The 72,089-nt window shown below is 40.8% G+C and overlaps 7 protein-coding genes and 1 pseudogene across 7 annotated transcripts; 7 read left to right on the plus strand and 1 right to left on the minus strand.

Annotated features, from left to right (window-relative positions):
* Window positions 1-12,845: 12,845 nt before the first annotated feature.
* On the plus strand, window positions 12,846-13,808 carry LOC132593125 (olfactory receptor 5AR1-like). The gene has a single exon (XM_060282139.1). It carries the CDS (start codon window positions 12,846-12,848, stop codon window positions 13,806-13,808), a length of 963 nt encoding a protein of 320 aa, XP_060138122.1.
* Window positions 13,809-26,922: 13,114 nt separating this feature from the next.
* LOC132593126 (olfactory receptor 9K2-like) lies at window positions 26,923-27,861 on the plus strand. The gene has a single exon (XM_060282140.1). It carries the CDS (start codon window positions 26,923-26,925, stop codon window positions 27,859-27,861), a length of 939 nt encoding a protein of 312 aa, XP_060138123.1.
* Window positions 27,862-36,113: 8,252 nt separating this feature from the next.
* LOC132593127 (olfactory receptor 10A7-like) lies at window positions 36,114-37,052 on the plus strand. The gene has a single exon (XM_060282141.1). It carries the CDS (start codon window positions 36,114-36,116, stop codon window positions 37,050-37,052), a length of 939 nt encoding a protein of 312 aa, XP_060138124.1.
* Window positions 37,053-43,026: 5,974 nt separating this feature from the next.
* On the plus strand, window positions 43,027-45,337 carry LOC118077926 (olfactory receptor 5AR1-like; annotated as a pseudogene).
* A 5,944-nt stretch (window positions 45,338-51,281) lies between these two features.
* LOC118077927 (olfactory receptor 10C1-like) lies at window positions 51,282-52,205 on the plus strand. The gene has a single exon (XM_035101648.2). It carries the CDS (start codon window positions 51,282-51,284, stop codon window positions 52,203-52,205), a length of 924 nt encoding a protein of 307 aa, XP_034957539.2.
* Window positions 52,206-55,691: 3,486 nt separating this feature from the next.
* Window positions 55,692-56,651, plus strand: LOC118077928 (olfactory receptor 5AR1-like). The gene has a single exon (XM_035101650.2). The coding sequence runs from the start codon at window positions 55,692-55,694 to the stop codon at window positions 56,649-56,651; it is 960 nt and encodes a 319-aa protein (XP_034957541.2).
* Window positions 56,652-58,737: 2,086 nt separating this feature from the next.
* LOC118077929 (olfactory receptor 10A7-like) lies at window positions 58,738-59,724 on the minus strand. Its single transcript, XM_035101651.2, has one exon. The coding sequence runs from the start codon at window positions 59,722-59,724 to the stop codon at window positions 58,738-58,740; it is 987 nt and encodes a 328-aa protein (XP_034957542.1).
* Window positions 59,725-66,530: 6,806 nt separating this feature from the next.
* On the plus strand, window positions 66,531-67,496 carry LOC118077930 (olfactory receptor 2AP1-like). Its single transcript, XM_035101652.2, has one exon. It carries the CDS (start codon window positions 66,531-66,533, stop codon window positions 67,494-67,496), a length of 966 nt encoding a protein of 321 aa, XP_034957543.2.
* Window positions 67,497-72,089: the final 4,593 nt, after the last annotated feature.

A 72,089-nucleotide genomic window follows, 5' to 3' on the forward strand; every position in this document is an offset into this window, starting at 1 on the left:
ACAAGAAATTATAGAAATTAGTTGAGTGTGGAAGATATGGAAGTAGAAAACTTCATAATATGTTGCTTGAAAGTCAATTTCAAGCATTTGTTTCAGTGTACCTGTTTCCTATGACCATATATATTTAAGAAATTACAATAGAGAATTAATCAGGGAAGTGGGACTTTGCTTGTTCTTCTTGGTGTCTCTTTAGATGTTGAAACCAGTGTAATGGTATCCTCCTGGAATGACTCGGACTAATTGGAATTGGAGGCATAGTGTTACAGTGGTTTCAGTGCTACATCTGAAGACTAGCATTGACAGAGTGTTTTTCCAGAGGTTCTCTACAATGCATCTGAATATCTCGTCTATCAGCCAATTTGATACCAGGCCTCCTTCAAGTTGTAGGTATATAAAGCCTGGGACAAATTGCATATCACCTTACTCCATCTATGAGCACTTAACTGCATCAGTCTGTGCAACTGGGATTGTTAAAGGTGCTTCAAAAGACTCATGCACACTTTTGCTTATGTACTTAAGGCAAGTGTCTTCACTGTACTCTTTTTTTTTTTTTGGCACCTCCCTGAAACATTTTCCTTTAGGCATGTGGAATATTGACATGTATTTTAAATTGGATTTTAGCATACTTCTGCTCTTATTTTTTTTTAAAAAAAGCTTTAAATCATTTTCTGTTTTTACTGATACTGTTTTTCACTCTTGCTGAAACCCCTCTGAGATTTTAATGCAATCCTGCAATATGTACATCTTATGAAATAAATGAATAAAGTAAAATAAATCCTATGGATGTCTAGGGATGAACTGCCAATTTCACTTCTCTCAGATCCTTATCCCCTCCCCACGATATAGTTGTAGATAGAGATAGATGAATCTGCCAGTTTTGGTTTCTCTTATTTTCTCATTTTCCCCCAATCTTAAATTCAGTTCTTCACATCTGCACCATTTTTTTGGGGGGGGGGGATAAATCCTAATGGCAGCATTTTGATGCACATTTCTCCAGAGACACACATTGCTGTATGTGAATATGCATGTTTTTCCCCCCAGCATTTCCCCCTAATATTATGCATTCTGTATGTTATTTTCCTCAATATGCATCTTATCTCAGTGTATGCACTTCTGCACAGATGACTTGGCTGACTTGCATTGCAAAATTCAGAGAGGAGTGAATTAAAAAGGATGGCTGTGTGTTGGTTCATGTATTGTTCCCGGTTTCAGCTATAAGTTGGTCTGGATCAATGACCACATTCAGATCAGTGCACTAGGCATGTCAAAAATTCATTTGTCATCTTAAAGAAATCAGTATGTGGGTAAAAACAAAATATTTTCTCTTTTTTATACGGTCCTTCCCCCTTTAATTAACCCCCTTGTATATAGCCTGAGAAACAAGGATGTCAAGGAATCTTTCAGGAAGGCCACTGGGAAGATTTTAGAAGGCCATTTTGTGAATAAGCGGTTCAAAGCTAAATAGTTATCCAAAGCCTTTTGCCAAGTAACATCAGTTCCAGGCATTATGGATATTTGTGTAGGAATTCCCTACTGAAGTTCCTTCCAAGAATTCATCCTCTTCCCATGTCACAGTTTTCACTACCCATTGGACTGCTTCTTCCTATGGCACCAACAGGCATCACAACTTTTAAAGAGAGAGGGGATAATGCCTGTGAAGGTTACTCTCCTTCTCCATGCTCTCTCACTACTCACTCAGAGATGGCAGGTGAACAGGCAGCAATATCAGGAGGAAAAATTGAGGGCTAGGAGGATCCAGAGCTTGGCAGTAGGGCATTGGACATTTGCAATGAAGTTTGTATGTGGTGTTTGAGAATATGCACATCTACAAGAGTATGTGCATATGTGTTACTTTTGCATGCTGGTATGTGACCTTAGAGGCTGATTTGTGACCTGTGAAACAGAGCTGAAATTGCCTCCCTCACTTTGCCATATGTACTACTCCATGAACACCAATCTGTTCATGAAAGGAGCCTCCAATCGGAGTTGTACTCCAAGGGAATTTTCCTGTCATCAACATAGCTGAAATTTCTTAATGCAGCAAAATGAAATCTTGAAAGAGATCGAAATGTAGGTTGGTCTGCTGTTTCTTACACACCCAACTGTTCAAATGAAGAAGAAAATAATAATAATAATAATAATAATAATAATAATAATAATAATAATATATTTTTTTTAAAAAAGAGGTGAATTTCCTTTCATTTCCCAATATATTTCTGATTAAGCAATAAAAAATACCGAAAAGTGAAAAATATTCAGTCTCTCTTACTCTCACCATTTTCCACTCACAGATATCATTTGTCTATAGGCATGTCTTAGACACCTGTGTGCCCCAAAGAAACAGGATCGTGCAGGAACCTAGCGGGTTTCTAATAAAGTCTGCATCTTGTTCTCTGTTGCATAAACCTTTGTTTCATTTTCCAGTAATAAAAGATAATTTAATAATTTTAAAAGGGTTTTAAAAAGGCGTAAAGGACACCTGAACAGTCCAGTCAAATGTGACTATGAGGTTGTGGCGCTCATCTCACTCTGGGCAGCTTACAGCACATAAAAAGTTGTAAAACATTAGGGAAGTTTTTAATGTTTGATGTGTTATCGTGTTTTTAATATTCTATTGGGAGCCACCCAACCAACCAGATGGACAGGGTATAAGAAATATTATATATATATATATATATATATATATATATATATATATATATATATATAATTCTATTAAAATTTTCCTGGTACAGGGTTCCCTTTAGATGTCTTCTAAAAGCCATATCATTTTTTATTTCCATGACATCTGATGGGAGGGCGTTCCACAGGGCAGAAGCCACTACTCAGAAGGCGCTCTGCCTGGTTCCCTGTAACCTCACTTCTCGCAGTGAGGGAATGGCCAAAAGTCCCTTGCAGCTGGACCTCAGTGTCTGGGCTGAATGATGGGGGTGGACATGCTCCTTCACGTATACTTGGCCAAAGCCATTTAGGACTTTAAAGGTTAGCACCAACACTCTGAATTGTGCTTGAAAATGTACTGGGAGCCAATGTAGGTTTTTCAGGACCAGAATTATATGGTCTCAATGTCCACTCCCAGTCACCAGTCTAGCTGCAACATTCTGGATTAGTTGTAGTTTCCGGGTCACCTTCAGAGTTAGCCCCATGTAGAGCGCATTGCAGTAGTCCAAACGGGAGATAACTAGAGCATGCACCACTCTGGCGAGACAGTCCGCCGGCAGGTAGGTTTTCAGCCTGCGTACCAGATGGGGCTGATAGACAGCTGCCCTGGACACAGAATTGACCTGTGCCTCCATGGACAGCTGTGAATCCAAAATGACTCTCAGGCTGTGCACCTCGTCCTTCAGGGGAACAGTTACCCCATTCAGGACCAGGGAGTCCCCCCCACATGATTGCCCCCTGCCCCCCAAAGGTACTTCAATACATGTCACCCAAGGCCAACTCAAAGAAATAAAGTAACACCAATCCCACTCAAATAGCCTTACTTTTTAAGCGACCAAATCAGCAGCATACTGTATCATGGGTGTACCCAGCATGGGGCAGGAGGGGGCAGCTGCCCCTTCCTAGAGAAGCAAAAAGGGGGGGGCTCCTGCGCAGCGAAAAAAAACAGCCGGCAGCGGAGAGCGGAGTTGCAGTGTTCATCCTCAGTGTGGACCATTCCCTGGGACAGGGAAGGATTGCTGGGTCACCTCTGTTGGTTTTTGCATCGTAAAGGTTCCCTCCAATTCCCTTTCTAGCCAGCAGCTAAATCACTCTAATCCTAGTTTCATTGTTTTGCTTTTGTTATTGTTGCTTGATTATTTTACTCTCATAGCTGCTAGTTTATGCTCGCCTTGCATAAAGAGTAAATAATGCTCTATAATAATCAGTAGTAGTAATAATAGTAGTAGTAGTAGTAGTAGTAATAATAATAATAATAATAATAATAAATATTTAATATAGAAAATAAATAAAATTCTATCAATAATAAATTATATTCTTCAAATCTCCAGTAAATTGTCAAGATTACTAAATGACCTTTGGCCTAATTACTTAACCTAATCTTAGACCTGTTCCACAGTGAAGATAGCCTGCTTTGCATGCAGAAGGTCCCTGGCATCTCTAGGTAGGATTGGGAATCTTCTTTATGAAACTTGTAGGTTCAATCCCCATATGGGACAGCCGCATATTATTGCATTACAGGGGGTTGGACTAGATGACCACTAGGGCCCCCTCAATCTCTGAGGTACTTTTCTGGGCAGAATAGTAGTGCTATTAACACCAAGGTTGCAGGTTCTATCCCCATATGAGAAAGCTGCATATTATTGCGTTACAGGGGGTTGGACTAGATGACCCCCAGTGTCCCATCAAAACTTTGAGGTACTATTGCTGGGTTGACAGGATAATAGTGCTGATAACCCCTATGATGCAGGTTCAATCCCCATTTGGGCAAGCTGCATATTATTGGTTGGCAGGATAGTAGTGTTGATAAAGCCAAATTTTTACAGGCCCAATCCCCATATGGGATAGGTGCATGTTCTTGCATTACAGGGGGTGGGGCTAGATGACCACCAGGAGCAGATGTAGCTTGCTGATCGCTTAACACCATAATCTTCAACATTTTCTGAGGGAAAGAGGGGCACCCTGCCATACTCTCCTGCGGTGAAAGTACTCCTTAATTTTCCTACATCTTTAAAATATGTGGTTATTGAATTCAGTTTTGTTCCCGGTGAAGAGTTTGTGTAGCACAGTAGTCTGCTTTAAGCAGTGTACATGGTGGCAGGACTGTATATGCATTACTATAACCACGCAACTGCCGGTTTGTTTAGTCCAGGTACGTAAAAAGGCTGCACCAAACAAACCTCATCATTTTCTTCAAAACCAAGAAAAATGATATTAGTATAAGACATGTAAGTAGAATAGAAATTTTAAAAATATCAAGCAAATAATTGTAATAACTACCGTATAACTACCGTAATAAAACACTGCTATAATTATGTATAATAAAATTTTGGTTTCATTCGCCTTTTCCGTGCTGAAATGTCACAACCTGGATGACCATGGCTCCCCCCCCCCTAGATTTGTTCCTGGGTACGCCCATGTACTGTATACATGTTTTTCTTATTACTGCACAAGGAAAATAGTTAGGGCTTTATTTCCCTTGACAAAATCTGAATATTCATTAAAGAATATTTCTAAGGAAGGAAGTCCCCCAAGTGCCCCACATCTGAGACTAGGGATGCAAGATTCCCATGTGAGTTTGGCCTAGATTTCAAGCTATTGTTCCCTCTCTGACAATTAGTCCCTATCTCTCAGTATGTTTACCTTTGATTTCTAATAATATATAGAACAATCAGGTAGAGACCGCTTCTTTCTGATAAAGCCTGAGATGAGAAGCATGTGATGGGATGCTAAAATAAATAAAGCAGCTATGGAGAAAGAAACTTCCAATCAAGTCTGTGAGGATGAACATAGAAGAAAACATACTCTACAACTTGCTCCTAAGAACAGCATCTCAGAAATTGCACTCAACACAAACTTCAGCTCCTCATTCCTTCATAATATAGGTATTTGCATTCAGTGCTAATTATCTGCAGGAACTAAAACTTTGCAATTAGTCCTTGGTTGTCAATTCCTCACTTTATTCAGTAGTAAGAAGTATGTGGCCACACTGAATGTTCTCTGTTTTCTTTGGTTGAGAGAGCACTGCTGAAGACTTCTGCGATTGGCTCTTAGGTCCCACTGAAATCCATAGGTTAATTTAGTCATGGGCACTAAATGCAATTCACTTAATCTGGCACCAGTCCATGGTCAAGGGCTGCTTCTGTTTAGTTGTATATTTACAAGCAAAATATCCAACACAGCAACAACAGTTATTCCTACAATAGTAGAAAAACTAAATCCATCAGCCAGCTCAGAATTCAAATCTCCCAGTCTCCTTACTTCTGCCATGATGGGAGCTGCTTATTCCATCTCAGTGCTTATCTGGCATTGCTCAATAAACAAAGCTATATAACCCCCAAATTTACCGAAGTACATTCAAAATACATGATTTCTCTATCAAATTTTCCAGATGAAACCAATATCAAACATCAATACAGCCAAACTCGTAAGATCACCAGATTTAACTTAATGATACTTGTGAATTTTTCTCTCTCACCTGATTCTCTCTTAGGATTTTGGAGTTCCTTGTGCTATGGTCTTATAAGTTGATTATTTCCGTGTGTCCCCACCCTCTTTTACAATAAAAATGTAATATATTTAAATACTGTACATATTACAACGTATGCATTTTTAAATACATGTTAGCTGGAGATAACAATTTTAATGCCTTCAGGTACTTTTATGATGTTATTTTCATAGCTGAAAATGATATTGTACAATTCAGAAAAATATGAAATCCAAAGAATGTCCTGATCCATGAATTAATTCAGGAAGTGTCGATAAGGATGATCCTCCCACATTCCTAATTTCCCATATTTTTCCTCCATTGTTCAATTGTACAAAGCATTGCATCAAAATTAAATCAAGATTGTATCAAATGGCCTGTTATCCTCTAGTTGCTCTATTTTACCACTGAGTACTCCAACTAAATTCAGCATGCTGCCTTCTTGTTCAAAGTGCAGTCATTCAGATACAAGCAAAAAATGATATAATGAGAGGATACTTGTGATGCTGTGTCCCATTTACTGGTCAGGCACCAGTGTTACTTATGATTTTCTCAGTAAAGTTGTGGCCTGTTTTAAAAATCAACAAAGTTATATTGGTCTCCCTTCCTTCCTTCTTCTTCTTCTTCTTTGGCGATCATGCGTAGCCGAGTATTGTAAGATTGTTTCCATAGACACAGTTTTAAAAGTGAGTTTGTAAGTGACTGTGGAGGACAATTCTGGTTCCACACATCCTTCCACAGTGGGTAAAAAAGTTTCCGGGCGGGAGTTGATAAAGCTGAGAGTTTGCCAAGTGGAGCACTCACAGGCCACTGTTTCCGAGTTGTCAATGTTTATACCACATTTTTTTTTAAGATTTGGCCTGAGAGAGCCTTTCAACCTCTTTTGTTGACCACCAGCATTATGCTTACAATTTTTAAGTTAATAGTAGAGTAGTTCCTTTGGAAAATGATAATCAGGCATCCGCACAACATGACCAGTCCAACAAAGTTGAAGAATCATTGGTGATCTTTGTTTCTTCCAGTACACTGGTATTAGTTTGCCTGTCTTCCAAGGTGATGTGTATTCCCCCCCCCCCCAGAGAGACACGGTTTATGGAATCTTTCTCCCTTCCATTTCTTCACTCAGTGTTATTTAACTATTTTATAATGACCATCACTTTCATATTCCTTTCCAATTATCTTTCAGAATGTAGCATTTGATGACAACCACAATGCAGAGAAACCTGAGTGAAATCACAGAGTTCATCCTTCTGGGGTTTGGGGATCTCCCTCATCTGCACATCTTTCTGTTCCTTCTGTTTCTGGGGATCTACATTTTGACAATTGCTTTCAATATCCTCATGGTCTTTCTCATAGTGACTGATCATCACCTGCACACACCCATGTACTTTTTCCTGGGGAATTTGTCTTTTTTGGAAGCAGTCTACAGCTCAACAACGCAGCCCAGGATGCTAACCAGTCTCCTGACAGGGGACAAAACCATCTCTGTTAAAGGATGCCACATACAATTTTTTGTTGTTGCTCTCCTGATTGGTACAGAATGCTATCTGCTGTCTGTGATGTCTTATGATCGTTTCTTAGCCATATGCAGACCCCTATATTATGCAACTCTTATGAATGGTAAACTCTGCATCCAGCTGGCCTGTTGCTCTTGGATCAACAGCATTGTCTTGGTCACCATATGCTTGGTCTTGATGTGGCAACTCCATTATTGTGGTTCCAATGAAATTGATAATATATTCTGTGAAGCTCTTTCAATTGTTAAAATCTCATGTAGTGACACCGGTCTTGTGAAACAAGTCATTCTAATCCTGGCTTTTGTGTTCAGTTTTCCTCCTTTTCTTTTGACACTGATCTCCTACATATTTATTGTTGCTGCCATTTTAAAAATCCCATCCTCCACTGGGAAGCAAAAGGCCTTTTCCACCTGTTCTTCTCACATCATTGTTGTTTCTATCTTCTATGGGTCAATATTCCTTTCATATTTCACACCAAAAAATGAAAAAATGAGAAACCTTAACAATATATTTCCACTACTTTATATGGTCTTGCCCCCTTTAATTAACCCCCTCATATATAGCCTGAGAAATAAAGATGTCAAAGAGGCTCTGAGAAAGGCTACTGGAAAAATTTGGAATGGAAATTTGTGCCTCTTGGTTCCAAATACTGATGGCTCCTTTCTTCTAAGAAATAAAGCTGTATGGGTGTGGAAGATAAATGTCTGATTGTTCAGGCTCTGATTTTTAACCATGTCTATGCAGAAGTCCAACGCTGCGGGGCTTCTGGCAGTTCCCTCATTGCGAGAAGTGAGGTTACAGGGAACCAGACAGAGGGCTTTCTCGGTAGTGGCACCCGCCCTGTGGAACGCCCTCCAGCAGATGTCAAGGCAATAAGCAACTATTTTACCTTTAAAAGACAATTGACGGAGGCCCTGTTTAGCGACGTTTTTAATGTTTGGTTCTGTATTGTTTTTACTATTTGGTTGGAAGCCGCCCAGAGTGGCTGCAGGGTATGAATAATAAATTATGATGATGATGATGATGATGATGATGATGATGATGATGATGAATGGGACTTACTCCCAAATTAACAGAATTTAGATTACTGCATTAGCTATATAAACCCTCACCCATATCATTATCATGTCAGAACAAGAAATTATAGAAATTAGTTGAGTGTGGAATTTATGGCAGTTGAAAAATTTATAATATGTTGCTTGAAAGTTAATTTCAAGCATTTGTTTCAGTGTAACTGTTTCCTATGACCATATATATTTAAGAAATTACAATAGAGAATTAATCAGGGAAGTGGGACTTTGCTTGTTCTTCTTGGTGTCTCTTCAAATGTTGAAACCAGTGTAATGGTATCCTCCAGGAATGACACGGACTAATTGTAATTGGAGGCATTGTGTTACAGTGGTTTAGGTGCTACATCTGAAGACTAGCATTGACAGAGTGTTTTTCCAGAGGTTCTTTACAATGCATCTGAATATCTCACCTATCAGCATATAGCACCTCTGCTTAGAACATGCACTGCTTGCCAATTTGCTACCAGGCCTCCTTCAAGTTGTAAGTGCATAAAGCTTGGGATAAATTGAACTGTCAGATCACCTTACTCCATCTATGAGCACTTAACTGCATCAGTCTGTGCAACTGGGATTGTTAAAGGTGCCTCAAAAGTCTCATGCACACTTTTAAACTCTCTCCTTATTTACTTAAGGTAGGTCCCTTCACTGTACTCTTTTTTTTGGCACCTACCTGAAACATTTTCCTATAGGCAAGTGTATCACGGCATGTGGAATATTGACATGTATTTTAAATTGGATTTTAGCATACTGCTGCTCTTATTATTTTTAAAAAAGGTTTAAATCATTTTCTGTTTTTACTGATACTTTTTTCACTCTTGCTGAAACCACTCTGAGATTTTAATGCAATCCTGCAATATGTACATCTTATGAAATAAATGAATAAAGTAAAATAAATCCTATGGATGTCTAGGGATGAACTGCCCATTTCACTTCTCTCAGATCCTTATCCCCTCCCCACGATATAGTTGTAGATAGAGATAGATGAATCTGCCAGTTTTGGTTTCTCTTATTTTCTCATTTCCCCCCAATCTTAAATTCAGTTCTTCACATCTGCACCATTTTGGGGGGGGGGGGAATAAATCCTAATGGCAGCATTTTGATGCACATTTTTCCAGAGACACACATTGCTGTATGTGAATATACATGGTTTTTTCAAGCATTTTCCCCTAATATTATGCATTCTGTATGTTATTTTCCCCAATATGCATCTTATCTTAGTGTATGCACTTCTGCACAGATGACTTGGCTGTAGAACTGCATTACAAAATTCAGAGAGGAGTGAATTAAGAAGGATGGCTGTGTGTTGGTTCATGTATTGTTCCCGGTTTCAGCTATAAGTTGGTCTGGATCAATGACCACATTCAGTTCAGTGCACTAGAGATGTCAAAAATTCATTTGTCCTTTAGGAAATCAGTATGTGGGTAAAAATTGAAACATAAAAAGGAGGATGCACCGCAATCTCAAAAGGTCTAATGAAACGAAAAGCACATAAGCTCATGGGTAACTGACAATCAAAACAATAAGTCAATACCACATTTATTGCCTTACTTTTCAATTAGGTTTTACGCTGCCTATTGCCCACATGCCCTCCCTGCTCCTTATAATTTAGTAAAAGAAAAAGAGGTAGCCTTTAAAGAAGAATTACTCTGAACGTTTAGGAAAGGAGTGGGAATATTTCTGAATGAGGGGAAACCCCACAGTGCCCTACTTCTGTGATTATGGGCCAGCAGTATCCCCGTGTGGCTTCAGTCTACCTTTGAAACCTACATTCCCTCTCAGATAATTAGTGTATCTCTCAAGATAGTTACCTTTTATGCTTAATAATAAATAACAATCAAACAGAGGCTTCCTCTCTCTTTTTATATATAAAGCCTGAGATGTGAAAAAAGCCATAGCAGACTAAACAGAATTCAGAAATTATGGGAGGGCAAGCTTTGTCCATTGAGATGCTTATGGAAGACAGAATGTAAAACTTGCTCCCAAGACCAACAGCTGCTCACTATTGACCTCACAAGAAACTTCGTTCATGAGAGAGGTAATGACATTCATGGTAAGTTATTTGCAATAACTGAAGCGCCGTGATAAATGTGTGGTTATGAACTGCTTGCTTTGAGTAACAAAGCTGTGACAGCACTGAATGCTTTCATTTTCTTTGCTTGAGAAAGATTTGGAGGCTTTTGGGGTAGGCTCCTCGACTGAAATGCATGGGTCAAACTTTTCATGGCTTCATAAGCCCAGAGATTTCAATGGGAACTACATTCAATTCACTTGATCTCGATCTAACCAATGGCCAGTTGGATCTCTGGCTAGTCAATTCTGTGAATTTTGGCTTCTCTCAATCTTTCATTTTCCCACTTCTAAGTTCAGTTTCCCAAATTTTCACATTGGTTTCTGAAATTTTTTTAAGCCCTCATAAAAGTTCTCTAAGCTTTTAGTTCAAATATCTCAAAATATGCATATATTTGTATGCAAATTTGCCTAAGATACTTCTTTTTTACAAATAAGTTCCCTGTAATGGAACACATTTTTTTGCTTGTTATTTCAAGAATATATGCATTTAAATGTACACTTTCCCCTAGTATACATTTTTTTTTTTGCAATATAACTTGGGTGGAGAACTGTATTTTTGCAATATACACAGAAGTGCAAATTTCAATGGATGGTCGTGCTTTGGTCCATGCATTGTTTCAGAAACTACAAGCCTAGGCTTACCTTTCAATGTCAACTGAATTGATTTTCCCCCATCCCTAATATGACCATTGGTATATTTACATATAGCAGTTCAAAAGCACATCAAAATGCAAGTAGATAAATAGGAACTGCTACAGCGGGAAGGTAAACGGCGTTTCCATGTGCTGCTCTGGTTTGCCAGAAGCGGCTTTGTCATGCTGGCCACATGACCTGGAAGCTATACGCCGGCTCCCTTGGCCAATAATGCGAGATGAGCGCTGCAACCCCAGAGTCGGTCACGACTGGACCTAATGGTCAGGGGTCCCTTTACCTTTACCTTTATATTTACATATATACCATTAGACCACTGAAGGCAACAATAATAATGGCTATTCCTTTGAAACTATATGTTAATATCACATTCATTTGTGTTTAATAACATAATACTGTATGAAAACTTGCAATTAAATACATATACACCACAAAATTCCTTCAGTAGCACCTTAAAGACCAACTAAGTTTATATTTTGGTATGAGCTTTCGTGTGCATGCACACTTCTTCAGATCTGAAGAAGTGTGCATGCACACGAAAGCTCATACCAAAATATAAACTTAGTTGGTCTTTAAGGTGCTACTGAAGGAATTTTTTTATTTTACTTCGACTCAGACCAACACGGCTACCTACCTGTAACTATATACACCACAAGATAAACTTGAAATAGATATTTTAAATGTATGCATTTCTACACATATTTAATACATTTTATATTTTAATGCAGATTGGTATATTCTTTCATTTTCTCTATTACAAAATTCAGTCAATTATGAAATCCAAAGTATACTAATATCCTGAACCCTATTTTAGTCCAGGAACTGTGAATAAGGTTGTTTCTCCTATATTTATAGATTTCATATTTTTCCTCCCTCTCAACCATGATTATATCAGGTTGCCTGCAAGTCTCTATGAGTATTGTACCAGTATACCAATGAGTATTCCTACTAATTGCAACATGCCCCGATTAGATTGGAGTGCAGTAAGGTAAAAGACCCCTGGATGGTTTAGTCCAGTCGAATTTGACTGTGGGGTGTGGTGCTCATCTCTGCTTTCAGACCAAGAAAGCCAGCATAACTTTTCTGGGTCATGTGGCCAGCATGACTAAACCACTTCTGGCACAATGAAACACTGGGGTACCTTTTTATCTATTCATGCTGGTATGATTTTGAACTACTTTTGTTCACTCCACAGGCATTCTAGCATTGCAAGCTTTCAGAAAGGTTATAGCCTGCAAAACATCCCTGAGTCATTCTGCGCTTTCCCCACATCTTCCCTCAGCGGTAACTGCAAAATTCATGACTACAAATACCTTTTACATATCTTATGTTTCAGTTGTATTTCAGGATATGCTAAAACTTGGTTATACACATTTCATGACAACCATAATGCAGAAAAACCAGAGTGAAATTACTGAGTTTATTCTTCTGGGATTTGGGGAACTCCCTAATCTACAGATCGTCCTGTTCCTTGTGTTTCTGGTGATCTACATATTGACAATGACTTTCAATATTCTCACAGTCTTTCTCATAGTGACCGACCATCACTTGCACACCCCCATGTACTTCTTCTTGGGGAATTTGTCTTTTCTGGAGACAGTCTACAGCTCAACCACCCTGCCCAGGATGCTGACCAGTCTCTTGACAGGGGACAAAACCATCTCTTTTAAAGAATGTCATATACAATTATATTTCTTTGATTTCATGATTGGCACAGAATGTTATCTGCTCTCTGTGATGTCTTATGATCGTTTCTTAGCTATATGCAAACCCTTATATTATGCAACTCTTATGAATGGTAAGCTCTGTATCCAGCTGGCCAGTGCCTCTTGGATTAATAGCATGTTGTTTACTTCTATATACTTGATCTTGGTGTTGCAACTACAGTATTGTAATTCCAATGAAATGGATCATTTCTTTTGTGACTCTCTCGCATTGGTCAATATCTCATGCAGTGATACCAGCGTTGTGCAGTATGCCAGTGTAATCCTGACTTTTGTGTTCAGTTTCCCCCCTTTTCTTTTGACCCTAATCTCCTACATATATATTATTGCTGCCATTTTAAAAATTCCATCTGCCACTGGGAGGCAGAAAGCCTTTTCCACTTGTTCTTCTCATGTAATTGTTGTTTCCCTGTTCTATGGGGCATTAATCATTGTATATGTGACACCCAAAACTGAAGCAATGAGAGACCTTAACAAAATATTTTCTCTTTTTTATACGGTCCTTCCTCCTTTAATTAACCCCCTTGTATATAGCTTGAGAAACAAGGATGTCAAGGAATCTTTCAGGAAGGCCACTGGGAAGATTTTAGAAGGCCATTTTGTGAATAAGTGGTTCAAAGCTAAATAGTTATCCAAAGTCTTTTGCCAAGTAACATCGGTTCCAGGCTTTATGGGTATTTGTGTAGGAATTCCCTACTGAAGTTCCTTCCAATAATTCATCCTCTTCCCATGTCACAGTTTTCACTACCCATTGGACTGCTTCTTCCTATGGCACCAACAGGCATCACAACTTTTAAAGAGAGAGGGGATAATGCCTGTGAAGGTTACTCTCCTTCTCCATGCTCTCTCACTACTCACTCAGAGATGGCAGGTGAACAGGCAGCAATATCAGGAGGACAAATTTCAGGGCTAGGAGGATCCAGAGCTTGGCAGTAGGGCATTGCACATTTGCAATGAAGTTTGTATGTGGTGTTTGAGAATATGCACATCTACAAGAGTATGTGCATATGTGTTACTTTTGCATGCTGGTATGTGACCTTAGAGGCTGATTTGTGACCTGTGAAACAGAGCTGAAATTGCCTCCCTCACTTTGCCATATGTACTACTCCATGAACACCAATCTGTTCATGAAAGGAGCCTCCAATCATGAGTTGTACTCCAAGGGAATTTTCCTGTCATCAACATAGCTGAAATTTCTGAATGCACCAAAATGAAATCTTGAAAGAGATCGAAATGTAGGTTGGTCTGGTGTTTCTTACACACCCAACAGTTCAAATGAAGAAAATAATAATAATAATAATAATAATAATAATAATAATAATAATATAATTTTTTTAAAGAGGTGAATTTCCTTTCATTTCCCAATACATTTCTGATTAAGCAATAAAAAATATCGAAAAGTGAAAAATATTCAGTCTCTCTTACTCTCACCATTTTCCACTCACAGATATCATCTGTCTATAGAATGTGCTGATGTCATAGGCATGTCTTAGACTGTGTGCCCCTAAGAAACAGGATCGTGCAGGAACCTAGGGGGTTTCTAATAAAGTTTACATCTTGTTCTCTGTTGCATAAACTTTTGTTTCATATTCCAGTAAAAAAAAGATAATTTAATAAGTTATAAAATTTGTCCAATGACTCCCTCCCACTTTGATATACCATTTTCAATTCCATTTCTCTTATTTACATTATAACATAATTTCCTTCTCATTTGTTTCACAATTGTCATCTGCTGTAAGAAACTATGGTCAGTAGCCCATTTTGGCTCACCAATCAGTATCATTCTGGAGAGGGGGAGACTGAATTATGTGACTTCAATTGGAGGCCTACAATGTGTCTGCAAATGTGCAGCTGTCTAAATTTCAGGATTCCTAATTGCATGAGTAAAAAGGGTTTTAAAAAAGGGTGAAGGACACCTGAACAGTTAAGTCCAGTCAAATGTGACTATGAGGTTGCAGCGCTCATCTTGCTTTCTGGCTGAGGAAGCCAGTGTTTGTCCACAAACATAATAATAAGAATAAGAATTTTATTATTTATACCCCATCCATCTGGCTGGGTTTCCCCAGCCACTCTAGGCAGCTTACAGCACATAAAAAGTTGTAAAACATTAGAAATAAGGGAAGTTTTTAATTTTTGATGTGTTATCGTGTTTTTAATATTCTACTGGGAGCCACCCAACCAACCAGATGGACAGGGTATAAGAAATTTATTATTATTATTATTATTATTATTATTATTATTATTATTATTATTCCATTAAAAATTTTCTGGTACAGGGTTCCCTTTAGATGTCTTCTAAAAGCGATATCATTTTTTATTTCCATGACATCTGATGGGAGCTCGTTCCACAGGGCAGGAGCCACTACCCAGAAGGCCCTCTGCCTGGTTCCCTGTAACCTCACTTCTCACAGTGAGGGAATGACCAAAAGGCCCTTGCAGCTGGACCTCAGTGTCTGGGCTGAATGATGGGGGTGGAGATGCTCCTTCACGTATACTGGGCCAAAGCCATTTAGGGCTTTAAAGGTTAGCACCAACACTCTGAATTGTGCTTAAAAATGTACTGGGAGCCAATGTAGGTTTTTCAGGACCAGAATTATATGGTCTCCATGACCAATCCCAATCACCAGTCTAGCTGCAACATTCTTGATTAGTTGTAGTTTCCGGGTCACCTTCAGAGTTAGCCCTATGTAGAGCGCATTGCAGTAGTCCAAACGGGAGATAACTAGAGCATGCACCACTCTGGCGAGACAGTCCGCCGGCAGGTAGGTTTTCAGCCTGCGCACCAGATGGGGCTGATAGACAGCTGCCCTGGACACAGAATTGACCTGCGCATCCATGGACAGCTGTGAGTCCAAAATGACTCCCAGGCTGTGCACCTCGTCCTTCAGGCGAACAGTTACCCCATTCAGGACCAGGGAGTCCCCCATACATGATTGCCCCCTGCCCCCCCAAAGGTACTTCAATACATGCCACCCAAGGCCAACTCAAAGAAATAAAGTAACACCAATCCCACTCAAATAGCCTTACTTTTTAAGCGACCAAATCAACAGCATACTGTATGCATGTTTTTTCTTATTACTGCACAAGGAAAATAGTTAGGGCTTTATTTCCCTTGACAAAATCTGAATATTCATTAAAGAATATTTCTAAGGAAGGAAGTCCCCCAAGTGCCCCACATCTGAGACTAGGGATGCAAGATTCCCATGTGAGTTTGGCCTAGATTTCAAGCTGTTGTTCCCTCTCTGACAATTAGTCCCTATCTCTCAGTATGTTTACCTTTGATTTCTAATAATATATAGAACAATCAGGTAGAGACCGCTTCGTTCTGATAAAGCCTGGGATGAGAAGCATGTCATGGGATGCTAAAATAAATAAAGCAGCTATGGAGAAAGAAACTTCCAATCAAGTCTGTGAAGATGGGCATAGAAGATACTCTCCAACATGCTCCTAAGAACAGCATCTCAGAAATTGCACTCAACACAAACTTCAGCTCCTTAACCATTCATGATAAAGGTATTTGTATTCAGTGCTAATTATCTGCAGCAGGAACTTTGTTGTTGTTTAGTCATTTAGTCGTGTCTGACTCTTCGTGACCCCATGGACCATAGCACGCCAGGCACTCCTGTCTCGCACTGCCTCCCGCAGTTTGGTCAAACTCATGTTCGTAGCTTCGAGAACACTGTCCAACCATCTTGTCCTCTGTCGTTCCCTTCTCCTAGTGCCCTCAATCTTTCCCAACATCAGGGTCTTTTCCAAGGATTCTTCTCTTCTCATGAGGTGGCCAAAGTATTGGAGCCTCAGCTTCACGATCTGTCCTTCCAGGGAGCACTCAGGGCTGATTTCCTTAAGAATGGATAGGTTTGATCTTCTTGCAGTCCATGGGACTCTCAAGAGTCTCCTCCAGCACCATAATTCAAAAGCATCAATTCTTCGGCGATCAGCCTTCTTTATGGTCCAACTCTCACTTCCATACATCACTACTGGGAAAACCATAGCTTTAACTATACGGACCTTTGTCGGGAAGGTGATGTCTCTGCTTTTTAAGATGCTGTCTAGGTTTGTCATTGCTTTTCTCCCAAGAAGCAGGCGTCTTTTAATTTCGTGACTGCTGTCACCATCTGCAGTGATCAAGGAGCCCAAGAAAGTAAAATCTCTCACTGCCTCCATTTCTTCCCCTTCTATTTGCCAGGAGGTGATGGGACCAGTGGCCATGATCTTGGTTTTTTTGATGTTGAGCTTCAGACCATATTTTGCGCTCTCCTCTTTCACCCTCATTAAAAGGTTCTTTAATTCCTCCTCGCTTTCTGCCATCAAGGTTGTGTCATCTGCATATCTGAGGTTGTTGATATTTCTTCCAGCAATCTTAATTCCGGCTTTGGATTCATCTAGTCCAGCCTTTCGCATGATGAATTCTGCATATAAGTTAAATAAGCAGGGAGACAATATACAACCTTGTCGTACTCCTTTCCCAATTTTGAACCAATCAGTTGTTCCATATCCAGTTCTAACTGTAGCTTCTTGTCCCACATAGAGATTTCTCAGGAGACAGATGAGGTGATCAGGCACTCCCATTTCTTTAAGAACTTGCCATAGTTTGCTGTGGTCGACACAGTCAAAGGCTTTTGCATAGTCAATGAAGCAGAAGTAGACGTTTTTCTGGAACTCTCTAGCTTTCTCCATAATCCAGCGCATGTTTGCTATTTGGTCTCTGGTTCCTCTGCCCCTTCGAAATCCAGCTTGCACTTCTGGGAGTTCTCGGTCCACATACTGCCTAAGCCTGCCTTGTAGAATTTTAAGCATAACCTTGCTAGCGTGTGAAATGAGCGCAATTGTGCGGTAGTTGGAGCATTCTTTGGCACTGCCCTTCTTTGGAATCGGGATGTAGACTGATCTTCTCCAATCCTCTGGCCATTGCTGAGTTTTCCAAACTTGCTGGCATATTGGGTGTAGCACCTTAACAGCATCATCTTTTAAAATTTTAAACAGTTCAGCTGGAATATCATCACTTCCACTGGCCTTGTTATTAGCAATGCTTTCTAAGGCCCATTTGACTTCACTCTCCAAGATGTCTGGCTCAAGGCCAGCAACCACACTACCTGAGGTGTACGAGACCTCCATATCTTTCTGGTATAATTCCTCTGTGTATTCTTGCCACCTCTTCTTGATGTCTTCTGCTTCTGTTAGGTCCTTACCACTTTTGTCCTTGATTATGGTAATCTTTTTACGAAATGTTCCTTTCATATCTCCAATTTTCTTGAACCGATCTCTGGTTTTCCCCATTCTATTGTTTTCCTCTATTTCTTTGCATTGCTCATTTAAGAAGACCCTCTTGTCTCTCCTTGCTGTTTTTTGGAAATCTGCATTCAGTTTCCTGTATCTTTCCCTATCTCCCTTGCATTTTGCTTGCCTCCTCTCCTCCGCTATTTGTAAGGCCTCGTTGGACAGCCATTTTGCTTTCTTGCATTTCCTTTTCCTTGGGATGGTTTTCATTGCTGCCTCCTGTATAATGTTACGAGCCTCCATCCATAGTTCTTCAGGCACTCTGTCCACCAAATCTAAATCCTTAAACCTGTTCCTCACTTCCACTGTGTATTCATAAGGGATTTGATTCAGATTGTATCTTACTGGCCCAGTGGTTTTTCCTACTTTCTTCAGTTTAAGCTGGAATTTTGCTATAAGAAGCTGATGATCTGAGTTACAGTCAGCTCCAGGTCTTGTTTTTGCTGACTGTATAGAGCTTCTCCATCTTTGGCTGCAGAGAATATAATCAATCTGATTTCGATGCTGTCCATTTGGTGATATCCATGTGTAGAGTCGTCTCTTGTGTTGTTGGAATAGAGTGTTTGTGATGACCAGCTTGTTCTCTTGACAGAACTCTATTAGCCTTTGCCCTGCTTCATTTTGAACTCCAAGGCCAAACTTGCCAGTTGTTCCTTTTATCTCTTGATTCCCCACTTTAGCATTCCAGTCCCCTGTAATGAGAAGAACATCCTTCTTTGGTGTCATTTCTAGAAGGTGTTGTAGGTCTTCATAGAATTGGTCAATTTCATTTTCTTCAGCACCGGTAGTTGGTGCATAAACTTGGATTACTGTGATGTTAAAAGGTCTGCCTTGGATTCGTATCGAGATCATTCTGTCATTTTTGAGATTGCATCCCATTACAGCTTTTGCCACTCTTTTGTTGACTATGAGGGCCACTCCATTTCTGCTACAGGATTCTTGCCCACAGTAGTAGATATGATAGTCATCCGAACTGAATTCGCCCATTCCCTTCCATTTTAGTTCACTGATGCCCAGGATGTCGATATTTATTCTTGTCATCTCATTTTTGACCACATCCAGCTTACCTCCACTCATGGTTCTTACATTCCAGGTTCCTATGCAATATTTTTCTTTACAGCATCGGACTTTCCTTTCGCTTCCAGGCATATCCGCAACTGAGCGTCCTTTCGGCTTTGGCCCAGCCGCTTCATCAGCTCTGAATCTACTTGTACTTGTCCTCCGCTCTTCCTCAGTAGCATGTTGGACGCCTTCCGACCTGAGGGGCTCATCTTCCAGCGTCATAACTTTTATATGCCTGTTGTCTTTGTCCATGGAGTTTTCTTGGCAGGGATACTGGAGTGGCTTGCCAGTTCCTTCTCCAGGTGGATCACGTTTAGTCAAAACTCTCCACTATGACCTGTCCATCTTGGGTGGCCCTGCATGGCATAGCTCATAGCTTCTCTGAGTTATTCAAGCCCCTTCGCCACGACAAGGCATTGATCCATGAAGGGGGCAGCAGGAACTAAAGCTTTGTAATAAATGTGTGGTTGTCAATTCCTCACTTTATTCAGAAGTAAGAAGTATCTGGTCGCACTGAATCCTTTCTGTTTCTTTGGTTGAGAAACCACTGAAGACTTCTGCGATTTGCACTTAGGTCCCACTGAAATCCATAGGTTAATTTAGTCATGGGCACTAAATGCAATTCACTTAATCTGGCACCAGTCCATGGTCAAGGGCTGCTTCTGTTTAGTTGTACCGTGTTTCTCATATTATAAGACACGTCTTATATTTATTTTTTCCTCAAAAAAACACACTATGGCTTATTTTCAAGGGATGTCTTATTTTTTTCCTCCTCCTCCTGCCGCGGCCGGCATTGCTGCTGCGCCTATCACTATGTCTTATTTTCGGGGTATGGCTTATATTCCTTGAATGCTTAAAAATCCTTCTATGGCTTATTTTATGGGTATGTCTTAAAATATGAGAAACAGGGTATATATAAAAGCAAAATATCCAAGACAGCAACAACAGTTATTCCTACAATAGTAGAAAAACTAAATCCATCAGCCAGCTCAGAATTCAAATCTCCCAGTCTCCTTATTTCTGCCAAGATAGAAGCTGCTTATTCCATCTAAGTGCTTATCTGGCATTGCTCAATATACAAAGATATATAACCCCCAAATTGACTGAAGTGCATTCAAAATACATGATTTCTCTATCAATTTTTCTAGATGAAACCAATATCAAACATCAAGACAGCCAAACTCATAAGATCACCAGATTTAACTTAATGATACTTGTGAATTTCTCTCTCTCACCTGATTCTCTCTTAGGATTTTGGAGTTCCTTGTGCTATGGTCTTATAAGTTGATTATTTCTGTCTGTAGTCCTTCATAGTCCCCACCCTCTTTTACAATAAAAATGAAATATATTTAAATACTGTACATATTACAATGTATGCATTTTTAAATACATGTTAGCTGGAGATAACAATTTTAATGCCTTCAGGTACTTTTATAACTTTATTTTCATAGCAGAAAATGATATTGTGCAATTCAGAAAAATATGAAATCCAAAGAATGTCCTGATCCATGTATTAATTCAGGAAGTGCCGATAAGGATGGTCCTCCAACATTCCTAATTTCCCATATTTTTCCTCCATTGTTCAATTGTACAAAGCATTGCATCAAAATTAAATCAAGATTGTATCAAACAACCTGCTAGCCTCTAGTTGCTCTATTTTACCACTGAGTACCCCTACTAAATTCAGCATGCTGCCTTCTTGTTCAAAGTGCAGTCATTCAGATAAAAGCAAAAAAATTAACATTATGATATAAGGAGAGGATATGCTGTGTCCCATTTACTGGTCAGGCACCAGTATTACTTGTGTTTTCTCAGTAAAGTTGTGGCCTGTTTTAACAATCAACAAAGTTATATTGGTCTCCCTCCCTCCCTCCCTCCCTCCCTTCCTTCCTTCCTTCTTCTTTGGCGATCATGCATAGCCAAGTACTGTAAGATTATTTCCATAGACACAGTTTTAAAAGTGAGTTTGTAAGTGACTGTGGAGGACAATTCTGGATCCACACGTCCTTCCACAGTGGGTAAAAGGGTTTCTGGGCGGGAGTTGATAAAGCTGAGAGTTTGCCAAGTGTGTCTTCCTCTTAGTGTGTTTCTCCCTTTTGTCCTGATTTCGAGTTTCTTCAAAACAGATGACACCTTTGGTAAAGCCTGTTCTCCAATTGGAGCGCTCACAGGCCACTGTTTCCAAGTTGTCAATGTTTATACTACATTCTTTAAGATTTGCCCTAAGGGAGCCTTTCAACCTCTTTTGTTGACCACCAGCATTATGCTTACAATTTCTAAGTTAATAATAGAGTACAGTAGTTCCTTTGGAAAGAATCAGGCATCCGCACAACATGACCAGTCCAACAAAGTTGAAGAATCATTACTTCAACACTGGTGATCTTTGCTTCTTCCAGTACACTGGCATTAGTTTGCCTGTCTTCCCAGGTGATGTGTAGTTTTCCCCCCGGAGAGACACGGTTGATGGAATCTTTCTCCCTTCCATTTCTTCACTCAGTGGTATTTAACTATTTTATAATGGCCATCACTTTCATATTCCTTTCCAATTATCTTTCAGAATGTAGCATTTGATGACAACCACAATGCAGAGAAACCTGAGTGAAATCACAGAGTTCATCCTTCTGGGGTTTGGGGATCTCCCTCATCTGCACATCTTTCTGTTCCTTGTGTTTCTTGGGATCTACATACTGACAATTGCTTTCAATATCCTCATGGTCTTTCTCATAGTGACTGATCATCACCTGCACACACCCATGTACTTCTTCCTGGGGAATTTGTCTTTTTTGGAAGCAGTCTACAGCTCAACAACCCAACCCAGGATGCTGACCAGTCTCCTGACAGGGGACAAAACCATCTCTGTTAAAGGATGTTTCACACAATTTTTTGTTGTTTCTTTCCTGGTTGGTACAGAATGCTATCTGCTGTCTGTGATGTCTTATGATCGTTTCTTAGCCATATGCAGACCCCTATATTATGCAACTCTTATGAATGGTAAACTCTGTATCCAGCTGGTCAGTTGCTCTTGGATCAACAGCATTGTGGCGATCACCATAATATTGGTCTTCATATGGCAACTACGTTACTGTGGTTCCAATGAAATTGATAGTTTCTTTTGTGAATCTCTTTCCTTGGTTAAAATCTCCTGCAGTGACACCAGTCTTGTGAAATATGTCATTCTAATCCTGGCTTTTGTGTTCAGTTTCCCTCCTTTTCTTTTGACTCTGATCTCCTACATATTTATTGTTGCTGCCATTTTAAAAATCCCACCCACAACTGGGAAGCAGAAGGCCTTTTCCACCTGTTCTTCTCACATCATTGTTGTTTCTATCTTCTATGGGTCAATATTCATTGCGTATTTCACACCAGAAAATGAAACAATGAGAGACCTTAACAAAATATTTCCACTACTTTATATGGTCTTCCCCCCTTTAATTAACCCACTCATATATAGCCTGAGAAATAAAGATGTCAAAGAGGCTCTGAGAAAGGCTGCTGGAAATTTTTGGAATTTTTCCTCTTCCCATGTCACTGTTTTCACTACCCATTGGAATGCTTCTTCCTCTGGGACCAACAGGCACCACAACTTTTAAAGATACAGGGGGTAATGCTTGTGAAGGTTACTGTCCTTTTCTATGCTCTCTCATTACTCACTCAGAGATGGCAGATGAACAGGCAGCAATATCAGGAGGACAAACTGCAGGGCTAGGAGGATCCAGAGCTTGGCAGTAGGGCATGGGTATATGCACATTTGCAATGAGGCTGTAGGTGGAGCCTGAGAATATGCACATTTATGTGCATGTGTGTTACTTGTGCATGCTGATATGTGACCTTAGATGCTGATTTGTGACCTGTGAAGCAGAGCTGAAATCACCATCCTCACTTTTTCATCTGGACCACTCCATGAACACCAATCTGTTCATGAAACGAGCCTCCATTGATGAGTTACACTCGAAGAGAATTTTCCTGTCGTCAACACAACTGATCTTCCATGAAAATAGGAAAGACCTTACATCAACACAATGGCTAGTGTGGTTGGAGTGCCTTTTCATTCATGAATTGATCTGTCTATAAATGTGAAAGATTAAATAGCAGGCATTTGGCATTATTGGGGGGTGGGGTTCATCCAGAACTTTCCTTGATTGTCCCCATGCTAGTTCAGTTTGTTTATCTTTTTTCCATTGGCTATCATTGTAATTCCTAGCAAACAGTCTATTTCCCCCTCCTTGTCAGGATTTAATATGTCCCTCTCACAGGCCAGACACAGCAGGCTGGCGGGTATATTATGCTCCTCCTTGTCAGGATTTAAGATGTCCCTCTCACAGGCCAGACACAGCAGGCTGGCGGGTATATTATGCTTAGATTTATTAGTATTTACACAGTCGCTTCAGTCTGAGCTCACAGCTCAATCATCTTCAGATGAGGATGTTGGACTCACTAAAGGGTGGATTCTTCGCCAATAGTATATCCTCCACCATAGCTGTCAACTTCCGGACTGGAAAATAAGGGTCCCAGCAGCACGGCACCGGAAGTGGCTTCTGCACATGTCCAGACATGCGCAGAAGCGACTTCCAGTGCTGGGCTGCCTGTGTCTGCATGTCTGGGCACCGGGAATCGCTTCTGCGCATGTCCAGACATGCACAGAAGTGATTTTCAGTGCCCAGACATAGGCAGAGCGGAGATTTCCGGCAGCACTTGGCAAGTGAGTGAGCAGCCAGCCACCGAGTGAGGCGTTTTACCAGGCGGCGGCTGGTTGCTCGCTTGTGGGGGGGGGGGCAGGCAGGCGCCGAGCCATCAAGGAGGGAGAGGAGCTGCTTCATTTGAAATCTGGTAAATTTCCAGGATATCGAACAATCCAGGGTTTCGGGGGGAAACGGATTTAAATTCGGGGGTTTCCTGCCAAAAACGGGAGAGTTGACAGCTATGTCCCCTACCGGCTCCCCCTCCTCCTGTTTAACTGACTTCACGCCTGGACTCTACTCCTTCGCCTTGTCCATGGAGACTCCGGGGCAGTCTGCCCCTCCCCCTCTTGAGCCATGTCTAGAAGCTGCAGTTCCTCTGAAGCAGCCTCTGTCTGACCTACGCTGTCTTGGGAATTTACAACTGGCGTTACCAAATGGGAGGGTCTTGCATCACTCTCAGTATGGGAAGGAATCAGGACTCTGCTTCCTCCAGCCTGCGTCCCTTCCTCTCTGGAGTCTTTGCTGTAGCTCTGGGAAGGGATGTCCCTGACACTCCTCAACAATAAGTCAATATCTCCTGAGATGCCACTGTTTTTTTTAGCTTTAAAAAGCAAGCTCTTTTTTATATATGGCATGAGATGTAAAGGAAAGCAGGAACACATCCATTCAAGAAATGTTTCTACGTCTATGAAGATGAGCACGGGAGATATACTGCACGTTTGTTTCTTGGACCAATGGATCCTTCATCTTATCATTTACACATAAGAGAGGTATTTAGAACACTGTCTTGTTCATGCACCCTGTGCAAAATATATCTGCTATGTGTATGGCCTCATCAGTTACCTTTCAAAAACTTTGCGAATGAGCCGTTTCATTCCAGAAAAAAAATAATTTACCGTAAACATCCTGTGTGGCTCAGCAGATTTAAATGTGTTTCTGCTTACATTAAATCTATGTGGCTTAAATCTATGTGGCAACAGTGTCTTCTATAAGCCAATTAAATATAAGAGTTTGTTCATACATGTAAGAATTTGAGTAAGCTGCGCTAGGCAGGACAGAAGATTAAATGGCAATACAGTGAGGCACTTAAAATTCTGATCACTGAAATAGTCCCATCATGGCATCTGCAGACATGCATTGAAGTGAGGAGGTTGGAAAACAGAGCTATATATAGCCATATGGCGATCCTTCCACAAATTGGTTTGGTCCACCTCTAAGACAAATTTTGACCACCAATTCTAAGTTGGCTGCTTTTATTTTGAAAATAGCAAACTATGCTTTGAGAAAGTAGTGTCTTATTTTGTTCTCTTTGCATCCTGTGATCCATTTGCCACTAATAATCTGAATTAAAATGTAAGCAGTTTCTGTGTCTGAAAGCATAGTTCACTTATTTTAAACATTTCAGTCTTTAACTGAACTCAGTTTCTACAACATGAAATGAAGGACTATAGTAAAAAGTGGGGGTTAGATTTACGTAGGTTTGGTATTCGTTGTTAGTATACTGACAGGAAACCCACTGAAATAAATGGATTTAAGTGCGGTAACTTAGATCCATTTATTTTGATGAATCTCCTATAAGTTATGATTTAGTTTAAAAGGTAAATTCCTGCATGACATTTGGTGTCCCTTCCAACCTTACAGTTCTGTGATTCTTTGAGGGTAAAAGGTAAAAGGACCCCTGACCATTAGGTCCAGTCATGACCGACTCTGGGGTTGCACCGCTCATCTCGCTCTATTGGCCGAGGGAGCCGGCGTACAGCTTCCAGGTCATGTGGCCAGCATAACTAAGCCGCTTCTGGTGAACCAGAGCAGCACACGGAAACACTGTTTACCTTCCCGCTGAAGCAGTACCTATTTATCTACTTGCACTTTGAGGTGCTTTCGAACTGCTAGGTTGGCAGGAGCAGGGGCTGAGCAATGGGAGCTCACCCCGTCTCAGAGATTCGAACCGCCGACCTTCTGATCGGCACTCCCTAGGCTCTGTGGTTTAACCCACAGAACCACCCGTGTCCCCATGATTTAGTTGGATATCACCAATAACACTGCCAGTCAGTGGGCTTCATCCATCATATGTTAGATTTTTACTGAGATATTTATATACTTGCTGTTCACAAAATATATGAAATCAGTGTGCAACAATTTAAAACAACCAAACTACACAACTACATAAAGATCTACACCTCATACAACAGACCAATAATAAATAGAGCTAAGTGAATGAGCTAGGGATCATGTTTTGCAACTGGTTGGGTGAACAATAATATCTTAAACTACTGATGGAAACATATCCCCAAGGATGCATGCCAGATCTTCAAGGAAATTCTGCTACATAATGTAGGTGCTAATAGCAAGAAGACCTTTTTCCTGGTTGATGCCAGATGAACCAAGGCAGGCTGTATTGTCACCAGAAGGGGCACTCTCAAAAAACTGGGTCCCAAGCGGTGTAAGACTGAGTAGCAAATTGGCAACCAGTGTCTGTGTTAGATGGAAAATTGTAGTACATAGATAAACAGAAAAAACATTCTCAGTCAAGTGTTCTGATAGAAAAGTTCCAGATTGAATAAGAATTTTGTTGCATGTATATCCCACTCTATGTAATAAAACCACGATTAATGCTTCTGAAATACAACCATATAGAAAATCACTTAGGTCTCTCATCTTCAAACATTTTTTTCAGGACCTGAAAAAACTTCACTAGGTATATTTAACATAGTGAACACAATGCAGAGAAATCTAAGTGAAATTAGAGAGTTTGTCCTTTTGGGATTTGGAGAACTCCATCACCTGAAGATCTTCTTGTTCCTAGTTTTTCTGGTGTTATACATTTTGACCATGGCTGCCAACATTCTCACCATTCTTCTGATAGTGACTGATCAGCACCTGCACACCCCCATGTACTTCTTCCTAGGAAATTTGTCCTGCTTAGAGACTTTCTACAGCTCAACCATCCTACCCAGGGTTTTGGTGAGCCTCCAAAAGGAAGACAAAACTATATCCATGAAAGGATGCCTTGCGCAGATGTACTTCTTTGCTTTCCTGGTTAGCACAGAATGCTATCTCCTCTCTGTAATGTCATATGATAGATATTTAGCTATATGCAAGCCTTTACATTATGAAAATGTAATGAACAGGAAACTCTGTATTCAGTTAGCTGCTGGCTCCTGGTTCAATAGCATTGTGTTTACGTATATATTTTTGGGTATTTTCTTAAAAATACAATTCTGTGGTCCTAATGAAATCGATCATTTCTATTGTGATTCTCTCCCATTATTAAAGCTTTCCTGCAGTCACATCAACCTTGTGAAACAAGTCTCTGTAATATTCTCTTTTGTATTCACTTTCCCTCCTTTTATTTTGACTCTGGCTTCTTATATCTATATTATTGCTACCATCCTCAGAATCCCATCAACCACTGGGAGAAAAAAGGCCTTTTCCACCTGTTCTTCTCACCTGATTGTCGTCTCTATTTTCTATGGGGCATTGATCATTGTATATCTGATACCCCAAACTAAAACCATGAGATATTTCAATAAAATTGTTTCTGTTCTCTACACAGTCCTTCCCCCCATAGCTAACCCTCTTATATATAGTTTGAGAAACAAGGATGTAAAGGAAGCCCTGAAAAGGCTACTACAAAAGTTTAGGAAGGGCAATTTGTGAATTTGGATTTGCGGTCTCCTTTATGTTTATAAATAAAACTGAATGCATGCAAAAATAAAAAATATGAGTGGATTTTTTAATTGCGTGGTTATACAATGTCCTCTGTAGCACTTCTTGTATTGATGTATAGCAAACAGAAATAATAGTACAATGCCACATTATAAATATCTAAATCAAGGGTGGAGTACAGCAAGGATAAAGAACCTGTGGTTTTCTTGGTGTTGTTGGACTCCAACTCCTAATTTCCATGACCATTGACCATGCTGATGGGGCTGCTCAGAGTTGGTGACAATTTCAATCCAGTTTTCTTTCTTTTTCTTTCTTTTTCTATTTCAGTCTAAGCACCCAAAGATGTGTAATGAAGGTGCCAGGTGAGAAGGAAAGATAACTGAGTTGGCTTGATTTCAAATGCCACATTCACAAATTTCAGAAATTATAGGGAGAACCTGAAACCCAGGAATTTTAGGTGATCATTACCTCTTGCAAACACATGATAATATAATATACCCTTCACATGGGCTTGTGTGTGTGTGTGTGTGTGTGTGTGTGTGTGTGTGTGTGTGTGTAGATATATAGATAGAGATATCACATTTAAAGAAATCACAGCAGAAAGATGATTTTTGAAGGCAAAAAGGAGGAGGCAGAGCAGTGGAGAAAAGGTAAGGGGAAAGAAAAATACATGCCACCCAAGGCCAACTCACACAAAGAAAGGAACATCAATTCCACTCAAATAGTCTTATTTTTAACTGACCAATTCAACAGCATATTGTATGCATGCTTTTCTTATAACTCCAAAAGAGGGCTTTATTAAGGCTTTGTTTCCCTTATTAAAATCTGAATATTCATTAAAGAACATTGCTAAGAATGGAAGTCCCCAAAGTGCCCCACATCTGTGACTAGGGATACAAGATCCCCATGTGAGTTTGGTCTAGATTTCAAGCTAATATTCCCTCTCTGACAATTAGTCCCTATCTCTCAATATGTTTACCCTTTGATTTCTAATAATATATAATAACCAGCTAGAGACATCCTCTTTCTGATAAACCCTGAGATGAGAAACTTGTCATGGGATGCTAAAACAAATTAAACAGCTATGGAGAAGGAAACTTCCAATCAAGTCTGTGAAGATGGGCATAGAAGAAAAAAATACTCTCCCACTTGCTCCTAAGAACAGCACCTCAGAAATTGCACTCAACAGAAACTTCAGCTCCTTATCCATTCATAAAGGTATTTGTATTCAGTGCTAATCATCTGCAGGAACTAAAGCTTTGTAATAAAAGTGTGGTTGTCAATTCCTCACTTTATTCAGAAGTAAGAAGTATCTGGTCGCACTGAATCCTTTCTGTTTCTTTGGTTGAGAGATCACTGAAGACTTCTGGGGTTGGCTCTTAGGTCCCACTGAAATCCATAGGTTAATTTAGTCATGGGCACTAAATGCAATTCACTTAATCTGGCACCAGTCCATGGTCAAGGGCTGCTTCTGTTTAGTTGCAAAGAGAAGCCAAGTTGCAGGGAACCAGGCAGAGGGCCTTCCCAGTAGTGACGCCTGCCCTGTGGAACGCCCTCCCATCAGATGTCAAAGAGAAAAACAGCTACCAGATTTTTAGAAGACATCTGAAGGCAGCCCTGTTTAGGGAGGCTTTTTATCTTTAATTGATTATTTTATTCTTCTGTTGGAAGCCGCCCAGAGTGGCTAGGAAACCCAGCCAGATGGGTGGGGTATAAATTATTATTTATTATTATTATTATTATTATTATTATTATTATTATTATTATTATACAAACAAAACATCCAAGACAGTAACAACAGTTTATTCCTAAAATAGGTTCCCAAGTAGAAAAACTAAATCCATCTCCCAGCTCAGAACTCAAGTCTCCCAGTCTCCTTACTTCTACCAAGATAGAAGATGCATATTCCATCTCAGTTCTTTTCTGCCATTGCTTAATATACAGGGTGAGTCTTTTAAACGAGGCCCCATGGAACAGGTATACTTTGAATCCACGTAGCCTCTTTTAAAAGGACTCACCTTGTATAAACTTCTATATCCCCCAAATTGACTTGTGTATTAAAACTATGTGATGTGTCTATTAAGTGTTCCAGATGAAACCAACATCAAACATCAAGGCAGCCAAACTTATAACACCGCCAAATTATATTTAAGTTAATGATACTTGTGAATTTTTTTCTCACCTGATTCTCTCTTAGGACTTTGGAATTCCTAATGGTATGGTCTTATTTTCAAAGTTGAACTCATTAGGAATAACACTTTGCAACATTGTTTTATTTCTGATATGTGTGTGTATTCCTTCATAGTTCCCATCCTCTTTACATTAAAATCAAAATATATTTAAATACATATCACAATGTATGCATTTTTAAATATATGTTATCTGAAAATAATAATTTTAATGCCTTCAGGTACTTTTATCATTTCAATCTCATATGAAATCTAAAGAATAATTACATATGTAATTATGCATGTTGCCTTCTTGTCCAAAGTGCAGTCATTCAGATAAAAGCAAAAAATTAACGTTACAGTGGTACAGTGTACAGTGGTACAGTGGTTAAGAACTTAATTCGTTCTGGAGATCCATTCTTAACCTGAAACTGTTCTTAGCCTGATGTACCACTTTAGCTAATGGGGGTCTCCCGCTGCGCTGGCGGAGCACGATTTCTGTTCTCATCCTGAAGCAAAGTTCTTATCCCGAGGCACTATTTCTGGGTTAGTGGAGTTGGTAACCTGAAGCGTCTGTAACCCGAGCTACCACTGTATATATAATGAGAGGATACTTGTGATGCTGTGTCCCATTTACTGGTCAGGCAGCAGTGTTACTTGTGCTTTCTCAGTAAAGTTGTGGCTTGTTTTAAAAACCAACTAGATTATATCGGTCACCCTTCCTTCTTCTTCTTCTTTGACGATCAGTTGTAGCCGAGTAAGATTGTCTTCCATAAACACGGTTTTAAAAGTGAGCCCGTAAGTGACTGCAGAGGCCAATTCTGGATGCATACGCCCTTCCACAGTGGGGAAATAGGTTTCCTGGTGGGGGTTGATAATGGTGAGAGTTTCCCAAGTGTGCCTTCCTCTTAGAGTGTGTCTCCCTTTCGTCCTGAGTTCAAGCGTCTTCAAAACACATGACACCTTTGGTAAACACTGTTCTCCAGTTGGAGCGCTCGCAGGCATTACGCTTGCCATTTCTAAGCTCAGAGTAGAGTAGTTGATTTGAAGACGATAATCAGGCATCCACACAACATGACCAGACCAACAATGTTGATGTTGAAGAATCATTACTTCCACAATGGTGATCTTTGCTTCTTCCAGTACATTGGCATTAGTTCACCTGTCTTCCCAGGTGATGTGTATTCCCCCCCCCCCCCAGAGAGACCGTTGATGGAATCTTTCTCCCTTCCATTATGTCACTCAGTGGTACTTAACTATTGTATAATGGCTATCACTTTCATATCACTTTCCAATTTTCTTTCAGAATGTAGCATTTGAGGACAACCACAATGCAGAGAAACGTGAGTGAAGTCACAGAGTTCATCCTTCTAGGATTTGGGGATCTCCCTCATCTGCACATCTTTATGTTCCTTCTGTTTCTGGTGATCTACATTTTGACAATTTCTTTCAATAGCCTCATGGTCTTTCTCATAGTGACTGATCATCACCTGCACACACCCATGTACTTCTTCCTGGGGAATTTGTCTTTTTTGGAAGCACTCTACAGCTCAACAACCCAGCCCAGGATGCTGACCAGTCTCCTGACAGGGGACAAAACCATCTCTGTTAAAGGATGTCTCACACAATTTTTTTTTGTTGCTCTCCTGGTTGGTACAGAATGCTATCTGCTGTCTGTGATGTCTTATGATCGTTTCTTAGCCATATGCAGACCCCTATATTATGCAACTCTTATGAATGGTAAACTCTGCATCCAGCTGGTCAGTTGCTCTTGGATCAACAGCATTGTGGCGTTCACCATAATCTTGGTCTTGATAGGGCAACTATGTTACTGTGGTTCCAATGAAATTGATAATTTCTTTTGTGAATCTCTTTCCTTGGTTAAAATCTCATGCAGTGACACCAGTCTTGTGAAATATGTCTGTCTAATCCTGGCTTTTGTGTTCAGTTTCCCTCCTTTTCTTTTGACTCTGATCTCCTACATATTTATTGTTGCTGCCATTTTAAAAATCCCATCCTCCACTGGGAAGCAGAAGGCCTTTTCCACCTGTTCTTCTCACATCATTGTTGTTTCTATCTTCTATGGGTCAATATTCATTGCATATTTCACACCGGAAAATGAAACAATGAGAGACCTGAACAAAATATTTCCACTACTTTATATGGTCTTCCCCCCTTTAATTAACCCCCTCATATATAGCCTGAGAAATAAAGATGTCAAAGAGGCTCTGAGAAAGACTGCTGGGAAAATTTGGAATTTTTCCTCTTCCCATGTCACTGTTTTCACTACCCATTCGAATGCTTCTTCCCCTTTGACCACAAGGCACCGCAACTTTTAAAGATACAGGGGGTAATGCTTGTGAAGGTTACTGTCCTTTTCTATGCTCTCTCATTACTCACTCAGAGATGGCAGGTGAACAGGCAGCAATATCAGGAGGACAAACTGCAGGGCTAGGAGGATCCAGAGCTTGGCAGTAGGGCATGGGTATATGCACATTTGCAATGAGGCTGTAGGTGGAGCCTGAGAATATGCACATTTATGTGCATGTGTGTTACTTGTGCATGCTGATATGTGACCTTAGATGCTGATTTTGAACCTGTGAAGCAGAGCCGAAATCACCATCCTCACTTTTTCATCTGGACCACTCCATGAACACCAATCTGTTCATGAAACGAGCCTCCATTGATGAGTTACACTCCAAGAGAATTTTCCTGTCGTCAACACAACTGATCTTCCATGAAAATAGGAAAGACCTTACATCAACACAATGGCTAGTGTGGTTGGAGTGCCTTTTCATTCATGAATTGATCTGTCTATAAATGTGAAAGATTAAATAGCAGGCATTAGACATTATTGGGGGGTGGGGTTCATCCAGAACTTTCCTTGATTGTCCCCATGCTATTTCAGTTTGTTTATCTTTTTTCCATTGCTATCATTTTAATTCCTAGCAAACAGTCTATTTCCCCCTCCTTGTCACGATTTAATATGTCACTCTCACAGGCCAGACACAGCAGGCTGGCGGGTATATTATGCTTAGATTTATTAGTATTTACACAGTCGCTTCAGTCTGAGCTCACAGATCAATCATCTTCAGATGAGGATGTTGGACTCACTAAAGGGTGGATTCTTCACCAACAGGATATCCTCCACCATAGCTGTCAACTTCTGGACTGGAAAATAAGGGTCCCAGCAGCACGGCACCGGAAGTTGCTTCTGCACATGTCCAGACATGCGCAGAAGCGACTTCCGGTGCTGGGCTGCCTGTGTCTGCATGTCTGGGCACCGGGAATCGCTTCTGCGCATGTCCGGACATGCACAGAAGTGATTTTCAGTGCCCAGACATAGGCAGAGCGGAGATTTCCGGCAGCACTTGGCAAGTGAGTGAGCATCCAGCCACCGAGTGAGGCGTTTTACCGGGCGGCGGCTGGTTGCTCGCTTGTAGGGGGGCAGGCGGGCACCGCGCCATCAAGGAGGGAGAGGAGCTGCTTCATTTGAAATCTGCTAAATTTCCAGGATATCGAACAATCCAGGGTTGCGGGGGGAAACGGATTTAAATTCGGGGGTTTCCTGCCAAAAACGGGAGGGTTGACAGCTATGTCCCCTACCGGCTCCCCCTCCTCCTGTTTAACTGACTTCGCGCCTGGACTCTACTCCTTCGCCTTGTCCATGGAGACTCAGGGGCAGTCTGCCCCTCCCCCTCTTGAGCCATGTCTAGAAGCTGCAGTTCCTCTGAAGCAGCCTCTGTCTGACCTACGCTGTCTTGGGAATTTACAACTGGCATTACCAAATGGGAGGGGCTTGCATCACTCTCAGTATGGGAAGAAATCAGGATTCTGCTTCCTCCAGCCTGCGTCCCTTCCTCTCTGGAGTCTTTGCTGTAGCTCTGGGAAGGGATGTCCCTGACACTCCTCAACAATAAGTCAATATCTCCTGAGATGCCACTGTTTTTTTTTAGCTTTAAAAAGCAAGCTCTTTTTTATATATGGCATGAGATGTAAAGGAAAGCAGGAAAACATCCATTCAAGAAATGTTTCTACGTCTATGAAGATGAGCACGGGAGATATACTGCATGTTTGTTTCTTGGACCAATGGATCCTTCATCTTATCATTTACACATAAGAGAGGTATTTAGAACACTGTCTTGTTCATGCACCCTGTGCAAAATATATCTGCTATGTGTATGGCCTCATCAGTTACCTTTCAAAAACTTTGCGAATGAGCCGTTTCATTCCAGAAAAAAAATAATTTACCGTAAACATCCTGTGTGGCTCAGCAGATTTAAATGTGTTTCTGCTTACATTAAATCTATGTGGCTTAAATCTATGTGGCAACAGTGTCTTCTATAAGCCAATTAAATATAAGAGTTTGTTCATACATGTAAGAATTTGAGTAAGCTGCGCTAGGCAGGACGGAAGATTAAATGGCAATACAGTGAGGCACTTAAAATTCTGATCACTGAAATAGTCCCATCATGGCATCTGCAGACATGCATTGAAGTGAGAAGGTTGGAAAACAGAGCTATATATAGCCATATGGCGATCCTTCCACAAATTGGTTTGGTCCACCTCTAAGACAAATTTTGACCACCAATTCTAAGTGGGCTGCTTTTATTTTGAAAATAGCAAACTATGCTTTGAGAAAGTAGTGTATTATTTTGTTCTCTTTGCATCCTGTGATCCATTTGCCACTAATAATCTGAATTAAAATGTAAGCAGTTTCTGTGTCTGAAAGCATAGTTCACTTATTTTAAACATTTCAGTCTTTAACTGAACTCAGTTTCTACAACATGAAATGAATGACTTTTGTAAAAAGTGGGGGTTAGATTTACGTAGGTTTGGTATTCGTTGTTAGTATACTGACAGGAAACCCACTGAAATAAATGGATTTAAGTGCGGTAACTTAGATCCATTTATTTTGATGAATCTCGTATAAGTTATGATTTAGTTTAAAAGGTAAATTCCTGCATGGCATTTGGTGTCCCTTCCAACCTTACAGTTCTGTGATTCTTTGAGGGTAAAAGGTAAAAGGACCCCTGACCATTAGGTCCAGTCGTGACCGACTCTGGGGGGTGCGGCGCTCATCTCGCTCTATTGGCCGAGGGAGCCGGCGTACAGCTTCCAGGTCATGTGGCCAGCATAACTAAGCCGCTTCTGGTGAACCAGAGCAGCACACGGAAACGCTGTTTACCTTCCCTCTGAAGCAGTACCTATTTATCTACTTGTACTTTGAGGTGCTTTCGAACTGCTAGGTTGGCAGGAGCAGGGGCTGAGCAATGGGAGCTCACCCCGTCTCAGAGATTCGAACCGCCGACCTTCTGATCGGCACTCCCTAGGCTCTGTGGTTTAACCCACAGAACCACCCATGTCCCCATGATTTAGTTGGATATCACCAATAACACTGCCAGTCAGTGGGCTTCATCCATCATATGTTAGATTTTTACTGAGATATTTATATACTTGCTGTTCACAAAATATATGAAATCAGTGTGCAACAATTTAAAACAACCAAACTACATAACTACATAAAGATCTACACCTCATACAACAGACCAATAATAAATAGAACTAAGTGAATGAGCTAGGGATCATGTTTTGCAACTGGTTGGGTGAACAATAATATCTTAAACTACTGATGGAAACATATCCCCGAGGATGCATGCCAGATCTTCAAGGAAATTCTGCTACATAATGTAGGTGCTAATAGCAAGAAGACCTTTTTCCTGGTTGATGCCAGATGAACCAAGGCAGGCTGTATTGTCACCAGAAGGGGCACTCTCAAAAAACTGGGTCCCAAGCGGTGTAAGACTGAGTAGCAAATTGGCAACCAGTGCCTGTGTTAGATGGAAAATTGTAGTACATAGATAAACAGAAAAACATTCTCAGTCAAGCGCTCTGATAGAAAAGTTCCAGATTGAATAAGAATTTCGTTGCATGTATATCCCACTCTATGTAATAAAACCACGATTAATGCTTCTGAAATACAACCATATAGAAAATCACTTAGGTCTCTCATGTTCAAACATTTTTTCAGGACCTGAAAAAACTTCACTAGGTATATTTAACATAGTGAACACAATGCAGAGAAATCTAAGTGAAATTACAGAGTTTGTCCTTTTGGGATTTGGAGAACTCCATCACCTGAAGATCTTCTTGTTCCTAGTTTTTCTGGTGTTATACATTTTGACCATGGCTGCCAACATCCTCACCATTCTTCTGATAGTGACTGATCAGCACCTGCACACCCCCATGTACTTCTTCCTAGGAAATTTGTCCTGCTTAGAGACTTTCTACAGCTCAACCATCCTACCCAGGGTTTTGGTGAGCCTCCAAAAGGGAGACAAAACTATATCCATGAAAGGATGCCTTACGCAGATGTACTTCTTTGCTTTCCTGGTTAGCACAGAATGCTATCTCCTCTCTGTAATGTCATATGATAGATATTTAGCTATATGCAAACCTTTACATTATGAAAATGTAATGAACAGGAAACTCTGTATTCAGTTAGCTGCTGGCTCCTGGTTCAATAGCATTGTTTTTACTTCTATATTTTTGGGTATTTTCTTAAAAATGCAATTCTGTGGTCCTAATGAAATCGATCATTTCTATTGTGATTCTCTCCCATTATTAAAGCTTTCCTGCAGTCACATCAACCTTGTGAAACAAGTCTCTGTAATATTCTCTTTTGTATTCACTTTCCCCCCTTTTATTTTGACTCTGGCTTCTTATATCTATATTATTGCTACCATCCTCAGAATCCCATCAACCACTGGGAGAAAAAAGGCCTTTTCCACCTGTTCTTCTCACCTGATTGTCGTCTCTATTTTCTATGGGGCATTGATCATTGTATATCTGATACCCCAAACTAAAACCATGAGATATTTCAATAAAATTGTTTCTGTTCTCTACACAGTCCTTCCCCCCATAGCTAACCCTCTTATATATAGTTTGAGAAACAAGGATGTAAAGGAAGCCCTGAAAAGGCTACTACAAAAGTTTAGGAAGGGCAATTTGTGAATTGGGATTGGCGGTCTCCTTTATGTTTATAAATAAAACTGAATGCATGCAAAAATAAAAAATATGAGTGGATTTTTTAATTGCGTGGTTATACAATGTCCTCTGTAGCACTTCTTGTATTGATGTATAGCAAACAGAAATAATAGTACAATGCCACATTATAAATATCTAAATCAAGGGTGGAGTACAGCAAGGATAAAAAACCTGTGGTTTTCTTGGTGTTGTTGGACTCCAACTCCTAATATCCATGACCATTGACCATGCTGATGTTGGTGACAATTTCAATCCAGTTTTCTTTCTTTTTCTATTTCAGTCTAAGCACCTAAAGATGTGTAATGAAGGTGCCAGGTGAGCAGGAAAGATAACTGAGTTGGCTTGATTTCAAATACCACATTCACAAATTTCAGAAATTATAGGGAGAACCTGAGACCCAGAAATTTTAGGTGAGCATTGCCACTTGAAAACACATGATAATATAATATACCCTTCACATGGACTTGTGTGTGTGTGTGTGTGTGTGTGTGTGTGTGTAGATATATAGATAGAGATATCACATTTAAAGAAATCACAGCAGAAAGATGATTTTTGAAGGCAAAAAGGAGGAGGCAGAGCAGTGGAGAAAAGGTAAGGGGAAAGAAAAATACATGCCACCCAAGGCCAACTCACACAAATAAAGGAACATCAATTCCACTCAAATAGTCTTATTTTTTAATTGACCAAATCAACAGCATATTGTATGCATGCTTTTCTTATAACTCCAAAAGTAAAAGAGGGCTTTATTAAGGCTTTGTTTCCCTTATTAAAATCTGAATATTCATTAAAGAACATTGCTAAGAATGGAAGTCCCCAAAGTGCCCCACATCTGTGACTAGGGATGGAAGATCCCCATGTGAGTTTGGTCTAGATTTCAAGCTAATATTCCCTCTCTGACAATTAGTCCCTATCTCTCAATATGTTTACCCTTTGATTTCTAATAATATATAATAACCAGCTAGTGACATCCTCTTTCTGATAAACCCTGAGATGAGAAACTTGCCATGGGGTGCTAAAACAAATTAAACAGCTATGGAGAAGGAAACTTCCAATCAAGTCTGTGAAGATGGGCATAGAAGAAAAAATACTCTCCCACTTGCTCCTAAGAACAGCACCTCAGAAATTGCACTCAACACAAACTTCAGCTCCTTATCCATTCATAAAGGTATTTGTATTCAGTGCTAATTATCTGCAGGAACTAAAGCTTTGTAATAAAAGTGTGGTTGTCAATTCCTCACTTTATTCAGAAGTAAGAAGTATCTGGTCGCACTGAATCCTTTCTGTTTCTTTGGTTGAGAGACCACTGAAGACTTATGCGATTGGCTCTTAGGTCCCACTGAAATCCGTAGGTTAATTTAGTCATGGGCACTAAATGCAATTCACTTAATCTGGCACCAGTCCATGGTCAAGGGCTGCTTCTGTTTAGTTGCAAAGAGAAGCCAAGTTGCAGGGAACCAGGCAGAGGGCCTTCCCGGTAGTGACGCCCGCCCTGTGGAATGCCCTCCCATCAGATGTCAAAGAGAAAAACAGCTACCAGATTTTTAGAAGACATCTGAAGGCAGCCCTGTTTAGGGAGGCTTTTTATCTTTAATTGATTATTTTATTCTTCTGTTGGAAGCCGCCCAGAGTGGCTAGGGAAACCCAGCCAGATGGGCGGGGTATAAATAATAATAATATATTATTATTATTATTATTATTATTATTATTATTATTATTATTATACAAACAAATCATCCAAGACAGTAACAACAGTTTATTCCTAAAATAGGTTCCCAAGTAGAAAAACTAAATCCATCTCCCAGCTCAGAACTCAAGTCTCCCAGTCTCCTTACTTCTACCAAGATAGAAGGTGCATATTCCATCTCAGTTCTTATCTGCCATTGCTTAATATACAGGGTGAGTCTTTTAAAGGAGGCCCCATGGAACAGGTATACTTTGAATCCACGTAGCCTCTTTTAAAAGGACTCACCTTGTATACATTTCTATATCCCCCAAATTGACTCGTGTATTAAAACTATGTGATGTGTCTGTTAAGTGTTCCAGATGAAACCAACATCAAACATCAAGGCAGCCAAACTTATAACACCGCCAAATTATATTTAAGTTAATGATACTTGTGAATTTTTTCTCACCTGATTCTCTCTTAGGACTTTGGAATTCCTAATGGTATGGTCTTATTTTCAAAGTTGAACTCATTAGGAATAACACTTTGCAACATTGTTTTATTTCTGATATGTGTGTGTATTCCTTCATAGTTCCCATCCTCTTTTACACTAAAATCAAAATATATTTAAATACATATCACAATGTATGCATTTTTAAATATATGTTATCTAAAAATAACAATTTTAATGCCTTCAGGTACTTTTATTATTTTATTCTCGTATGAAATCTAAAGAATAATTACATGTGTAATTATGCATGTTGCCTTCTTGTCCAAAGTGCAGTCATTCAGATAAAAGCAAAAAATTAACATTACAGTGGTACCTCGAGTTAAGAACTTAATTCGTTCTGGAGATCCATTCTTAACCTGAAACTGTTCTTAACCTGATGTACCACTTTAGCTAATGGGGGTCTCCCACTGCGCCGGCGGAGCACGATTTCTGTTCTCATCCTGAAGCAAAGTTCTTATCCCGAGGTACTCTTTCTGGGTTAGTGGAGTTGGTAACCTGAAGCGTCTGTAACCCGAGCTACCACTGTATATATAATGAGAGGATACTTGTGATGCTGTGTCCCATTTACTGGTCAGGGAGCAGTGTTACTTGTGCTTTCTCAGGAAAGTTGTGGCTTGTTTTAAAAACCAACTAGATTATATCAGTCACTCTTCCTCCTCCTCCTCCTCCTCCTCCTCCTCCTCCTCCTCCTCCTCCTCCTCCTCCTCCTCCTCCTCCTTCTTTGACGATCAGTCGTAGCCGAGTAAGATTGTCTTCCATAAACACGGTTTTAAAAGTGAGTCCGTAAGTGACTGCGGAGGCCAATTCTGGATGCATACGCCCTTCCACAGTGGGGAAATAGGTTTAATGGTGAGAGTTTCCCAAGCGTGCCTTCCTCTTAGAGTGTGTTTCCCTTTCGTCCTGAGTTCAAGCCTCTTCAAAACACATGACACCTTTGGTAAACACTGTTCTCCAGTTGGAGCGCTCGCGGGCATTACGCTTGCCATTTCTAAGCTCAGAGTAGAGTAGTTGCTTTGAAGACGATAATCAGGCATCCACACAACATGACCAGACCAACAATGTTGATGTTGAAGAATGATTACTTCCACACTGGTGATCTTTACTTCTTCCAGTACATTGGCATTAGACTTCTGGGGTTGGCTCTTAGGTCCCACTGCAATCTGCGGGTTAATTTAATCATGGGAACCAAATGCTATTCACTCCTGGCACGTTTCTCCCTTTCGCGCTGAGTACGAACATCTTCAAAAAAAAGATGACACCATTGGTAGAGGCTGTTCTGCAACCAGAGCACTCACAGGTCAGTGTTTCTCAGTTGTCAATGTTTATACTACATTTTTTTTTAGATCTGCCCTGAGAAAGCCTCTCAATCTCTATTGTTGACCACCAGCATTATGCTTAACATTTTTAAGTCCAAAGTAGAGTAGTTGCTTTGGAAGACGTTAATCAGGCATCCACACAATATGACCAGACCAACAATGTTGATGTTGAAGAATCATTACTTCCACACTGGTGATCGTTGCTTCTTCCAGTACATTGGCATTAGTTCGCCTGTCTTCCCAGGTGATGTGTATTTTTTTCCCCAGAGAGACCGTTGATGGAATCTTTCTCCCTTCCATTATGTCGCTCAGTGGTACTTAACTGTTGTATAATGGCTATCACTTTCATATCACTTTCCAATTCTCTTTCAGAATGTAGCATTTGAGGACAACCACAATGCAGAGAAATGTGAGTGAAGTCACAGAGAGCCACTTCCGCGCCTGCGACGGAAGTGGCGTTGTGGGCCGACCGACTGCACCACCGCGTAGGGGCTGCGAGTTCAGCCCCTACGCGATGGTGGCTTCCCGCCTGCGTCATCCCTGACCGGCCAATGAGAACGGTCGGGGCGGAGCCACCTGATTTAAAGCTCCCCGCAGGCGGGAAGCCGACCTCTTTCCTTCCTTGTTCGCCGGAGCGAACGGTTCAGCTGGCCTTGTTGCGTTGTCGTGCTGTTTGTTTCAGCGTTTAGACCCCCTCATCGACCTTCCTACCTTCTTCTCTTCCCCCCTTTTTTCTCTCCCCTCCTAGTTAGGTGTTTTTTCCAGGTCCTTTTTCCAGGTTTTTCCAGGTCTTTTTTCAAGGTCCACGCAGAGGTCCGAGGCGCATTCGGAAGACCGCTCATCAGCTGTTCTCCGCTCACTTCCGGGTGCGGAGACGCGGAGACGCGGAGACGCCATAGGCCTCGCAGGGAACATCGCGGAGCTGTGCGGAGGGCATAGTTCTCTCTCCGCCCACCAGGATTCGACCGATCACCAGCTGTTCGCCCCCCCCAGCTTCCCCGGCGCTCGGCAGATCGCGAGAAGCACCCCGGCCGGCACGGAGTAGCGTGCTTGGGGATACGCGCCAGGCAGCCGCAGCCCCGGGGAGCAACTCGCTATCGAGGAGGCTCTGAGGCTCTTGCAGCCTCGAGGAGCGCCACAGCCACCGCGGAGCCTGCACACCAGCGCCAGGCAGCCAGTGAAGCGGTAGCCTCATCCAGTTTCCCCCTTCGCCGCTGGCAAGCTCGTCGTGGGTGGGTCTGGGTGAAGAGTTGAGGCGGCTGCCTCCTCTCCCCGCCTTCGTGCCTGGGACCTATTTTTCCATCACGGTGAAGCCGGGTGAGTGAACTTGGGCCCCCACCCCCTCATTTAAATCTTGTTGGTTCCTTGCTTTATCCCCTGCGAATCGGTCTGATACTGTCTAAGGGTGGAGGGAATCTCATCTGGGTTGCTGTTATTTTGCTCCGTTCTTACCTCAGTGGCTTAGTAGTTGTCTCCCAGCCTTCCATCTGTGTTTATTTTGCTGGCCACGTGTACCCGGTACGGCAGCCATTTTAGGTGTGGACAAGCCCTGTCCTCTTTTCAGCCGCCATTTTGAGAGTGGCCACGTGTGGTACTGCTGGCAGCCATCTTGGGTGTTCCTTTCTCCAGGTTCCCCAATCGCCATTTTGAGAGTGTCCTTCGTGTGCTGCTGGGGCTAATTTTACTGCTTTAATTTTGTGGCATTTGGTGATCTAGTGTAAACATTTGAGTCTAGCAGAGGGGAAATAATTTGCATATGATAATAAGCTAGTGGATGAGTTATAGAGAGCAATTAAATTGATTGGATTGCTATCTCTGGCGGCCAGCGCTGGTGGCCAGTGGTGTATCCAGTGCTGGTATCATATTGTGGTTCTGGATCATTATTGGTGATTCGCTCAGCTGAGTACGGGTATAATATTGTTGATCAGAGTTACCTTGGGGCTTGATTAGCCGGTTATAAATAGCTCATTGGTCCCCCTGTTTTGGCAAGCCCGACTCACAAATATCGTGATCAATTGATGGTAGTCATTTCATAGGCATATCAAGTGGAGCAGGAGCAGCTATAATTGCTCACCTGAGTCGTCTACATAATAGTAACAGTGGATGACTTTATTAGTGATATTTCTAATATTGGGCAGTTAAGCAAATAAAGCAATACGTCAATAACATTAAATAATAATAATAACAACAAACCAGTGACTTTGCAATAATAATCCTACATATATATATATATATATATTAAAATTTTATATATATATATATATATATATATATATATATATATATATATATAATAAAATAAGTGAAATAAAAAACACTAAAGATAATAAATAAAGAAATAATAAATAGGAAAATTATAAATTTCATAGAAATAAATAAAGTAAACAAATAAATAGCGTAGAGGGTAGGCAATAATTTGAATACATAACTAGGCGTAGCTGCATTCTGACAATGGCACCTAAACGTGCGCGTGGTACGGCCCCTACCAAGAGTCCTGCGTCTCAGGACAAGACTGAGGCCTTGGTACGTGTGGTCTCAACGCTTCAAAAAACCCAGCTGGATGTTTGCAAACAGCTGGCGGCCATTGCTAAGTCTCTAGCTCCCACGGCTGAGGCCGCACAGGATAATCCTTGTGAGTCGCAGGAGGAGCCTCTCGAATCGCAGGACTGCATCCTGGACACTTGTTTTTCAGAGGGTGGGTCGTCGGGCACCTCCGCCTCCTTATTTTCCAGCCCTAGCTCCGAGCTTGGAATCGGGGCGAGCCAGGCCCCACGGACACGGGGGCAGAAGGCGCGCTCTAAGGCCCCCAACTCCCAAAGTCTGGGGGTCGGGGCTCAATCAGCAGCCTTGCCCGGGCCGTCCACACAGTCTATTGCAGGTCTCCAAGGGACCCAGCCCACGCAACCAGCGGTGCACCGGGAAGCTGGGGGTTCCGACACATCAGGGGACGACGACACTTCCAGGCCGGCTAAAAGCGGGGAAGCGGCATCGCGGGACGAAGAAGAGCGTCATCGGAGCGGGAAGGCAAAGAAGAAAACCGACAAGCGTAAGAGGAGTAGGGATGATGACTCCTATGACTCAGGTACGTCTTCCGATTCGGATGGTGAGGTCCCAATGGAAGATTACTGGGGGATTGCGGAAGATCAGATGGGTCTTCCTTTGTGGGTGCATAAGAGGAGAGCCAGTACCCATCGCAAGGGTTTTAAGGGGACGTTAGAATGGAGGGATGGTGCCTTGATACCAGACTCAAAGTATTCTACCAATTCAGACACAGATATTATTCTGGGATCCCACTTATCAACCCACCCCTTAAAAAGAGATAAGGGGACGCTGCTATGGACGGGAGTCGGTTGCCTGGTTAGTCAGCGGGCCGGGTAGGATTTTTCCCATACTGGGCTAGCCATGATGGGTTTTTCGCCTACCCCGTAGCATGTCGTCACAACTTAGGTTAGGCGGTTAGGCGTTGGAAATTTGCATAACAATAGACGGAGGAGGGGCAGGTTACGTCACCAGCTGCCCAGATTTGGAGAAGTAATTCCGTTAAAGGATTCCGGGGGCGTCGCCTGGTCCTGAGCCGGGAGTTGCCTGGGCCGTAGGGCACGCCCCTTCGGTGGCCACAGGAGGAGCTCTAGTAGATCTACATCGCGGGGCTCCTTTCTGGTGGTTAACTTCTCAAGGACTCCAACACACGGGTTGGAGTCGGATATAGTCTGTTAGGTTCCAACGCCTAAGCCAATTCCGCTCAACATGCTTAATTAATAAAGTTGTGGCCTTAACCACCCAATTTAAATCTTAATCACTGTGTCACGAGTCTTGATTATGTGGGAAGGAGGGACATTGCCACACAATTCATCCTTCTCGGATTTGGGGATCTCCCTCATCTGCACATATTTCTGTTCCTTCTGTTTCTGGTGATCTACATTTTGACAATTGCTTTCAATAGCCTCATGGTCTTTCTCATAGTGACTGATCATCACCTACACACACCCATGTACTTCTTCCTGGGGAATTTGTCTTTTTTGGAAGCAGTCTACAGCTCTATCACCCTGCCCAGGATGCTGGCCAGTCTCCTGACAGGGGACAAAATCATCTCTGTTAAAGGATGTCTCACACAATTTTTTTTGTTGGTTTCCTGATTGGTACAGAATGCTATCTGCTCTCTGTGATGTCTTATGATCGTTTCTTAGCCATATGCAGACCCCTATATTATGCAACTCTTATGAATGGTAAACTCTGTATCCAGCTGGCCAGTTGCTCTTGGATCAGCAGCATTGTCTTGCTCTCCATATGCTTGGTCTTTATATGGCAATTACATTACTGTGGTTCCAATGAAATTGATCATTTCTTTTGTGAATCTCTTTCATTGGTTAAAATCTCATGCAGTGACACCAGCCTTGCAAAATATGTCATTGTAATCCTGTGTTTTTTGTTCAGTTTCCCCCCCTTTCTTTTGACCCTGATCTCCTACGTATATATTATTGCTGCCATTTTAAAAATCCCATCCACCACTGGGAAGCAGAAGGCCTTTTCCACCTGTTCTTCTCATGTGATTGTTGTTTCCCTATTCTATGGGACATTAATCATTGTATATGTGACACCAAAAACTGAAGCAATGAGAGACCTTAACAAAATATTTTCTCTTTTCTATACGGTCTTTACGCCTTTAATTAACCCCCTTATATATAGCCTTAGAAACAATGATGTGAAGGAATCTTTCAGGAAGGCCACTGGGAAGATTTTAGAAGGCCGTTTTGTGAATTAGGGGTCCAATGGGAATTATTCAACTAAATCGTTATCCAAGGCCTTTGGCCAACCAGCGTCGCTTCCATGCTATATGGTTAAAAAGTTCCTACTAAGGTTCCTTTCAAGAATTCTTCCTCTTCCTATGTAACTGTTTTCACTACCCATTGGATTGCTTCTTCCTCTGGCACCAATAGGCATCACAACTTTTAAAGAGAGGGGGTAATGTTTGTGAAGGTTACTGTCCTTCTCCATGCTCTCTCACTGCTCACTCAGAGATTGCAGGTGAACAGGCAGCAATATCAGGAGGACAAACTGCAGGGCCAGGAGGATCCAGAGCTTGGCAGTGGAGCATGGGTATATGCACATTTTCAGTGAGGTTGTATGTGGAGCTTGAGAATATGCACAACTGCATGAGTATGTGCATATGTGTTACTTGTGCATGCTGGTATGTGACCTTAGTATTAGTATTATTTATTATTTATACCCCACCCATCTGGCTGGGTTTCCCCCACCACTCTGGGTAGGTTCCAACAAATAGCAAAATACAATAAAATATCACAGATTAAAAACTTCCCTAAACAGGGCTGCCTTTAGGTGTTTTCTAAATTTCAGGTAGTTGTTTGTCCTCTGATGGGAGGGCGTTCCACAGGGCGGGTGCCACTACCAAGAAGGCCCTCTGCCTGGTCCCTGTAGCTTTGCTTCTCGCAGTGAGGGAACTGCCAGAAGGCCCTCGGTGCTGGATCTCAGTGTCCAGGCTGAACAATGGGGGTAGAGACGCTCCTTCAGGTATATAGGACAGAGGCCATTTAGGGCTTTAAAGGTCAGCACCAACACTTTGAATTGTGCTCGGAAATGTACTGGTAACCAATGTAGGTCTCTTAGGACCAGTGTTATGAGGTCTCGGCGGCCACTCCCAGTCACCAGTCTAGCTGCCACATTCTGGAATAATTGCAGTTTCCAGGTCACCTTCAAAGGTAGCCCCACGTAGAGCGCATTGCAGTAGTCCAAGCGGGAGATAACTAGAGCATGCACCACTCTGGTGAGACAGTCTGTGGGCAGGTAGGTTCTCAGCCTGCGTACCAGATGGAGCTGGTAGACAGCCGCCCTGGACACAGAATTAACCTGTGCCTCCATAGACAGCTGTGAGTCCAAAATGACTCCCAGGCTGTGCACCTGGTCCTTCAAGGGCACAGTTATCCCATTCAGGACCAGGGAGTCCCCCACACCCACCCGCCTCCTGTCCCCAAAAAACAGTACTTCTGTATTGTCAGGATTCAACCTCAATCTGTTAGATGCCATCCATCCTCCAACTGCCTCCAGGCACTCACACAGGACATTCACTGCCTTCACTGGTTCTGATTTAAAAGAGAGATAGAGTTGGGTGTCATCCGCATACTGATGAACACCCAGCCCAAACCCCCTGATGATCTCTCCCAGTGGCTTCATATAGATGTTAAAAAGCATGCAGGAGGGAATGGAACCCGAGGCACCCCACAAGTGAGAGCCATGGGGTCTGAACACTCATCCCCCACCACCACTTTCTGAACACGGTCCAGGAGGAAGCAGCGGAACCACTGTATGACAGTCCCCCCAGCTCCCAAACCCTCTAGATGGTCCAGAAGGATGTTATGGTCGATTGTATTAAAGGCCACTGAGAGATCCAGCAGAACTAGGAAACAGCTCTCACCTTTGTCCCTAGCCCGCTGGAGATCATCAACCAGCACAGTCCCAAGGCAGTTTCAGTCCCATGATGAGGCCTGAATCCCGATTGGAAGGGATCCAAATGGTCCACATCCTCCAGGCATGCTTGGAGTTGTTCAGCAACCACTCGCTCAATCACCTTGCCCAAGAATGGGAGATTTGAGACTGGGCGATAGTTGGCCATATTGGCTGGGTCTAAAGATGTTTTTTTAAGAAGCGGTTTAATGTCCGCCTCTTTCAGCGGGTCTGGGAATACTCCCTCATAGAGGGAAGCATTTACCACCCCGCGGAGCCCATCACCCAGCCCTTCCCGGCTCGCTTTTAGTAGCCAGGATGGGCAAGGGTCAAGGAGACAGGTGGTCGGTTTCACTCATCCAAGCAGCCTGTCCACATCCTCAGAGGTAACAGATTGAAATTGATCCTATGAAACATGACTAGACAGGGCTCCAGCACTCTCCCGCCCTGGCCCTGCTCCCATGGTGGAGTCTATCTCCCTCCGAATCTGAGTGACTTTATCTGCAAAAAACTTTGCAAAAGCATTGCAGGACATATTGTGATCCCTACCAGGCCCCGATGATGAAGGTGGTTCGGATAGATTGCAAACCACCTGGAACAGTCTCCTGCTGCTGTTTTCTACAGTTGCGGTAGAAACGGTGAAGACGGTCCTCTTCGCCGTCGCCATTGCCACTTGGTAGGCTCAAAGTTGAGCTCTAGCCCATGTCCGGTCTGATTCAGAATGAGTTTTCCGCCACCGGCGCTCTAGCCGTCTCAGGGACTGTTTCATCACCCTCAGCTCCGGGGAAAACCACAAGGCTGTCCGGGCTCCATGCAATCGGAGAGGGCGCTTCGGAGCCAGACAGTCAATAGCCCTGGTTAACTCCACATTCCTGCGGGCCACCAGGGAATCAGCTGAAAGGCCATCAACATAGGATAAAACATCCCCTACCACTCTCTGGAAGCCAATTGGATCCATTAAGTAGCGGGGATTGGCAGTCTCCTCCATGTTTATAAATAAAACTGAATGCATGTAAAAAAAAAAAATTAAGAGTGATTTTTTTTAAAAATTGTGTGGTTATACAATGTCCTCCATAGCACTTCTTGTATTGATGTATAGCAAACAGAAAAAAATAGTACAATGCCACATTGTAAATATCTCAATCAAGGGTGGTATACAGGAAGGAGAAAACCTGTGGCTTTCTTAGTGTTGGACTCCAACTCCCATAATCCATGATCATTGACCATGTTGATGGGGCTGCTCCAAATTGAAGTCTATCAAACTCTGGAAGCCACAGGTTTCCCATCCCTGCTTTGCAGGTCCAGTATACAAATTCATATTTCTTTCCCTGTACAAAACTTGATTTTTAGTTTCAAACCATTTCTTTCTTTCTTTTTCTATCTTCATTTTTTGTTTTTCCCTTCATAATACCATGTAGTTTGAGCAAAATGGAAGAGAAGTTGAAAATCTTCCAACTTTAACTTTTAAAGTACATGTCTATACTCAAAATATGCTGCTGGGGTCATTATAGAACCTGACAGAATCCCACTGAAACAGAGTGTTTCAGAAAGAAAGTAGTGTGCCAATTCAGCTGGGAATCCCCAGTCAAATAGTGAGAATTGAAGCAGTGTACCCACATTATGTGAATTGGTCCAAAGCACCATCTTCAGGGGTTTCCTTTAGTAATGCAACATCCCTATGTTATTTCAGTCTAAGTTCTTTTCTTTTCTTTTCTTTTTTTGCCTGAACTCTCACTGGAGCTCATAACTAATAATTGGCAATCTCTCTGCAACCATTGCTAATAAGTTATTGCAAGGCCACCTATTTTCCCCAATAATAAATAACAGTCAAGGGGAGACTTCTTCTTGTTGATGAAACGAGAAATGATAAACCATCAGATAAAGAAATTACACAAGGAACTAAGAAAATGTAGGCGAAATATCATGAATCTTTGAAAAGGATGGAAAAGGTACAGCTTTCTTCCAGGACCAACAAATAATAGAAATTGGACCTTCTGTAAACTTACATATCCTCATTCATCTGGGATAGAGGTACTTAACACAGTCTTTTGTTCACACTACCTGTAAAATGAATATTATGTGGTATCATCACATATTAGAAAATATTAGTAAATATTAGTAAATATTAGTAAATATTAGTATATTGTCTATACTCAAAATAAGTGTGCATGCACACGAAAGCTCATACCAAAATAAAAACTTAGTTGGTCTTTAAGCTGCTACTGAAGGAATTTTTTTATTTTACTTCGACCCAGACCAACACGGCTACCTACCTGTAACTAGAAAATATTAGGAATAATTGTGCTCTTCTAATACCAAATACTGGTGTCCCTGTGCCTATCAGTTTCAAAATAAGGTCACAGTAAACAGAAGCTAATGCTTTCATACTTCTACAAGCTACCATATAGGCACACATATATTAGGGTCTAAATTAAAATGGGGAGAAGGTTTAAATAATAACCCAAGGAGGACCTATGCTCAGTTGTCTAAGATGTCTGAAATACTGAGGATGTAATTGGAAAGGGGAATGGGGGAATTGGTCTAGTCGAGCACTAACATAATATCATGGCTTAGCGTTGGGGTGGGTAGGTTCACAGTGAAGTTATACACTATAAATAGTTCACTATACAGTTTTTGTTCTGGAAGGAGGAAGAGGAACATTAATTTCCTCTTCTAGTATTCAAAAACTTCTTCCTTTGTTATACAACAATAAATCTCCAAAGAGAGAGTACTGGAAACTTGTGGTCAGTGTGGTGTAGTGGTTAAGAGCGGTGGATTCGTAATCTGGTGAATCAGGTTCGCGTCCCTGCTCCTCCACATGCAGCTGCTGGGTGACCTGGGGCTAGTCACACTTCTCTGAAGGCTCTCAGCCTCACATAGTGTTTGTTGTGAGGGAAAGGAGATTGTTAGCCGCTTTGAGACTCCTTAAAGGGAGTGAAAGGTGGGATAAAAAGGAAAAGGGACCCCTGACCATTAGGTCCAGTCGTGACCGACTCTGGGGCTGCGGCAGTCATCTTGCGTTATTGGCCGAGGGAGCCGGCATACAGCTTCCAGGTCATGTGGCCAGCATGACAAAGCCGCTTCTGGCGAACCAGAGCAGCACACGGAATCGCTGTTTACCTTCCTGCTGTAGTGGTACCTATTTATCTACTTGCACTTTGAAGTGCTTTTGAACTGCTAGGTTGGAAGGAACTGGGACTGAGCAATGGGAGCTCACCCCGTCGCGGGGATTCGAACCGCCGACCTTCTGATCGGCAAGCCCTAGGCTCTGTGGTTTAACCCACAGCGCCACCCACAGGATATCAAGTCCAAATTCTTCTCCTTCTCCTTCTCCTTCTCCTTCTCCTTCTCCTTCTCCTTCTTCCCCTCCTCCTCCTCCTTCTTCCCCTCCTCCTCCTCCTCCTCCTCCTTCTCCTCCTCCTCCTCTGTAATGTCTGTTTGGTTTATATATGTCAGAGTTGCAGAACCTGTGGACCTCCAGATCATGCTGTACTCTCATCATTCCACGTCAGCGTGGCAAAGCATCAGGGAAGAGGGGAGTAGCAACACCTGAAGAGCTGTTTGTTCTCCACCTCTGATATATACAACCAGAGCCAACTCACTTATCTTTCCTACTCACCTGGCACCTTCATTACATATCTTTTGGTGCTTGGTGAAAATATTCCTCTTCTCCTGGGCCTTTGGCTAATTAAACAATCTATGGCTTTTTAAACCGGGGGCGGGGGGGCAGGCAGTGTTGTTTCGTTTGTTATTATGTTATATATTTTCTTGTTTTATACTGTATGATCCTCAGATGAAGGGTGGCATATAAATTTAATTAATTAATTATTTAGTAATGCACTACCTCTCTCCAAATCTCAAATATCAGAGCCTTCAAAAATGAGCCCCAGGTCACCATCAGTGTTGTCAGAGAAAACCGCACTAATAGACTCCGTCACAATAATCAAGACTGCCAAAGTCCTAGCAATTTATTCAATTAGCTTCAGAATCCCATAATCTAGATTTTGTTCTTGAAATGCTGCCACTAACAGAAGAGAAAGGAATATATATATATATATATATATATATATATATATATATATATATATATATATATGATTTCTTCTGCAACCCTTGAACATCTCTGCAAATATGCTCTGGTGAGGACCATTGACTATCTGGAACCATTTCCTTTAGAAATATGCTGGATCTCTCATACTGATGTCATAAAGACATGTTATCTCTTTTCTGTTTTCTTAGATTTACAAATGAGAGTCAACAAGAGCATGGTGAATAGCTTCCTGCTAGTGGGGTTTTCTGATCTGCCAGGTCTGGAGGGTTTGTTCTTCTCCATTTTCCTAAGCATCTATGCTTTGACCCTGATTGGGAACATCCTCATAATAGCTGTCACATTGGCTAACCAGGCACTCCACAGTCCCATGTATTTCTTTCTCAGAAACTTGTCCTGTCTGGATATTGTCTGCACCTCTGTCATTATTCCCAAGATGCTTGAAAACCTCCTATCAAAGGACAAAACTATTTCATTTGTTGGTTGTGCCTTTCAAATGAGTGGCTTCCTCATCACAGGGGCAGCAGAGTGCTTCCTCTTGGCTGCCATGGCATATGACCGCTATGTTGCCATTTGCCGGCCCCTGCATTACACCCTGATTATGAGCAGTAGTGTGTGCTTTGGACTGGTTGCAGCTTCGTGGCTAGCTGCCATTCCAGTGCAACTTGGGCAGACTTTCCTGGTGTTCACCTCTTATTTCTGTGACTCCAAAGAAATTAACCACTTCTTCTGTGACTTCCCTGCTGTGGTCAAACTTGTATGTGGAGATACATCTACAAATGAGAAGATGGCTCTGGTGGAGGTAGCTTTACTTGGACTAATACCCTTTGCATTGATCTTCATGTCCTACATGTGCATCGCCTCCACCATTTTCAAGATGCCATCTGTGGAAGGGAGGCAAAAGGCCTTCTCAACATGCTCCTCACATCTCATGGTAGTGATGTTGTTTTATGGCTCTGGAATAACTGTGTATTTGAAACCTAAAAGCCATTTTCATGACACAGACAAAAGCCTTTCACTCTTGTACACTGTCCTGCCACCTTTGTTAAATCCTCTTATTTACAGTTTGAGGAACAAGGAAGTCAGAGTTGCTCTCAGAAGTGTATTTTCCACTCATCCCTAACTCATATGAAATATGGAAGTGTATACAAAAGGGGGGGATTAAGCTGTAAATTCTGGTTAGACATCCTGTTCTGTTGGTACATTTATGTGTGGTGTTTGATTATGTTTCTATGATGAGGATGTACAGAAGCAGTCATCCAATTATCATAGATATTTCTGAACACAAAAAATAATTCTGAACACAAATGTCAGAAATGTTTTTTTTAAAAAATAAAAGGTAAAAGACCCCTGGACGGTTAAGTCCAGTCAAAGGCAACTATGGGTTGCAGTGCTCATCTCGCTTTCAGGTCGAGGGAGCCGGCATTTCTCCACAGATAGCTTTCTGGGTCATGTGGCCAGCATGACCAAACCGCTTCTGGCACAACAGAACACTGTGACAGAAACCAGAGTGCATGGAAATGCCAGAATTACCCTAATGATGTAGGATCATCAAAAGTGCCCTGCTAATTTAGACCAACATCCATCTAGTCTAGCATCCCATTTCATACAGTGGAGAACTAGATGCATCTGGGAAACCCATAAGCAGACACGAATACCAACTTTCTCTCACACTCTTACTCCCTAGCAACTGGTACTCAGTGGCGTATTGCTACCATAGTTGGATGTTTCATATAGTCATGACTAGTGACTACATTTAGACCTAATCTTCATGAATTTATGCAAAAGATCTCTGGTATCAACTATTCTTTTCTAGTGGAACTAAATGGTATTATGTGGAATAGTTTAAGATTACAATTTGTTGTTGTTGTTTAGTTGTTTAGTCGTGTCCGACTCTTCGTGACCCCATGGACCATAGCACGCCAGGCACTGCTGTCTTCCACTGCCTCCCGTAGTTTGGTCAAACTCATGTTCGTAGCTTCGAGAACACTGTCCAACCATCTCATCCTCTGCCGTCCCCTTCTCCTTGTGCCCTCCATCTTTCCCAACATCAGGGGCTTTTCCAGGGAGTCTTCTCTTCTCATGAGGTGGCCAAAGTATTGGAGCCTCAGCTTCAGGATCTGTCCTTCCAGTGAGCACTCAGGGCTGATTTCCTTCAGAATGGATAGGTTTGATCTTCTTGCAGTCCATGGGACTCTCAAGAGTCTCCTCCAGCACCATAATTCAAAAGCATTACAATTTAGATCTGGTAAATTTTAGAACGGGTGCTACCAGTAGTTATGCCCTCCAACTTCCTTCAGGCATATCAGTAAGGCCACTGGTTAGGGATGATGGGAGATGGAGTCAAGCAACATACTGATGGCATAGACCACAGGTTACTCACTCCTGAGTTATAGAGTGGTATGTGGGAAAGCATGGTCAACTCCATCATGGACGCTAGCCTCTCTTTCTTGGTGAATCCCATCAAGGTTTGAAATGTTCCATTGCCAAATATTTAAAAGCATACAAAATAATCACGTGAAATAACAAAATGACTCACAAAAATGTATACAGTGGTACCTTGCTTGTCAAACTTAATCCGTTCCAGGATTCCATTCGATTCCTAAAACTGTTCAAAAACCAAGGTATGGCTTCTGATTGGCTTCAGGAGCTTCCTGCACTGAAGCAGAAGCCGTGCCGGACATTCGGCTTCCGAAAAACGTTTGCAAACTGGAAGATTTACTTCCGGGTTTGTGGTGTTTGGGAGCCGATTTGTTCGGGAGCCAAGCCATTCGAGTACCAAGGTACCACTGTAATTAGCAAGCAATTAACATAACATCCAAAAATAAACCACTTGTATTTGGGGAAACGGAGCATGTGTGACATGAGAGATGAACCCAAGGAACAAAAAATATGACTCCCTGGCAACTTGCAGTTCATAACTAATGTTCAATATTCCTGCTTCAACAAATAGCCAAAATCTCTTGAGACGTTCAGCTCAATTTCTTGATGACAAATTTCAACCCAAGGGGGTCTTTTGTGATCTGAAACAAGCCCAGAGGGACAGGAAGACTATTAGAGAGATCATAAGACTTCAAAATATTAAGTGAGTCTATACCTCAATAAATGAGTCAAGGAGGCCTGCTGTGCACAGACCCACTGCAAATGGCAGTTCTCCATTTACTTGTGGCAGAGGTATTGTATCTTGCACACTATACATTTGTGGTTATTTTTTAGAATTTTCAAAACATAAATAATAATATATGTACATTGCATTATCTTTAAAATAAAAAACCTATTTTGATTGAAGATTAGCATTAATGTACATAAAAATGTACACATGTGCCTATATGTATATGGATTTTTTATATATAAAAAAAGTTAAAGCACCTCGGCTTAACTTCTGCTTCATATAATTAATAGATATGTTCTACCACCCAACATGCAATTTATTACAACTTAGTCACCAATCTTAATGTTTCGGAGAAGGAGAGGGAGACATGAGATGGGCACCAGGGCAGTATATTAGATCAGAATAAAAAAGAATAAATTGAATAAAAATAGAATAAAAAAGAAAGAAATCATAAACAGAGCAAGTAGGCAATTGATTTTACTTGTGGAGTCTGGAGGTGAAGCATAAACAACTCAGAAAGTATCTACAACCCTTATCTAAAACTGAAAGTCCTTTCCTCCCATCCTAGAATAACTATACACTTTGCTGTTAAAGCGAAACAGCAAATGAATGTTTTATTTCCAATCATATTTCTTCTTTTAAAAAGTTTCGTGTTGAAAATCTGATGAATTTGTAAGCCAAAACTATATATTTAATTTCTTACAGTCTGCCATTTTTATTTTGAAATGAATATACTATATGGCACATTTGATATCCTTTTTTAAAAAATCACATCCAAATAAACAAAGAAAATAATTTCCCCCCAAACATAATTTCTTATCTAGGCTTATATAACCACAATTAAAATTCCAATAAGAAATGAAGCACCATCATTAATAGTTAACTGAGACCCAAATCTCTGCCAAATCAATACATTTTAGTAAACATTCTCAAATTAAAGGAAATTGGTAATCCTCCACCCCCAATATTCCTCCAACCAATATTGGGTCTTTTTTTCTTATGAGAAAAAGGAATTGTAAAGCACAAGTTATACAATGACATTAAACTGTTTGTGTGTGACAGAGAGTGTTTAAGGTGAATTTATACTGTGCCATTTGTGAATTTATACCTTCATAGAAGCATTAATTGAATTTTATCTTCTCAATGTTTTTCAGGCTATGAGATAATTTCACAACATGCCTATTATGAAAAAGACCACATAGAACAGCAATCACAGAGTGTAACCAAACAGCAATCACAGAAAGATCTCTGACGTCTGCAGTTCTTTCTGTTGCTAACATTTATTTTTAAAAAGGGGAAAGTGCCCAGGGGGAGAAAACCCATTCTGCATTTTCACCCTGACTGTAACCATTCAGCAACTGCAAACTTCACAGATGGGCTTCAGTCTGGGGGATTTGTGCAATGAATGTTCCTGAAGTTCATGCCCCTATAGCAGCACTTCATACCTCATGTTCAAATATTACTTTAGTACTGTGTGTATGTTGGATAGAGAACATAATGCAGAGAAACCAGTCTGAAATCACTGAATTTATCCTTCTGGGATTTGGGGAACTTCATCATCTTAAATTCTTCCTGATCCTTGCATTTTTACTGATCTACATTTTGACCATGGCCTCCAATTTCCTCACCATTCTTCTGATAGTGACTGATCAGCACCTGCACACACCCATGTATTTCTTCCTGGGGAACTTGTCATGCTTGGAGATGATGTACAGTTCAACTATTCTGCCCAAGATGTTATCTGCTCTTGTGACAGAGGACAAAGCTATTTCCATTAAGGGTTGCTACACACAGTTTTATTTTGGCTCCTTTTTGGTTTGTACAGAATGCTATCTCCTCTCTGTGATGTCTTATGATCGTTTCTTAGCAATATGCAAGCCTCTACATTATGCAACACTGATGAATGTTAAGGTCTGTGTCCAGTTAGCAGGGAGCTCTTGGATCAATAGCATTGCAGTCATCTCTATATATTTGGGCTTGATGTTACAACTACGGTACTGCGGACACAATGAAATAGATCATTTCTTTTGTGAAGCTCTGCCATTGGTAAAACTATCCTGTAGTGATACATTTCTTGTGAAACTTGTCACCTTTGCTGTGGCGTTTATAATCACTTTCCCTCCTTTTATTTCAACCTTGGTCTCTTATATCTATATTATTGCTGCCATCCTGAGGATCCCTTCCACCACTGGGAGACAAAAGGCTTTTTCTACCTGCTCTTCCCACCTGATTGTTGTCTCTATATTCTATGGGGCCATATTTATCGTCTATCTGATACCAAAAACTGACACAGTGAGATATTTCAATAAAATATTTTCTCTTTTGTACACAGTCCTGCCCCCTTTACTTAACCCCCTCATATATAGCCTGAGGAATAAAGATGTAAAGGATGCAATGAGAAAGGCTGCTGGGAAGATTTTGAAAGTGAAGTGCATGCATCAGAAATTCAAAATGTAATAGAACTCTTCTCTTATAAATAAAACTGAATGGATGTTCACGGAAATTGCCAGCTATTTAGGCTACAATTCTAACCATATCTACACAGAACTAAGACCTTATGAATTTTGAGTAGGCATAGTTAGGATTCCACTTAATTATGTAAACACTTCCCCATAGAACCATTATATATATCCTAATTCAAAAAATCAGGAGACAAGGCATGTAAATTGAAAACATTTTGCTTAGAGGTATAAGGCTGTTATGTTGTTGTATATCAGGATATACTGTACAAACTGGGATGTCATATAGCAGTTGTGTGCTTAGCATTGCACACCCCCTGGGCTGCCAGAACATACTGGTTCCCTTTGGAATAATAGAAATGTGTGATCACTGGCACATTACTTTTAGCAGCATTAATAGCAAATTCTGTGACCCAGCCAGCCTTATAATGAAAATAAATGCCTACACATTTAAACTTGCTCAATGATGTTTCCACTTATCACTCACTTATGCACTCTCCATGACTTTGCAAGGACCATGTTTGTTGACTTCTCAGAACTTAGCGTGCACTCGCAATACTCCAAAAAGTGTAGCAATAAGTGGTTTAATCCTCTCTGTGAGTGTGGAAGTACCACCACATCATCCAAATATAAAAGTTGCAGAACATGTCTTGTGATGAGTGTTCACTTAAAAATAAGTGTGCCTACTGGGGGCTCATCTTTCCCCCCAACCATGATGATTGACTAACGGAAATCTGTAATAAAACATCACCAGCTATGTTTTCTATGTTTATTTAATATCTTTAATACAGGAATTGATGCAGAGAGGTGGAGGTATGTAATTTAAGACAGAGTCTTCTGTTCCCTGATTATAATTCAGGTATCTGATATCCACAACAGAATTCTGGACTCAGTGGACCTTTGGTCTGATCCAGCCGGGCTCTTCTTATTTTCTTCTCATTCTTATTTAGAAACATTCATCAGTCAGAATATTTTTAATGCAATGGTAATCTAGTAACACAATAATGGCAAAACCTACTTCTCCTCACAACCACATACACACTAAATGGTCAGCACTACCACAGAGGCTAGCTTAGTTACCAAAGCCCTTAGTGAATGAAAAGGTCTTAGCCTGGCACCTAAAAACTGAACATGATGGTATGTATTTTCCTGTGAAGAGCATTCTACAGCCATTCCAAGCTCTTCCTTCTGGAGTGAGAAAAGGGAAGAAGTTGTAAATGGACTGAAGTTACAGCAGCTAGTCCATTGATCTGAAGAGTGTTGTGGTAGGTGGCATTATAAATCTCCATTTGGAACAAAACCACCATCAAAGAAGTGGTAAGGAGAAACACACACACCACACACACACACACACACACACACACACACACACACACACAGTGGTACCTCGGGTTACAAACACCTTGGGTTACAAACACTTCAGGTTACAGACTCCCCTAACCCAGAAGTAGTACCTTGGGTTAAAAACTTTACCTCAGGATGAGAACAGAAATCAGACAACGGGAGGCCCCATTAGCTAAAGTGGTACCTCAGGTTAAGAATGGTTTCAGGTTAAGAATAGACCTCTGGGACAAATTAAGTTCGTAACCAGAGGTACCACTGTATATATATATATATTCCACACAGGGGTTCTGTTCCCACCCCCACCCCATATCAGCAGAGCATGTATATGCATGACCCACTCCATTCCATCCGCCCCCATTCTACCCTCTTCCGAGTACAAACGGACCCACACGTCACCGATCGTACATCAATTGCATCTGATCGCTAGGACTTTGTGCCAGATCCACCCAAAACCTGAATCCTGAACTGAATCAGGTTAATTTTGGGAGATCCAGGCTTGGACCAAGTCAGGTCTGTTCTCAGTCAGGTGGCAGTGGATGAGAATCAGCATCTCCTTCTTTCATGTCCCGCCTGACTGTATGTTTAGTCAGGGGTTTAAAAAACCCTAATTACACATTAGCTTCCCCCCCCCCCCAATGAATTGGATGAGATTTGGGTGCAGCAAGTAGTGCCCAGATCAGGTTACAGGTGCAGGGCAGTACTGATCCAACTCCCTCCCTGGTCTTCCTTTTTTCTCTCCCCTACTTGTCTTTAACGCTAAACAAGTTAGCTAGCACATTTTGAAATATTTTTAAATTTGCTATCCTATTTTTTGCCTTTCTGAATGCCCTTTTCACCTCTTTATTTCTCAGGCTATATATGAGGGGGTTTACTAGAGGAGGAAGAACTGTATACAAAAGAGAGAAGGCCTTGCTCATTGAAGAGGACTTTGGTAAGAGATACACAGCTGTTAAAGAGCCATAGTAAGTTGAAACAACAATGAGGTGAGAGGAGCATGTGGAGAAGGCCTTTTGCCTTCCAGTGGTCGATGAGATTCTTAGGATTGCCTGAATAATGCATATGTAGGATGCTAGAGTCAGTAGAAATGGAGGCATAGTGTATATAAACAGCAATGTTAAATTGACATGCTCTACCAAATTTGTGTCACTGCATGAAAGTTTTTTAAGTGGAACGGAATCGCAGAAGTAGTGATCGATTTCATTGGGGCCACAGTATGTAAGCTGCAGCATAGCAGCCATGATTATGGAAATGCCTATGAAACCATTTGTCCAGGACACAGCTGCTAATTGGACACACTTCCTGGTGTTCATAGCTGTTGCATAATGCAGTGGCTTACATATTGCTAAATACCTGTCATAGGACATCACAGACAGCAAATAACATTCTGCACCCAAACAGTAGCCAAAGAAAAATAACTGCAGGAAGCAACTCTCAAATGAAATGACCTTTCCATCCCTCAAGAAGAGAGTGGTAAGCAATACAGGGATGAGTGTTGAGCTGTAGCAGATCTCTAAACAAGATAGGTTTCCAAGGAAAAAGTACATGGGGGTGTGAAGGTGCTGATCACTGACTACAAGCACAAGAATGAGAAGATTCCCTGCCATGGTGACAATGTAGATAGCAAGGAATCCCAGAAACAGAAGGCCCTGCAGATTCTTTAGCTCTCGGAATCCCAGAAGGATGAACTGAGTGACATGAGTTTGGTTTTCTCTTACAGGCACTTCCATTCATTTCATTTCCTTTCTCTTATGATTCCATTTGGGTGCTACAGTAGAATAAAACAACCAACACTGTTACTATATTACAAATAGCCAAGTTTTCAGAAATTAAGCACATTTACAATGTAATTCATTTGCTGCACATTTCTTGCCAGCCCCGCATTTCCACATCACAACAGTTTCAAAACTATTTTTATTGACAATTCCTGAAAAACTGACCTCACCTTTAGAAGCAGTTTGATAAGCAGGAATCAGCAGGTGAACCTTTTTGAGACATTAAGATAACAATTATCACCTGCTTATGTTTTTTTGCTGACCCAGGTGGCGCTGTGGTTAAACCACAGAGCCTAGGGCTTGCTGATCAGAAGGTCGGCGGTTCGAATCCCTGTGACGGGGTGAGCTCCCTTTGCTTGGTCCCAGCTCCTGCCAACCTAGCAGTTCGAAAGCACATCAAAATGCAAGTAGATAAATAGGAACCGCTATAGCGGGAAGGTAAACGGCGTTTCCATGTGCTGCTCTGGTTCACCAGAAGCAGCTTTGTCATGCTGGCCACATGACCTGGAAGCTGTCTTCGGACAAACACCGGCTCCCTCGGCCAATAATGCGAGATGAGCGCGCAAGCCCAGAGTCGGTCATGACTGGACCTAATGGTCAGGGGTCCCTTTACCTTTACCTTTATGTTTTTTGCAAGAAGTGGGTGTTAAAGGCAGTGGCTTGGCAGATGTTTAAAAACTTAACACCCCAAGCCATGTCTTGAATAAAAATAGAGTTGAAATCAGGAATTCATTTAAGTTAATTACAAATGTAATGTAGTGATCCTTTAGTAAATCAATAATAAATGTTATTGATACATTTAAGGTTTTTTTTTAATGCACTGATGTAAAATATGCAATTCAGCCATCTGAAAAAGATTGTTTGGTCTCAGTGGCATTGTCTAGAATTATTTATGAATCTTTATCTCCATTCAGTTAATGGCTAAAATCAGTGATGTTCTTCCACATGAGCAAGTCTTCTCTTTTATATTATTTCAGTTGTACATGCAATCACCATCAGCAGCAACTCTGACAGTATACAATAAGTTTTAAGGGGTAAAAAAACCTGGACACCTGGATTTAGACCCCACAAATTAGGTCAGGAGTTATAGTGCTGACTGGTTATTTCTTTTGCAATCAATGAAGGTGTGCTGCATGCTTCCACAGGTGGTGGGTGAGATCACCCTCCCCATATAGAAGGAACCTTCATGCCTAATGATTGAGAAACAATTTTAATGACTGATAAGAAGACTCACACATATCTCTGATTCTTCACATGGACAGACACCTCCACCACCCATTGTATATTATCTCATGAATACTTTGCTTGTTGGGTGGAAATGGTCTTCCAGACTCACAAGTACTCAAAAAGTAGGGAAAGATGAAATAAGATAACCTGCTCTAAGTTAATAATATATGTCAAATGTCAAAAAACAAAAACAAAACATGCTTCCCACAAATTGTCAATTGCAATGTCATTCTTTACATATCTGTGGAGAAGTAATCTACATAATTTTTAGTAGGGTAAGTGAGTATATAATTTGGAGCTGCAATTTATCAAAGAACAGGTTACCTTCATTTTGGTTATAAAAGTTGATATAGTCTTTCTGAAAGAGCAAACGAAATATGTATTAACTAACCACCTGGAGGAGTGAGAAGGAAGAGGAGAAGGGAAAGATCTATTCTGTTCTTGCAACAAGGGATATAGCTCTATGATTGTGATTTGTTGTTCTTGTTTTTTTTTTTTTTAAAAAACCTCCTTTCAGATGCACTAGAAATAAATGGGACTTGAACAGAACTTTAACCTTCTTTTTAAGAAATATATATCTAGTGACATTTTGTTTGTACAGTACCTTTATGAGATGAAAAGCATATCCAGAGCTCCTGTTCAGTTTGATTTTTTAAAAGATCCAGATTCCAATTTTTTTTTAAAAAAAAATTGTTTCCTTATCTTTTCATGGATGGTGTGCCTCAACCCTCTGTCCTCTTGAGCTTATTGTATTATGTGTGAAAAATCAAGTGTATTATTTATCCTACAACATGCAAACATGGAACCTGTCTCCAGATATTACTAGATGCCCCAATTTGTAAATCTTCTAGAAATTATATTTAATTGGACATCTCAGAGGGGGGGGGGATTTTGAAATAGCAATCTAAAAATAGTTTTAGATGATTTAGATGATCTCATCAGGTGATCATTAGCTTACTGTTTTGGACAATAATTTGGAAGTGCAATCCAGGTGTTATTTCCAAATCATGAAAATGTTTTGTACAACATTTTGAGGAAGAAAGCTTTATGACCTTTCATTTCCTGCTCTTACCTAGTAGCTTTTCAACCAAGATACAGATCATATTAGCACTTGCTTAGCATCATGTACTTCAGGGTTATGGAACACACACATACAGACGTTGATGGATTCCAGCCCCTGCTACCCATAAATGATGGGTACTCAAGCATGGAAGAGGTACAGCATTCATCCCTGAAAGAAAATGAAAATAAAGGAACTCGGAGAATTGTAACCAGGCAATATTAAATGACAATAATACAAAATCATACAATGACAATCATACACACCTCTGGCACGAGTTATTGATGTATGAATTTAGATTTAGCTGGCATCCTCAGGAACTACAAAAACTGGTGGGTGTGATTGGTCAAAAATTAAAGATACACGAGAGAAGAATGAAAATAGCTTTAGAAGTCTACATTTCATAGAGATCTGATAAGAAACTGCCATTAATGGGTACCGAATGTTGACTTTCCAGTATTGTTTTTGGACCATACTAGAGGAAAGCATACCAGAGATGCAACTGTATACAAGGTAGAATCTAGACACATATAAAGAACATTGTGAAAATGCTTTTTTTTTTAAAAAAAAAATGAAAACAAAATACTGAATTTGCCATAGCTCACCATCGTCATCTAGTGTCACATTTGTATAATGCACTTTATGGCACACTAAAAATGTTTTATTTCCAGCTGCATATTGTGTACTTAGAGTAATGCATCACTGCCACTTGCTGTGATGCTGAAGGATGGCAGGGTGTTGGGGTTATGTGAATGCATCAGAGGAGCCAATCTGCAACTCCCTCTGGTGCAGCTGTGGAACCCTGACCTTGCCACCTCCCTGCCCCACCCTTCATCATCCTCTAAGAAGAAGCAGTAACACTGTTTGAAAGTGGCAGCATGGAACTGACCCCTATACAATCACTCCTGGGTGTATTTCAGTTCATACTGACCATATGTCAGATATTATCTGTCATGAATGAGCCAGCCCCTAGGGAAAGTTTGCAACCAGCTCCCAGTGAAGGAAGTAGCCAGGAAGAGAGAGGGTTAACTGCAAGACAGGATGCTTATAGCCGAGAGTCAACTTCCCCGCCCTTAGGAATGTCAACTGATAGCAGAGTTGGGGGAGAGTCAGTTGGCAGCTTGCCAGCGCACTAGTGAAGGACAAAATGCAGGGGCTAGAAAGGAAAGCAGCTCAGAGAGCGGGGAGGACCACAGAGGAACTGTTCCAGAGAAGGAAGAAGAGGTGGGAGCTAACCCCCTCAGTCCAAGGTCTAGACGTATGGGGGTCTTCAAGACAGAATACGTCACAAGAGGAAGTTCAGCTGTTCTCACTGGAAACACTCTCCTTAGAAGGGACATCTTTGATTTATGGATGGATGGCTGTGATCACTGCTCCGGTGTACTCTGTTTGTTTTTTGCAATAAATCTTCTTAATTAACTACACTCGTTTGTTATCAAGACTCCCTGATATTATCTCTCTCTCTATCAGAAATCATCTTTAATTGATACTTTCATTGTTTTATTAGTTGTGTAAACCACTTTGAGGGTCTTTTTTTATAAACAAAGGATGCATAATATTTAATAGCTAACTAAATAAATTGAGACTTCCCTTGACTGTTGAGGTTTAGTTTGTTTCATTCAATGAATTTGGTTGTTTATATGAATAGAAGATCCTCCATTTTGTTATCTTTTAATAAATACTAGCTGTACCCAGCCACGTGTTGCTGTGGTTCATCCCTTAACCCACCCCACCCCGTCCCGTCCCGTCCCATCCTGTCCTGACCCATGACCCGTCCCGAACCCGTCCTGCCCCTATCCCCAACCCAGGCGAGCACCCACCTCAATTGAGCCCAGTCTGCTGTTTCATTTCATTTCATTCAGCTGAACCCGAGCTGAGCTGTTTTGGAAAGGGAAGCTTTTCTAGCTGCAGTACCAGCCACTAGAGGGCGATGTTTTGCAACCTCTCATGCTCCTGTTTTTTCTGGTTTTTCAAACCAGGTGTGACATCTGTATAATCTTAAGTTTATACATACACTCGCCTATTCACATGTGACGTTGTGTCCAAATTTCAATGCAATCGGTTAAATGGATTTGGAGAAAAGTGGAATATTACCAACATGGACAGGTTTCGGAGAAAAGTGGAATATAACCAACATGGACAGCTCACATTTATATATATATATATAGATAACATTTCAACCATTTCATATCTTGAGTCTTCTTTCAGGATTTTGGGGGCTAATTGTCCCTTATCTTGTACATTATTAGGTTTTTGTGTTATTTGCAAGATTCTGTTTCACAGATGACTCTGTTCACCTCGTACTAAAACCAGGATCCTGGGAGAGCAACATTTTGTCATTATAGACCATATTCCCTTGAGCAGAATATTTTTAAAATAGTGTATGAACTTAAAGTAAATGTCCCTAAGAGTGCTGCTGTTCTGGTGGGGCTGAGACAGTAAATGCTGATTTCTTTTGCTTAAAAGCACAGGTTTTGCCATCTTAATATTTGTACAACACAAGATGTGCTACACAGGACATCAAAACTGGTGCACATTGTCTGCATGCATAAATCCCTATATCAAGAGGACAGTGATATTGGATGACTCAAGGAGAAGGAAGAGACTTAGAATGCCTTCTTCTATTCTCAATAAACAGATAACATGGATCAGTAAAATAGTGCTGAGAAATATCATCGAAAGGTAAATGTTTATTACTCTTAATTATGAAGGAAGCTATCACTTTCCCAGTCTTACTGGTTCTTCACATTCCTGCATTGGTTTGTATGCTTTATATATATATGTCATCAAAACCATCTGTGTTCATTTTAGGGCATTTTTGGAATTCATTTCTGACTGATATACACATTACAAAAAGCAATTTTTATAACATTCTGCATTTTATTTTCACTTGTACATGCATTTTCATCCCAAGAATCTACATGTTGTACATAGTATTTGGTTGGAGAACTGAATTACAAAATAGGAAGAAGCTCAGATTTCAAAGTTCTACTACAGCCCATAATGCTTGAACATTGACTATGTTTATTGAGGGTGATGGGAGATCCAGTCCAACAGCATCTGGTGTGTCCCAGCATCCATAGCCTTTCAAATGCTTCTGGGCTACAGATCCCAATATTCCTGGCCATTGACCATGCTTGGTGGGGATGATGGCCATCTGGTGAACCACAGCTTTCCCAAAAACAATATTTATTTCTTGACATCAGTGTCTATGTTGTCATTTCTGTTTTTCTAGCTTTGCTTTTGCAGTGGGAGGTGGGCAGCCAGCAAGGAGTTGATTTCAAATAAAGGACTGGACTTTAAAATATGGGATGTACCTAAAATATAGGCATAGTAGGAAATACCCTATTAAGGGGAATTCCTGTGATGAGCATTTGAAATAATGGGGTTTGAGATTTATTTATGATCTCTGTGCACACATAGAGGAAGAACTTTACCACTTCACAAGTTATCAATGGTTGTTTTATTTCGTTTTCTACTCCTATTTGTAATATTCATTGTGTTGATCATTGCCCCCCCCCTTCCAAAAAAGAAAAGAAAGAAAACACATCAACAAAGGGATTAAAAGAGCAGGACTGATACCTGAAGAAAACTATAGGTCTTTGTGTTTGTTTTTTTGGCAGGATGTGAATTACCTATATATAAATTTAGGATTTCAAAAAAGTTTTCTAAATGTTAGGATTGTAGAGGCATTGATTAATAGTGCAGGAAATAACATTAGAGAATAGTACCTCATTTTGTTTCCAAATATAATTGGTTTTTTAAAAAAGAAATTTATCTTTAATAAATGATAAAATAAAGGTCTGAAAATGAGCTAGGAGGTAGGGTTCTTCTTCTTCTTCTTCTTCTTCTTCTTCTTCTTCTTCTTCTTCTTCTTCTTCTTCTTCTTCTTCTTCTTCTTCTTCCAGTCCCAGTCATACCTCGGTTTAAGTACGCTTCGGTTTGAGTACTTTCAGTTTAAGTACTCCGTGGACCCGTCTGAAACAGATTAATCCACTTTCCATTACTTTCAATGGAAAAGTTCGCTTCAGGTTAAGTACGCTTCAGGTTAAGTACAGACCTCCGGAACCAATTGTGTACTTAAACCGAGGTACCACGGTATTATTATCTGAATATGCATCATCATGATGGAGAAGTGAACAGGAAGATATGTTAGGTTGAATTCCTTTTGCTAATGTTTTCTCCACTGTAAAATTCCTACTTAGGTTTTTTACTACCTGATGATATAACATTTCAGTGCATCTATGGTGTAGCATAATAGCTAAATCAGTGCCCTGCACTGGTGAAAGATGTTACACAACCCCAAGACGAACTGTGCTCATTCTATTCAATGACACTAATACACAAGCTCTACCACTTGTATGGCAACATCAGCTCTCAAACCTCTTGCACTAATGTGACAATGGACTCATCAATTATTTCTATTTTTTGTTATTCCTTTTTTTTTTAATAGAATCTGACATTTCTCAATTAGATGAAGTTGGAAAACCAGTCAAAGACTGAGGAATTCATCCTCCTGGGATTTGCGGAATTCTACGAAGTGCAGACACTCCTCTTCCTGACATTTCTAGTAATTTATGTTGTGATGATGGCTGGAAACACTCTCATTGTTGTCCTTATTGTTTTTGATCAGTATCTTCATACACCGATGTATTTCTTCCTGGGAAACCTCTCCTTCTTGGAGGCTTGCTACAGTTCCAATGTATTTCCACGGATGCTTTCATCCCTCTCCACCGGAGATGGAAGACTTTCTGTCACCAGCTGTTTTATACAGTGGTATCTTTGCAGTTCCTTGCTTGCTGCAGAATGTTGTTTACTTTGTGTGATGTCTTATGATCGGTATCTAGCAATCTGTAAACCACTGCATTATTTTACAACCATGAACACCTGGACTTGCATCCAATTAGCAGTTGCATCTTGGATCAATGGATTTATAGCTTTCCTGATATTACTCAGTCTGATGTTGCAGTTGACGTTTTGTGGCCCCAATGAAATTAATCATTACTTTTGTGACTACTTCCCGCTCCTTAAGCTCTCTTGCAGTGATACCAGCTTGATGGAAATGTTGGGTTTCATTGTGGCTATTATATTCACACTCCCCCCTTTTCTTTTAACTTTAACATCTTATGTATATATAATTGTTGCCATCTTGAAAATCCCTTCCACCACTGGGAGGCAAAAGGCCTTTTCCACCTGCTCCTCTCACTTGATTGTGGTTTCGATCTTTTATGGTTCACTAATGATTGTGTACATGTTACCAAAGGGGGAAGGCAACAGAGAGGTGCAAAAAATTTCCTCCCTCTTGTATTTAGTTTTGCCCCCTCTAGTCAACCCATTTATATACAGCCTGAGAAACAAAGAAGTCAAAAATGCCTTGAGAAATAATATTGGTAGCCTTGTATCATGCAAAGCAACTGCTAAGAAGCTTTTGAATGTGTAAAAGAATCAACATTCTATGTACTGTCCTTTGCCTCCATAAGTGTTTATTGTGGAAGTGATAATAGTTGTGCTATGGTTGTTGTTATATATACCATCTTGTGTGTGTGTGTGTGTGTGTGTTTGTGTGTGTGTATCTCCATCCCGTCTTGGCCTATAAGCCTCACTTTTTTTTCCAAATACCGAGCATGAAAAGTTCAAGTGCGGCTTAAATTCACAACCTTACAAAAATTGGCTTTTACGATATCGCTGCTGAAACAAACGTATGGTAAAATGAAACGTGTGTGAGTGCCTGCAGAATTCTAAGGGAGCGGTTTATATTCAGGTATATTTCTGTATTACTCAGTCTAATGCTACAGTTAACGTTTTGTGGCCCCAATGAAATTAATCATTTCATTTGTGATTATTTCCCACTTCTTAAGCTCTCTTGCAGTGACACCAGCTTGATAGAAATGTTGGGTTTGTTTGTGGATGCCATAGTCATACTCCCTCCTTTTCTTTTAACTTTAACATCTTATGTGTATATAATTGTTGCCATCTTGAAAATCCTTTCCATCACTGGGAGGCAAAAGGTCTTTTCTACCTGCTCCTCTCACTTGATTGTGGTTTCAATCTTTTATGGTTCACTAATGATTGTGTATATGTTACCAAAGGGGGAAGGCAACGGAGAGATGCAAAAAATTTCCTCCCTCTTGTATTTAGTTTTGCCCCCTCTAGTCAACCCATTTATATACAGCCTGAGAAACAAAGAAGTCAAAAATGCCTTGAGAAATAATATTGGTAGCCTTGTATCATGCAAAGCGACTGCTAAGAAGTTTGTGAATGTGTAAAAGAAGCACCATTCTATGTATTGTCCTTTGTCTCCATAAGTGTTTATTGTGGAAGTGATAATAGTTGTGCTGTGTGAGTGTTTGGAGGCGGTTGGAAGATGGATGGCGGCTAACAGATTGAGGTTGAATCCTGACAAGACAGAAGTACTGTTTGTGGGGGACAGGAGGTGGGCAGGTGTGGAGGACTCCCTGGTCCTGAATGGGGTAGCTGTGCCCCTGAAGGACCAGGTGCGCAGCCTGGGAGTCATTTTGGACTCACAGCTGTCCATGGAGGCGCAGGTCAATTCTGTATCCTGGGCACCTGTCTGTCAGCTCCATCTGGTACACAGGCTGAGACCCTACCTGCCCGCAGACTGTCTTGCCAGAGTGGTGCATGCTCTAGTTAACTCTTGCTTGTACTACTGCAATGCGCTCTATGTGGGGCTACCTTTGAAGGTGACCCGGAAACTACAACTGATCCAGAATGCGGCAGCTAAACTGGTAATTGGGAGCGGCCGCCGAGACCACATAACACCTGTCTTGAAAGATCTCCATTGGCTCACAGTACGTTTTCGAGCACAATTCAAAGTGTTGGTGCTGACCTTTAAAGCCCTAAATGGCCTCGGTCCAGTATACCTGAAGGAGCGTCTCCACCACCATCGTTCTGCCCAGACACTGAGGTCCAGCACCAAGGGCCTTTTGGCGGTTCTGTTGTTGCGAGAAGCGAGGTTATAGGGAACCAGACAGAGGGCCTTCTCGGTAATGGTGCCCGCCCTGTGGAATGCCCTCCCATCAGATGTCAGGGAAATAAACAGCTATCCTGATTTTAAAAGACACCTGAAGGCAGCTCTGTTTAAGGAAGTTTTTAATATTTAATGCTGTATTGCTTTTAACACTCAATTGGGAGCAGCCCATCAGATGTCAAAGAGAAAAACAACTACCAGACTTTTAGAAGACATCTGAAGGCAGCCCTATTTAGGGAGGCTTTTAATCTTTAGTAGATTACAGTACTGTATTTTATTTTTCTGTTGGAAGCCGTCCAGAGTGGCTGGGGAAACCCAGCCAGATGGGTGGGGTATAAATAAATTGTTGTTGTTGTTGTTGTTGTTGTTGTTGTTGTTGTTGTTATACACACACACACACACACACACACACACACACACACACACACCGTATTGGTCTGAATACAAGCCTCACTTTTTCCCCAAATTCCAACCATGAAAAATTAAAGTGTGGCTTAAATTCACGACCTTACAGAAATTGGCCTTTATGATATTGCATCAAATAGGCTTTTACGATATTACAGGTATACGATAAAACGGAATGGGTGTGAGTGCCTGTGGAATTTTAAGGGAGCAACTTATATTTGGGTATTTTCTTTTTTTCTCCACCCACCCCCCTTGAATTTTAAAGATGTGGCTAATATTCGGGTGCGGCTTATATTTTGTTTTGATGTTTTGTTAAGAAAACCTGCCATGAAGTCTATGATATCTGTGAAACACTGTTAGTTTTGATATGTAATTTAGATTTTAAGTAACAAATTGTAAGGCTGATTATGATCTCTCACAATAAAAATTGTTTTTGTCATTAAATTTTTGTAAATAATGACCATTCTCATACAATTTACGCTTTGTATCTAAGTGCCCCGTAGGTGGGGCAGAATGATACAAAACCCATTGTTTATGCATGTCATTATATTCTCATTATCTTCTATGGTAACTTTAATGGTTCTTTTGATTGCTATTATAAAATTGATTTGTTTATGCCATGCATAAAGCAGGGTTGTTGTTTTTTTGACTCATTTTTGTTACATAAAATATGTAATTGAAAAAAAAAATCCCATTAACATTTGTATGCACCTTTTTCTGGAGCCCCAAACCTTAAAGCATTTACAGAATAATTTTGTTTCATAAAGTGACTGGCTTAGCCCATTTTTATTTTTATTATACATATAACAAATATGTCCCACTAATTTGTTCTTTGAATGTCCCTAGATCATCTCTTCACATAATTTTATTGGCAGTTGCTTTTAATAGAATATAGTACACAGGCACTAATACAGGCCACAATGTGTGTTCTTCATATCCTCCCACATTTTGTACCTGAAATCCGCACAATGTTCACAGACACTGTTCTCCTTTTGGTGCACCTGTTTCTGGTAAGCTATTGGGATAGGTCATCCTATGCTCTCTCAATTCACTTCTTGCCAGCATGTTCCTGGTTCTTCTGAACAGCTTAATTGGCTCATCCTGACAACCAGATATGTGTTGTTCTACATGCCAGTGTTTCTTTATGCTACCCTGAAAGTTGTTTCTGATGTTATTGACTATTACCTAAATGGCAATTTAAATAGCTAGAAGGTACCTGGGCTCTTTTTCTTGAAAGGTCAGCTTGTAATGTTTGTGAAGCTTTACTTAAGGCTGCTATTACCAACTACTCTCTTAGGGTATGCTCTGTCAAGCTTGGTTACTCAACATAGGATTCTTATATATAAAATCCTGCTCTGACAGCTTTCCCAAAGGCTCAAATGCACACATCTGTTTTAGTGGCAATAAAAAATCAGTGCCTGAGAAACTTTCATTTTTTCCATTTTCTGAGTGCTTTGAAATATTTTATTTCCCAGATGGCTCTGTCCCTTAATAAAACCAACATCCTGGGAGAGTCATATTCTGCCATCATATTCTCTTAAGGACAGCATTTTTAAATACACTTACGCACTTAAAATATGTGTCCGTAAAAGTGTTTGTTGTTCTAGTAATTAGAAGTGGAGGGAGTAAATTATGATTTCTTTCACCTAAAAACACCTGAAGACACCTTGTAATCTCACAGGGCAACAAAACTGCTTTACATATTTAGATATGCATAACTCCCGATAGTGAAAGAGGCAATTATATTAGATGACTTCAGGAGAAGCAAAGGACCTTATAATGTTTTCTTCTGTCCACAATAAGTAGGGAACTTACGGATCAGTAAAATAGCACTGAGAAACCTCACCGGAAAGGTAAACATTTCTTACTTTTAGGCATATACGAAGTTATCACTTTTCTAGCCTTAAGAATTCTCCAGTTTTTTTGTATCAGTTTGAATGCTTTTCAATATATGAAAAATAAACAAAAGCCCCCATGAAAATTCATCAATATTTTTGTGCATTTTTGTCTGCATTCCTGATGGAGATATGTAACTTTGCAAACAAGTTTCACAATTATAATGCATTTTGCACGAAAATTTTTACTGATATGTGCATTTTTATTTATTCACATTTCTCCTTAATATCTACATTTTGCTTTGTGTGCTGCATATTAAAATTTTGAGAATGCAAATTTTGAAGTTTGGCTGGGTATCAGCTCACATAATTCAAACAATTTCTTAGAGAAAGTGATGAAGCTGTCCCCCCCACCCATTTCATTTCATTTATTTATTTATTTATTTATTTTTAATACCGGTAGTTGCTTTATCTTGCCCAGGGAAACCCAAAGCAACCCACTTGTATAAGGTATCATTGAACTTATATTTTGTTTCCATTCCTATTCTTAATATTAATTCATCATTAATATGATGTTGATCATTGATTCCAAATGAACTCAGCAAAGAGATTAAAAGAGTGGTACTGACAGCTGAAGAAGACTAGGTTTTTTTTAAAAAAAATAATGATATGAAATCCATATAAATAAAGTTAGGATTTCAATAAAAGGTTTCTACATGTTAGAAAATTGCCGTCTCTATTTTCTATGGGGCATTGATCATTATATATCTGATACCTCAATGAAAACCATGATATATTTCAATAA

The sequence above is a fragment of the Zootoca vivipara genome, chromosome 13, assembly GCF_963506605.1.
Source record: "Zootoca vivipara chromosome 13, rZooViv1.1, whole genome shotgun sequence".
Classification (NCBI taxonomy): Eukaryota; Metazoa; Chordata; class Lepidosauria; order Squamata; family Lacertidae; genus Zootoca; species Zootoca vivipara.

Excerpts from the sequence above, each read along its gene's own strand:
- LOC132593125 (XM_060282139.1), top strand. The coding sequence starts at position 12,846 with ATGCAGAAAAACCAGAGTGAAATTACTGAGTTTATTCTTCTGGGATTT.
- LOC132593126 (XM_060282140.1), top strand. The coding sequence starts at position 26,923 with ATGCAGAGAAATCTAAGTGAAATTAGAGAGTTTGTCCTTTTGGGATTT.
- LOC132593127 (XM_060282141.1), top strand. The coding sequence starts at position 36,114 with ATGCAGAGAAATCTAAGTGAAATTACAGAGTTTGTCCTTTTGGGATTT.
- LOC118077927 (XM_035101648.2), top strand. The coding sequence starts at position 51,282 with ATGAGAGTCAACAAGAGCATGGTGAATAGCTTCCTGCTAGTGGGGTTT.
- LOC118077928 (XM_035101650.2), top strand. The coding sequence starts at position 55,692 with ATGCAGAGAAACCAGTCTGAAATCACTGAATTTATCCTTCTGGGATTT.
- LOC118077929 (XM_035101651.2), bottom strand. The coding sequence starts at position 59,724 with ATGGAAGTGCCTGTAAGAGAAAACCAAACTCATGTCACTCAGTTCATC.
- LOC118077930 (XM_035101652.2), top strand. The coding sequence starts at position 66,531 with ATGAAGTTGGAAAACCAGTCAAAGACTGAGGAATTCATCCTCCTGGGA.